This window comes from Cervus elaphus, chromosome X, assembly GCF_910594005.1.
Source record: "Cervus elaphus chromosome X, mCerEla1.1, whole genome shotgun sequence".
NCBI classification, from domain to species: Eukaryota; Metazoa; Chordata; class Mammalia; order Artiodactyla; family Cervidae; genus Cervus; species Cervus elaphus.
In genome coordinates this window covers 42,276,612-42,348,409 of record NC_057848.1, presented here as the reverse complement: position 1 = coordinate 42,348,409, position 71,798 = coordinate 42,276,612, and the positions used below count along the sequence as shown (strand labels likewise).

The window sequence follows — 71,798 nt, the reverse complement described above, 5'->3', positions numbered from 1 at the left end:
GAGAAACCCAGCAGATGGTTTTAAGAATTGAACCATTTGACATTTCATTGGGATGAGACCTAGAAACAGTACTAGAAAGAAAAAACCAATGAGCATTCTATGAGATGAGGAAAGGACAGGGTGAAGGAGAGAGACTAGAGTATAAATTGATGTAAGATTTTTGGAGGATAACTTGACAATATATATGTTAAAAATCAAACTGCACACATTGGAAAAGGTCAGTTTTCACTCCAACCCCAAAGAAGGGCAAACCTGTCATGCTGCAGTCCATGGGGTCACAAAGAGTCAGATAGGACTGAGCGACTAAACAACAACTGTCCTTTTGCCTAACCTTCCTGAAAAATCCAGTCCTAAAGCCATTAGGTGAGATGCAGCAAGGTAGACATCCATGGTGGGGAGTGTTGTGGGGTGCAGACTGGGGTCTTGGAGATCCAACAGGGTGAGGACGTGTCCCTGCAGACTGAGTCTAAACAAGTGGATGCAGGTATTGTCATGGAGGAGCAGCCTGATGTGAGGAGTCAGAACCTGAGAGGGATGAAGAGGAAATCTATGTAGGGGAGCAGCTGGTAATGGAGAATGAGAGGCCCCAAGCAAGGGAAGCAGACATAGTATCAGGAGAGTGACAATGGAAATGGGAGATTGGTTACTGTGCTAGTTACCTATTTCTGCATAACAATTTACTCCCAAACTCAGTGACTTAGAACAACAAACATTTATTTTTTAATTTTAATTTTTTAAGTTATTTAGTTTTGGCTGTGTGGGATATGGGGATCTTTGTTCCCCTGCTGCTGCTGCTGCTAAGTCGCTTCAGTCGTGTTCGACTCTGTGCGACCCCATAGACGGCAGCCCAACAGGCTCCGCCGTCCCTGGGATTCTCCAGGCAAGAATATTGGAGTGCGCTGCCATTTCCTTCTCCAATGCATGAAAGTGAAAAGTGAAAGTGAAGTCGCTCAGTCGTGTCCGACTCTTTGCAACCCCATGGACTGCAGCCTACCAGGCTCCTCTGCCCATAGGATTTTCCAGGCATGAGTACTGGAGTGGGTTGCCATTGCCTTCTCCATTGTTCCCCTACCAGGGTTCAAACCTGTGCCCCCTGCAGTGGAAGCATGAAGTCTTAACTACTGGGAACTCCCAACAAATATTTAGCATATCAGTTTTGTGTGTCAGGAATCTGGGCACAGCCTAGCTGGGTTCTTCTGACTCAGAGGCTCACAAAGCTCCCGTTTGAAGTTTCAACTGAGGGAGAATCTGATTCCAGGTACATTCATGTTACTGTTACCAGGATTTAGTTCCTCATGGGCTGTTGACTGAGGGCGTCAGTTCCTCCATGCTTGTTGCTTAGAAGCCTCCCTCAGCTCCTTGCCATATGGGCCTCTTTATAGGGCAGTTAGGTTCCCTGAAAGGAAGAGAAAGAGAGAGAAAGAAAGAGAGAGAAAATTAGAGAGAATTCAGAGTCTTCTTGTAACCTAATCTTAGAAGTGACATCTCATAATTTTTGCCATATTCTATCATTAGTAGTGATTAACTAGATTGAGCTCACATCCAAGGGGAAGTGATTACACAAGTGAATGAATACCACTGGGCAGGGATTCTTGAGGGCCATCTTAGAGAAAGATATCCATTCTATCCAAAGTGACCTATAGATTCAATACAATCCCTATTAACACCCCAATGGCATTTTTTAAAATAGAAATAGTAAAGCAATCCTAAAATTCATATGAAACCACAAGGGATCTTGAATACCCAAAGCAATCTTGAGAAAGAAGGAAAAAGCTGGAGGCATCCTACGTCTTGATTTCAAAACACATTACAAAGGGACAGTAATTAAAACAGTATGGTACTGGCATAAAAATAGACATATACACCAGGGGAACAAAATTGAGAGTCCAACAATATATCAACATACGTATAGTCAACAAGAGTACACAATGAGGAAAGGATGAGGAAAGGATGGTCTCTTTGACAAATGGTGTTAGGACACAGGGAATATAGCTAATATTTTGTAATAACTTAAGGGAAAAAAATAAAAAGAAAAAATCTTATAAACATCAAAAAAATAAAATAAAGCAGTAAAAAATAAAAATTAAAACATTGAAAACAAAAAAATAAAAACCCAAATGGTGTTGGGAAAATGAGACATGCAAAAGAATGAAATTGGGCCCTTGTTTTACAGCATACACAAAATCAACTAAAAATGGATTAAAGATTTAAGTGTAAGACCAGAAACAGCAATTCTTAAAAAAAAAAAAAAAAGACATAGGGGAAAAGTTTCATGACATGGGTCTTGGCAGTCATTTCATGGATATGACATCAAAAGCATAAGGAACAAAAGCAAAAATAGACAAATGAGACTACATCAAACTAAAAAGCTTCACCACAGCAAAGAGTCAAAAGACAACCTATGGAATGGGAGAAAATATTTGCAAACCATATATCTGGTAAGGGGTTAATATACAAAATATATGAGAAACTCCTACAACTCAACAGCAAAAAAAAAAAAAAAAATCAAATAATCAAATTATAAAGCAGACAAAAGACTTAAATAGACGTTTCTTCAAGGAATATATACAGGCTGTTAAGGCGTGAAACAACAGAGGGTGGCGCTGGCGGCGCTGGCAGCGGGGGCTCGGCTGGGGTGCCAGCTGAAAGGGCTGGGGCCGACGCGCGGACAATGGACAGTGGCCGGGCGCTCGTGGAGCCGATGAGAGGCGGTGGAGGCCGAGGCGGATGTGCCCTGTGTTCCAGTACGTGGGCGAGCATGTGACTCACACCGACCGAATCTTCCTGCGGGGTTTCAGCTTCTCCCGGGCGCTGGGTGTGCTCCCTTCGTGCTGGCCAGCCACGGACCCCAGCCCCGTGCCGCAGGATCCAGGCCGTGCCCTACCGCCTGGAGCTGGGCCAAACGATTTCATCTGCTGCCTGTGGTTATGGATTCACGTGGCTGTCCTCTAAAACCAAGGATATTATGAAAGTTTGGGGTATGAGGCTCAACAAGATTCTCAGCTCAGATTTCACAGGAGCTGGAAAGATAAAATGAGGGGATAAGAGTCTGTTTTGGAGCCCTCGCCTGTGCCACTGCTGCTGGACAGGCCTCAGGAGATGCGGGTGCTGCAGGTCTCCTGTGGTCGAGCCCGCTTGCTTGTCCTGACAGATGGTGAAGGAGTCTTCAGCATGGGGAGTAATTCTTATGGGCAGTGTGGAAGAAAGGTGGTCGAAAAAGAAATTTATAGCGAAAGTCACAAAGTCCATAGGATGCAGGACTTCGATGGACAGGTGGTCCAGGTCGCCTGTAGTCAGGACCATAGTCTGTTCCTGACAGATAAAGAAGTGTATTCTTGTGGCCGGGTCACAGGTGTGCAAACAGGTCTGGGTCACTATGATATCACCAGCACGCCCACAAGCTGGGCGGAGAACTTGCCAGAGTGAACGTCGTCCAGGTGGATACCTATGGGGACTGCTACCTGGCCGTGTTGGCCGGTGGGGGCCTCTTCAGGTGGGGGAACTCTGAGTACCTTCAGCTGGCCTCTGTCACTGACTCCAGACAGGTGAACATCCCCCTGGTGCTTGCCCTTCTCAGGAGTGATGTGGGTGAAGCAGGCTGTGTGTGGCGGGACAGGCTGCGCTGTATTAAACAGAGAAGGACACGTTTTCGTCTGGGGCTATGGAATTCTTGGGAAGGGACCAAACCTTCTGGAAACCGCTCTTTCAGAAGATTCCACCCACTCTCTTTGGCCTGTCGTAGTTCAACCCAGGAGTCCAGGTTTCCTGCATTCGCTGCAGACTCAGCCACTTTGCTGCCCTGACCAACAGAGGAGAGCTATTTGTGTGAGGCAAGAACATCCAAGGGTGCCTGGGTGGAAGACCAGCACTTTCCATGGCGGGTGACTATTCCTGGGGAGCCCGTGGATGTGGTGTGTGGTGTGGATCACATGGTGACTCTGGTCAAGTCCCTCATCTGAACCTCTTCCTCGATCCTTTGGAGCCTCAGGACCACTTGGCCTGCTCAGCAAGGGCGGCCGCGGGGCTCTGAATGGGGTCGAGAGTGTCAGGGTCCTCCATGCAGCCTGGAGATGGGCGACCAGAAGTGCCGGAGTTGGTCCCTGCCCTTCCAGCCCAGGGTGAGGCGTGCTGTGCAGATGCTGCCCTTATCCACCAAACCCAGAGCTGAGTGGCCCTGGCAGGTCGAGGATGATCAGCTTATCTTGGCTCCTTCCAGGGGATACACGGTGGCTTCTGGTGTCACATCTGGTCTTCAGAGATCTTATTCACTCAGCCATCTCTGCGTGCTGCTGGCATACAGTGGACAGCCCTGCATGGGGGTCCTTCCTGGAAATGCCAGTGGGCGCCAGCCTGGGACCCTGTGGACCCACAGCAGTCACACGCATTGTAGCCCTTCTTACTGCCTGGCTCAGAAGACTTGAGAGGCCCCCTCGGGAAGAAGAGTGAGGCCAGATATTTATGGGCCAAGGGTTTTGAACACAACTGGTGAAAGCTTGGCTGGAGTGCTTGCCTTGGAGAAGGAAAACTTAGAAATGGTGAAAAACATATGCCTTAGTAATGTAATGTGTCCTTTTCTTTAACAGCATCTTTTAAGTCTGTTTTGGAATAAAGTCTGTTTTCTGCCTTTTCTTTTTTTTTAAGGAATATATACAAATATATGAAAAACTGTTCAACATAACTAATCATGTGTTGTGCTGTGCTTGATTGCTCAGTCGTGTCCAACTCTTGGCGACCCCATGAACTATAGCCTGCCAGGCTCCTCTGTCCATGGGGATTCTCCAGGCAAGAATACTGGAGTGGGTTGCCATGCCCTCCTCCAGGGGATCTTCTCCACCCAGGAATCGAACTGGGGTCTTCTGCATTGCTGTAACTCTCCCGCTGAACTACCTGGGAAGCCCAACTAATCATGATGGAACTGCAAATCAAAATTACCTCACATCTGTTAGGATGGCTATTATCAAAAAGACAACAGATAAGAAGTGTTGGCCTGAATGTAGAGAAATTGGAATCCTTGTGCTCTTTTGATGGAATGTGCAGTCATTATGGAAAACAGTATGGAGTGTCCTCAAAAAAAAAATAATATTAAGTGCCATATGATCCTGCAGTACCCCCTTCTGGCTTTGTATCCAAAAGAATTGAAATTGAGATCTCAAAGAGGTGTCTATTTTCCCATGTTCACTGCAGCATCATTTAAAATAGCCAAGATATAGAACAAATGGTAAAGAACACTGCCTGCAATGCAGGAGACCTGGGTGCAATCCCTGGGTTGGGAAGATCCCTTGGAGAAGGAAATGGCAACCCACTCCAGTATTCTTGCCTGGGAAATCCCATGGACAGAGGAACCTGGCATGCTAGAGTCCATGGGGTCCCAAGGAGTTGGACATGACTGAATGACTAACTCTTTCACTTTCAAGTTGTAGAAATGGCATAAGTATTGATTGATAGAAGGGATAAAGAAAATGTTGCACACATATGCATATACACACATATACAATGGAATATTATTCAGCCTTAAAATATAATGAAATCTGCCATATGCAACAGCATGGGTAAATCCTGAGAACATTATGGTAAGTGAAATAAGCCAGTCACAGGACAAATACTGCATGTTTCTACTTAGATGAGTATCTAAAGTAGTCAGCAGGCAACCCACTCCAATATTCTTTCCTAGAGAATCCCCATGGGCAGAGGAGTCTGGTGGGCTACAATCTGTAGGGTCGCAAAAAGTCAGACACCACTGAAGTGACTTAATGTAGCATGGTACTTAGGAGGTCATCTAGATCTTTGTTTGAATCAGGCAGGCTTAATTTTAATTAGCTATTGCACCTTGAGCAAATTACCCTTTCTATGCCTCAGTTTCCTCTCTAAAATGGGGGTAATCATGCTTGTCTCACAAGGTATACCAAGAAGTAAATAAAATTTTGGCTGTCAAGCAATGTAACAGTGCTTGGCACATGATAAGCAGCCAATAAATGGTAGTTATTATTAAAAATGAAAAAGAAACCTCCCAGTTCAATTGCATAAGGGTAATTGATAAAGTGAGAAAATGTGTTCAGAATAATAGAAAGTTTCCTCATTATCATAAATTGTTACAAATATGGGAAGGGAGAAAGCTAGAATGAATTTTATGGTGTTGCTTGGAATATAGCAGAGTGAACTCATGGCCAGAGAGATAGAGATATAAAATCTGTGAGTATTGTGTGTGTTTGTAAGCATGTGAATAAAAGTATGTAAAAGAAGCTTCTAGAGAGTCAGGGAGCGGCAGCACAACAATAGCATTATCTATACCTAGTGCCCAGATTTGGCTTCCAAATACTATTTTCCACGAAAGAGAACCAAGGCGTCTCAGAACAATGGCTGGTTTCAGGACTGGATAAATGAAAGTATAAGATGAACCTGGACTATCTTGTACCAGAAAATAAGGAAGTGTACAAAGAATGATAAGGACACATCGAAGGGACACAAAAGCCATCTTGAAGGGGTCCCCAGTCGTCAGATCAAGGATCACTTGGGCATCAAAGTAAGCAATGATAGTAATGGATTATAACCCATTGAATAAAATAAGAAGACATAAGTCTATACTGATATAAATAAACAGATGAATAAATTGACAGTTTGATGAGAAGTGGAAAATTTGCACAGTCTCAAAGGACTTCTCCACAAAAAAATTAATTACAAAGAATAATTACAGCGAAGAAGCCTGGCACATATCACTTTAGTTAAGCGATCAGAGTGAATGTCACCAGTAACAGGATACACTGAAATCACACTCCACCTGACAGAATGAAGCGTACAGTGTCACTTCTGTCATAGGCCTGACAAAGATGTGTAACATGAATCTAATCATGAGCAAACATCAGGCAAACCCAAATTGGGGGACATTCTTCAAAACAACCAGCTTGGAGTTTTAAAAAATTCCCAGGTCTTATATGTAAAACAGATAGCTAGTGGGAAGTTGCTGTATAACACAGCTCAACCTGGTGCTCTGTGACGACCAAGAAGGGTGGGATCGGGGGAGTGGAAGTGAGGTTCAAGAGGGAGGGAGTATATGTATACTTATGGCTGATTGATGTTGTTGTATGGCAGAAACCAACACAATACTATAAAGCAGTTATCCTCCAATTAAAAACAAAATTTTAAAAAGTGCCGAGGTCTTAAAAGTCAATGAAGGACCAAGGAACTCTTTCACAATGAAGGAGATGGAGGAGATGTGACAACTAAAAGCACCATACGGGTCTGAACTGGATTCTTTTGCCATCACAGACCCATTGGGGACAACTGATGAAACTTGAATGGGACCTGAGGATTCGATGTTAGTATTCTATTAATGTGAATTTCCTGATGATGATGGTGGTATCATAGCTAGATAGGAAAATATCCTTGTTGGTTAAAAAAATATACACAATATGATTCAGGGATGATGGGGCATAGGCTGGTGACTTACTCTCAGATGGTTCAGGAGGAAAAATCCAGGACATTCTGTATTGTATTTCCAACTTTCCTGTAAGTTTGTGATTGCTTCCAAAAAATAATAATAAATAATGAAAAGACTGTCATGATCATGAAAGGCAAAAACAGTCTTAGGAACTTTTGGAGGCCAGGTGGAAATGATAAATGCAATGTCTGATCCTGAATTATATCCTGGAACCACCCCCCCCAACTCCTGCCAGTTCTTTTTGATACAGAAATACTATTTGTACAATAGGAGAACTATGAATATTTTCTGTAGGCTAGATAATACTATTTTATCAATATTAATTATCTGATTTTAATAGTTGCACTGTACTTATGTAAGAGAAATATTTTGTTTTGTTCTGAGAGATACATGCTCAAATATTTAGGGTTAAAGGAACATCATGGCTAAAATTTACTCCCAAGTGGTTTAGAAAAAAGAGAAATATGCATATATATTGAAAGGAAGTGATAAATTAATAGACTATTAACAATAGAGGAAGCTGGATGAAAGGAACATGGATGATCCTGCAACTTTTTTGGTAAGTTTGAAATTATTTTATAATGAAAAGTTACCCCAAAAGCACATACACCTTTTTTTTTTACTATTTTAAATCAAAAGCATTAATATATTCACTGAAAGATACCAGTTGAAACTTTTGAAATCTGCACCTCCCCCTCAAAAAATAGCACATACACTTTATCCTGGCAATTCCTTTGCTAAAAGTACCTCACATGTATATAAAGATATGTGGGTGTTTATTGCAGCATTATTTGAAATACCTGAAGACCAGGGTCAAACTGTCCGTTGATAGAGGTTTTTCCACATTACAAAGCACTATGTAACTGTTAGAAATAAGGAGGAAATCACCTTACATACATTAGAAGAACTACTGTTAAAAAAACAGGAAATAATAACTATTGGTGAACATGTAGAGAAACTGGAACACTTGTACAGTGTTGTTGAGAATGTACAGTCACTCAGCTGCTAGGGAAAATAATATAAAGATTCCTCAAGAAAATTAAAAATAGAATTATCATGTGATCCAGTAACCCCACTGCCAGATTTGTATCCAAAAGAAGTGAAAGCAAGTTCTCAAAGAGATGTTTGTACATCCACGTTAATAGCAGCACTATTCACAATAACCAGGAGGTGGAAGCCACCCAAATGGCCACTGACACATGAATGGATAAGCAAAATGTGACATATACTTACAGTGGAATATTATTGAGCCTTAAAAAAAGAAGGAAATCTTGTCACATACTGCACAATGGATGCAGCTTGAGGGCATTTTGCTAAGGGAAATAAGCCAGTGACAAAAAGTACTGTATGATCCCACTTCTATGAGGTATCTAAATTCATACAAACAGAAAGTAGAATGGCTGTTATCAGGGGCTGGGGGAAGGAGAAAGAGGAGTTGTTGAATGGATATAAAAGTTCAGATTTGCAAGATGAAAAAGCTGTTGAGATCTGTTTCACAAACAATGTTGATCTACTTAACACTATTGAACTATACACTTAAAAATGGTTGAGATGATACATTTTACATTGTGTCTTTTGTGTGTGCTGTGTACTCATTTGCTTCAGTCCTGTCTGACTCTTCGTGACCCCATGAACTGTAGCCCACCAGGCTCCCCTGTCCGTGGGATTTTCCAGGCAAGAATACTGGAGTGGGTTGCAATACCCTCCTTCAGGGGATATTGCTGACCCAGGGATCGAACCTGGGTCTCCTGCATCTCTGCATTGCAGGCAGATTCTTTACCTCTGAGCCACTGGGGAAGCCCTATGTGTCTTTTAACCACAATAAAAAAGGAGTAAGTCTAGATGTTCTGCTACGGAAACATCTCCAAAAAAGATCATTAAGTTAAAAAATAAGGTGAAAATAACATGAATACTCTGATTCTGTGTGTGCCTGCCCATATGTGTGTGTGTGTGACTGAAAAAGAGGATGTATGTTTGCATTTGCCCTTAAAAATTCTGGAAGGCTACGTAAGAAGCTGTCGACAGTGAGTGAGGCTGAGGGTTAAAGAGGGAAAACTATTTCTACTTTTTCATTTTACTTTTTAAAGTCTTCTGTACTGTTTTTTTTTCACCACTTTCACACTTATATTTACAGTAAATGTTTAGCATTTTTTACTGGAGCATAGTCACATTTAACATTTTAAATAATGGCAAGTAATGGGCCCAGGCATTGCTCTAAGCACTTACATGGAGTAGCTTATTTAATCTGGAAAATAACTCTATGAAGTAGGTCCTTTATTAGTATTATTGCCGTTTTATAGAGGGGGAAATGGAGTCTCAGAGGGGTTGAATCCCACCATTTTAACCACTACTCTATGCCTCTATGCTGTCTATAAAAAGGAGTCATTCTTCCTCCTTTTGTTAAAGACACACTATATATACACATACATATATTATATATTATCTTTAACAAACACAATACACACTCATTAAGGGTAAAAAAAAAAAAAGCTAATGTGAAGGGGAAAATCTAACCCTGGATTCTGCCAGCTAAAGACCAGCCTATTAACCTTTTGGTGTATGGCCATCCAGTCTTCAGCATATGGACCATTTCCTAGCCTAGTTGAGATTATATTGTACATAAAATTTTGTATTCTGCCTTTCTTCCACTCCATATAATGTTATTTTCCCTTTAAACATCTCAAGTCCTCTTATAAATAGTCATAGTGAGTGTTTTTAGAGCTGGTAATGAGGGCCCCAGATTTACGTTAGGGAAAAGAAAGAGCAATAAAATCTTTGGAAAAGAAAAGCATGGAAAATAGTTGGGAAGAAAAAAGTGTGAGTCTGCAGTTACTAAGAAATGGCTTCCGTTTACTTGTTCATGAGTGTGAAAGTCTAGATTCTATTTTTTTCTTCTTTCTGGATCTTTATTATATTTTTATCTATTCATACTTGGAAAGTTTGGTTGGGGTCAGTATGCCTAAGTGACTGTGTCTGGGAAACAGGCTGACATTTTGGAAATTTTTCCAGGAATCCAATTTTAGGAAAACTGGAAAACCAAAAGTAGATTATTGCGGTCTTAAGCTACTAAGAGAAAAGGCTATAATGATGGTGAATTCTAGAGTATTATTACAATATTAGACCCAAAGTACTGAGACTGTCTAGCCCAATTCCCCTTTATTTTACAGGTAGAGAAGCCAAGCCCCAGAGAAGTAAAATCAACCACCTAGTCCACACAGCTATTAAGGGCAGAGCCTGCACTAAATTTAGGTCTCCTATTTCCTAGGCCACTGTTTTATGAAACTTCCGAAACCCTTTAAAATCAATTAATTAATCCTTGTAAGAACTCAGGGAAGTAGGTTAGTGTTACTTATTCTGACTTTAGAGCTATTTACTGGAAAAGTGATTAGGTGTCTGGAAGCCCAAACTGATTCTACTGTAATTAAACAGGTTTTTAATCACTCCAAAAAGAGCAAACTATTAAGTAGGCTTATCATCTTAAGAATTAGCTTTCAGTTTCTTGCACAACCAGTTTAAAGATCATCACTTTCACCTGGCATCTTAAATTCCTTTTATATTAGGCGTAAAGCCTGTATTTTGGCGGTAAGATTAAGCAAATGCATAGCCCTTAGATTGGCTGCTTCTCAGTGCCCCTCTAGTCCTCAGTGAATGAAGGAGTGGGGGAGAGGGAGGGTGTCACTAGTGGACTTGCATAAATTATTAGAATGCATCTATTTGCCTGTTGGTTTTCCTTCCAAATGACTTCCTTCGGCTGCAATTTCTTATCGGCCCTTTTGCTGTGTGGAATAAGCAGCGGACACAATAGATTTCTTTATGTAATTTATTGCAGTAATTATTGTCTGAATATGATAAAATTGTTTGCCAAAGCCGACTTTAATTAAAGTTTGCAGAGAAGATTCTTTAATCATGAAAGGAAACAAGTTGGAATGTTGAGTTCACAATTGGAATCCCAGTGGTTGTATTATAGCTTAGCAAGTAAGTGAGTTTGGAGTTCAGGGCCCCTTGTCTTTCCTTTCTCAGATTGTCTTGCTTCTAGTATTCACTGCTCTCATGCTGCCTGCTTCGGCATTCCACCAGAGCTTGTCCTTTCCAAAACGTACCTCTAGTGCCAAAATTATTTCCTGCCACTGTGAAAATGCCCAGGCCCCCAGTTCCTTGATCTCACTAGCAGGAGATGGGGGATTAGAGACAGGGCTGAAAGAAACCTTGGAAAGCAAATTATTTGAATTTATTGATTGGGAAACCGAGGCTAGAGTGGCATGGTTACTTGCTGAAAGTTAATAGCAGAGCTGGAGTTCGAATTCATTAAGGAGTGATGTAACCAAGATGAACCTTCGCTTCCTCCCCTGTGAAAGGGAAATCAGGATATTTACTGAGGTTATACTATGAGGATCAAATATGGCAAAATAAATGAAAATGCTTTGAAAACTCCTGTTCATGTTGGTTGTTCTTGTTCAGTCGCTAAGTCCTGTCTGACTCTGTGACCCCGTGGACTGCAGCACGCCAGGCTTCCCTGTCCTTCACTATCTCCTGGAGTTTGCTTAATTTTTTAAATTAAGCTCTGCTGCTTACCTTATGCTAAGGGTTAATAACTAATAAATGTTAGCATTTGGATCTTCCAAAAGGGACCTGCATTTTGAAAGAGAGGATCCCAAGGATACATCTAAGCCTGGAGGGAAAAAATGGACAGAGAAGCATTTTGGGTGCCCCTCAAAGCACTTAGCCAGGCAAAGCCATATATTTAGGAGTAAGAACAAAACCTGTTTTCAGAGGCCAGGGAGCTAAGAACTTTGTAAAGAACCTGAAAAACTGCCCACACAGTCATTCTAGCATCTAGGGTGGGGTTTGATTACATTAGCTTAAAAGGCCCCTTTAATACTGAAGTTCTATAATTGTGTGATTCCAAGTGATTCATTTTTATAACGTATAGCTTTTCTTCAGACACCATAATTCAAAAAAATAACATGAATCCCAATGTTCATTGCAGTGCTGTTTACAATAGCCAAAACATGGAAGCAACCTAAATGTCCATCAACAGATGAATGGATTAAAAAGATGTGGTGTATATATATATACACACATACACACACATATATACAGATACACACACACACACACACACACACACACATAATGGAACATTATTACTTGGCCATAAAAAAGAATGAAATAACGCCAATTGCAGTAACATGGATGGACCTAGAGATTATTATATTAAGTGAAGTAAGTCAAAGACAAATATTATATGATATAACTTATATGTGAAATCTAGAGAAATAATACAAATGAAATTATTTACAAGACAGAAAAAGATAGACATAGAAAAGAAACTTATGGTTACAAAAGGGTAAAGGGTGGAGGGATAAATTAGCAGTTTGAGATGAATAGATACATACTCCTATATATAAAATAAACAAGGACTTACTGTGTAGCGCAGGGGACTATATTCAACATATTGTAATAACCTATAATGGAAAAGAAAGTAACACAATATTATAAATCAACTTCAATTAAAAAAAAAAAGACATCAGAGTGTTGCAGGTCAGGATTAGGAGTGTGGGAAGCAGGTTATTCTAGACTTTGTACCAAAGGCAAAGAAGTGTTGGAGACCATGGATCATTTGAAAAACAACAGGGAGTTTTTGACCTGAAGCGTACAGTATTCTGTGGTGGAGGTGGAACCACTGGAAATGAGGCTGAGGCCAGATCCCCAAGGATTTGATATATGCTTTGCCATGGGTTTTGGATCTTATCCTGAAAGCAAAGGAGAGCAGAAAAGAAGTAAAAAAGGATTTGAAGCTGGGATGGGCTTTGAAGTTAGAGTGTGGTGGTATGATTATATTTGTGTTTAAGGACAACTCTGACTTCTGGTGTAAAATGAATGAGGAGAGGAGCTTTGAGGGGCCAGCCAGGAGGGTGCAAGGCTAGAGGCAAGGGGCCCCTAGAGGTTAGGAAGCTCTTTGGCAGTTGTGCAAACAGGATGGGAACCAGAGCAAGGCAGTTAGGTAGCAAGCAGGAATGTAGAGATATTTAGGACAGAATGAGCAGGCAAAGAGGCCTCCATAGAAGCGAGTGAAATTTTTTTAAAAAAAAGGAGTGAAATTAGCACCCCCCCCCCAATCAAAACCCGATGACATTTACCAGCTAATGAAGTAGAAAACAGTCTTGTGATAGCAGCAGAAGTGAGATATAGCCCCCGGGGTGAGTTGACAATAAATCTAATATGCATCAACCATGTGAAATGGCAGTCAAGAAAGCAAATGCCATCCTTAAGAAGCTAGAGAAGAAGAATCTAGTGTCTGGACAAGGGACAAGACAGTGCAGAAGGGTCTGTGCCCTGGGGTTGCAGGGGGTGGGAGGGAGGTTAGACCCAGTTTCAACCTTCTACTTTTGAAAGATATAAAGGAATTGGCTTAAACTGAAAGCAGAGCCTTGAACCTGGGTCTCTGGAGCAGACTCTGCTGCTGCTGCTACTGCTAAGTCACTTCAGTCGTGTCCGACTCTGTGCGACCCCATAGACGGCAGCCCACCAGGCTCCCCCATCCCTGAGATTCTCCAGGCAAGAATACTGGAGTGGGTTGCCATTTCCTTCTCCAATGCATGAAAGTGAAAAATGAAAGTGAAGTCGCTCAGTTGTGTCCGACTCTTAGCGACCCCATGGACTGCAGCCCACCAGGCTCCTCCGTCCATGGGATTTTCCAGGCAAGAGTACTGGAGTAGGGTGCCATTGCCTTCTCCGGGAGCAGACTCCAGTCTGGTAGAATTGTGGGACCAGATTTGTCTTCAAATTGTTGGACCACCATTGGGAAGAGAGGCAAATTTGGTTTTGTGTGAAGTTACCAGGGGGCGGGTTTCACTTAGCCTCAAGCTATGAGGCAGAGACACAAGCAGCGGTCTGTCGGGCTAGTGGGTTCTTGTCACTGCAAGGTGTTCAGGCTAGACGGCAGGGACCCTGTATGTGGGAAAAGAAAACCAAAAACCCAAAGCGAAACCAACCAGTGCGAGGGTAGAGTCAGTCGATGACCTTCGAGGTCCCTGCTGACCCTGTGATGTGTAAGTTCTGGCCACGCGGATGCACATTTCTCAGCAGTCTTGCCTCAGGGATGAATGAGGTGCAAGGTACCTCTCCCGATCGCTTTCTTATATTACTTTATTCAAAGCAACTGGCTCGCGTGGCGGTCTGCAGACCAGGTGAGTCGCAGGTTCTAAATCGCTGTAACTCGTTCAGGGGTGGGGGGTTGGGGGAGCCCGGGCAGAGCCTTGCAATCCTCAGGAGCAACCGCACCGTGGGATAAACTTTGGCTCTGGCTCTGCCGCACGAGAGGGGCGGGGTTACTTGAATTGATTCTCAGGAGAAGGCGATTGGCCCCCGGGGAATCCAAGGGGCGGGACTAGTCTATTGTTGCCATTGGTCCTGAGCGCAAGTTGAGGGATGGCAGCGAGGGGGGCGGAGTCCACGAGGGAAGGCAATTGGCTAGGCTAAAGCCCACCAAGGGGAGCGGGCTGGCAGGCGGGCGAGCCTGAAGCCGGGAGTCCGCAGCCAGTAGCCGGGAGGCGGCTGCGCGAGCTAGCCGGGGCCTCGGCGGGGCGAGGGGCGCACGGGGCGTTGGCACCGGGACGCGCGCTTGCGTCGCCGACTTGGATGCGGCGGGGACGCTTCTGCGCCCCGTGCGCTCGACGCGAGCCATTCAACAGCTGGCCTCGGGGGCTACAATCGTAGGGAGCGACTGGGAGCTTTGCCGGTCGAGACTGCGGCGATTGGAAAGACGCGGCGGCAGTAGCGGCAGCCGGGGTACGCCAGCAGAGACTCGGGTGGAGACGCAGCAGCACCCCAGGATCCCGGTAAATGCCCTCTGCTCTGCTTGCAGAGCGGCAGCCACGTCCCGCTGCGTATCGGCGGGCCGGCCGGCCTGGCCTACGGGAGCTGGGTGCCTGTAGACAGGGCCACGCGGGACCCACGGCGGGGATTGGGGAGGGGATGCTCAGGAGGCCTGGGTCGCTCCGCCTGCCCCTGCAGAGTCAGGGTTTCCAGAGATGCGCCGGGGCTCTTCCCCTGGTCCTCTCCTTTCACCCTAGACCTTGCCGCACCTCCCCCGACCCTGGCGCCGCACTAGGGTCGGCTCTGGCACCCACGCCAGAGCTCTCTTCGGCCGCCGAGGTCACTCGAGGCATTCCCCTGGGGTATGCTGACAGTGGCGTCTCGCTAATGGGAACTAAGGGTGCCCTCTCCGGTACCGTCCACAGGCCAAAGGCCGGGTGCTCAGCTTCCCCCCCGCCGCGCCCGCCCCGGCTCCGGTGCACTCCTCCAATTAACCAGCAGCCGGGCCCCGCCGCCCCCGCCCCCCTGTGACCCGGTCCTGGGCTTCAGGGATTTGTCAAGAGTCTCGCTTGAGGTTTCCAGCGCGGGTGGAATAAAACTGTCCCCAATCTGACTGGTGCGACAGGGCCCACCCATGGCACGGGGTTCTGAATTTGGGTTGGGGGCCGCGGGGCCAGGGCAGAGCAGCTTGGAGAGGCCCAGGCCGTAGGAGAAACCGCTGTCCCCGAACGTGGAGAAGTCCGGTAGTCTTGGTGCGTGGGACTCGCCTCTTCTTTACACGTGGTCTCCTGCACTTGGAGATTTTCTTTAAAGCCAACCGTTACTGGAGAACTTTTGAATGTTGCTAACTCCGAGGAGTGAGTTTTATTGGAACACTGGATTCCAGCATGAGGACTGGTCACCCTTTTGACTTTTCCATTTTCTCCTGCATCTTGTCTAGATTGGGACTAAGGTCTCAAAGATCAGGCCCATTTTGCTGTGTTCTCTCCTACCTGCCTCGATCTAACTTTGGAGCGTCATTCTGTTGAGAGAGCAAACTTACGCTCAGACAGGGCTCTGTCTTCATGCTGAGAAAACTACTCTTTGGGATAGTATAGTTGGGGTCTCTCCAGTTCTGGTTTTTTCTGTTTGCTTTTGAAAGAATGTGGCATTCCAATAGTTACATTTTTCTGTGCCCCGTTTCTCTGTTTGGGTGGGAGGAGTCACTCAAAGCATTGAGTATCTTGAAGTGTGGAATAACATGCATGAAATTATTTTTACCTTGGCTTTTGCTAAGCCCAGAGAAAAGTAGCAAGTGGAATAGGCCTGCTGGCACGGGTGTCAGGGGATCCCAGCTATGGTGTAGATGAGAGCACGCCTGCAGGTGGAGAAACAGGGCCGAGGTCCGGAACCAGCGAAGACCATCTTGGCTCCTGTGATGGTGCCTGGGCTTTCCATGTGTGGGCGCCCACGCCAAGTCTCTTCAGCCTGTCCAGCTCTTTGCGACCCCATGGACTGTAGTGCGCCAGGCTCCTCTGTCCATGGGATTCTCCAGGCAAGAATACTGGAGTGGGTTGCCATGCCCTCCTCCAGGCCTTTCCGTGTAGTCCTAGCCAAAGAGCGCACCTGCAGTGTGGCCCTTTTTTCTGGGTTCCCTGCCATACACTCATGTGAAGAGCGTGGCTTCATGTGTCATCTTCAGCATCAGAAAGAAAAGTGAGGTGCAGAGATTTGGGAATGTGAAGCTAACTCATAGTGGTGGCAGTTGTGGTGGTGGTGGTGGTGTGTGTCTGTGTGTGCACACGTGTGTGAGGGAGAGAAACTTGTTTCAAATGCTAAAGCGGCTCTGCCACCGAGCCTAGCTATGGGTTTGTCTTCCTAGCCTGCATTCCTACTTTTGCTACAGAGAGGGATTTTGGCTGAGCTGTTTCAGAGCCAGGGTAGTGTTACTTGTGTAATTCTCTTAGTGGCTGTGTTGGGCCTGTATCAGTTCTATGTTATAGCCAGCATGCTCCTGAAGCTGTAAGATGCTATGTATTAATAGCAAGTCAGAGGCTGAGGTAGACCAATGCCTGAGGCACAGTCTGTGCAGATGTGGACCGCATGGAATCCAGTGGTGCTTTGCTCAGAAGAGACACCATAAGGCTGGACCACTTAACAGCAGAAGAAGGCCAGTCATAATAATAATATGCATTCACCTTAATTGAGAGTTTATGAGCATTAAATACTTGCATCATTTTTCATAAACTTGACAATTCTGTAAGGGAGGCATTATTATCTTTTGAAGCTCAGAGAGGTTAGGTAAATCATCCTGCTGGTCAGTGGCAGAGGTGGGATTTGAACCCGGGTCTGGTTGACACTAGCCCTTGAGCTTGGAAACATTTTACCATTTCATGTCACAGAGGAGGTTTCAGAAACCAGGTGGGATGTGAGCAAGGCTTGGAAGGGTGGGGTTTATGTAGGGAGAGAGGACATTTAGAGAGAGGGGTTTGAAGGAACTCGAGGGATACTGGCCTGGCTAGAATGTGGAATGGACACAGGGCATGATTAAATACAGAGCTGGTGGGGGTGGGGTTGTGTTCTGAAGAGTCTTGAAAGGAACTTGGGACTTGATGCAGTAAGAATGAGGGCAAGGTTGAGAATTTTTGAGCAAAGACAAGCAGGTCAAAGCCAGTCCTCATTCCTTGGTGTGCCCTGCCTGGGTCCCCAGACCTGTCCCTGCCTCACTCTTTCTTGAGAACCTTGCCCAGCTGTCAGTATATTTAACTTTTGTTTTAAAATTTCCTGAAACTTTGGAGAGCACCGGGTACATGCAACCAAGCAGAAGAAGCAAGCTGGGAGTCTGGGGTCAAGTTCAGCCCTAGATGGGTATGCTTCAGCCTGTACAATATTTTTTTTAAAGCAATTGAATTAGGGGCCAACATTGAAAAACCAAAGAGCCCAATAAAAATCCAGATTTCCAGCTTCTCTCTTCTTTTAAAATTTAAAAAAATTTTTAATTTAATTTTTTTAACACCATTTTGTATTGGGATATGGCCAATTAACAATGTTGTGATAGTTTCAGGTGAACAGAGAGCTTCTCTTAAAATGCCAGAAGACTTGGCCTGGGTTTTGCCCGCGGAAGACAGAACCATGCAGTGCTGACTCCTTGGCTGGGGTCACATCCCCCACGTCCTGGGACACACCTGACCTGGTGGGCCCCAGACCCCTACTCGAGGGCAGCAATCCCTCATGGAGGAAGATGCTAATTTAGGATTAGCTCCTTGTCTTATTGTGTAATTAGGGAATTGTCAGACCTGCAGAAGAACTGACTCTGAAATGTGAATATTCTTAACATGCAGAAGTGCTGTGGCCCTGTCTGGGGAAGGGTTACTGACCAGGAACTGAGCGGCATCCTGACGTGGCACCTTTCCTCTGGGCTGGGATTTCGAAGCCTGCTCTGATGCAATCCCAAAGAGACATTCTGGCAGGCCTTGCTTGGACTCAGGTTTTGTTCCTGAGAATCTGAGTCAAAATGATGAAAAGAGTTCAGAGGGAAGAACCAACTCAGAGATGGTGATCTAAAAAGCAACATGTTAAAAAGGTGAATCTGGAAGTCACTGAAGACCCTATATATGTTCTAAGGGGACAGGTACGAGCCATTTCTGTGCTGGTGTTTGGGGTGAGAGGTCTTCTTGGTGCAGGTCTGTACAGGCCCTGCAAGACACTTAGCAACTCTGGCCCTCTGCTCACCCAGTGACACCAGTATCTGTCCCTGAGCCAGTTGTGACAACTACAGTCAACAGTAACTATGCCTGTCCCACCACTCCTGAAGGGCAGTGCTAACACATTTGAAAACCACTGAGGTCTATTCCCAGGAATTCTAACATCCATTTCCCGAGGAAGAGTGTTAAACCCATTATCACTTCTCTGTGGCCCAGAGTATATCCTGTGCTTCCCACGGTGCTCACCATTTGCTTCTTCAGATTGCAGTGGTCTTAATTTCTTTCTCTTTCTAGACACAGTTCTTTGAGGGTAACTCATCACTGTAGCTTCCAAAGTGTCTTAAACACTTAACTGGAGTAGCTGCTTATAGGTGCACTTAACTGATCTCCTCATTCACTGATTAATATTAGTAGCTCTGGGGGCCTTGAAAGAACAAGCAAGTCTGTTTTAGCATTTCACTGTTCATCTCCAGGTGCTATTATTTGTATTTTCAATATGGGAGTAACACTTTTTCTTTTAAAAAATTGAAGTATAGTTGATTTATAATGTTGTGTTAGTTTCTGGTGTATAGCAAATTGATTCAGTTTTACAAATATATATGTACATATGTAATATTTTTCAGATTCTTTTCCATTATAGGTCATTAGAAGATGTTGAATGTAGTTCCCTGTGTTGTACAGTAAATCCGTGTTGTTTATTTATATAGTGGTGTGTATCTATTAATCCCGAGCTCCTAATTTGTCCCTCCCCCTGGTTTTCCCCTTTGTTAACCGTAAGTTTGTTTACAACATCCGTGAGTCTGTTTTAAATGTAGTTGATGAGCAAATTCTTTGCTTCAGGAAAGACTTAGTATTGTTAAATCCCTACCACGTGTCAGGCTCTGTTGAAGGCTCTGAAGAGAAAATGATGAACAAGACACATGAAGTCCCTCCCTACTCTCATGGAACTTCCAAACTGGGGATGGGGGTGGGGTGGGGCAGATAAAAAACAGTTTAACTAGTCCACGTGATCATTTCAGGATAAGATGGGTTGCTACAATACAACCTGACGGGGGTGGGAGCAGCCCTGTTTAAGGCAGTGTTCCCTGAGTTGAATCTGAAAAGTGGGAAGGAGCCAGCCATGAGAAGAGCTTGGAGGAGAGTGCTGCAGCCAGAAACCAGCATGGGGGCAAAGGCTCTGTGAGGGGTGAACAGTCAGCAAGGCCAGCGTGGCTGAAACAGAGAGGACAGGGCAGTAGGGGAGAAGGGTAATGGGGTGAAAGAGGTGGGTAGGGGTTGGATTTAAAGGGAAGCAGTTTAGATTTGGTACAAAGCATGCTGGGGAGCCACGGGAGGATTTTGAACAGAGGAGAAATGCCATCTGAGTTAGGATTTTAAAAAAATCATCTTGACTGTTGTGTAGCTTAAACTCTATGGGGGCAAGGACGGAAGGAGAGAGACCAGCAGGGGGCTTTTGGAGTCATCCAGGTTAGAGATGATGGTGGCATGAACCTGGGGGAGTAGTTGTGAAGATGGAGATGGATTTGGAATGCTTGATCAAGGAATGGAGTGGAAACGATCTTGCTGCAGTATTGAATCTGAAAGGAGAGGAGGAAGAATGCCTGGTTCTGAGCCTGAGCACCTGAGTGAAGGGCAGTTCTATTTAGGGAGATGAGTTACTGGGTTGTGGGGGTGGGGGGTAGTCTGAGGTAGGGAGCAGGTTTGAGGGGAGGAAAATTAAGGTTGAGGTGCAAATGGGACATTTAGCTTGGAGACATTGAATGGGTGGTTGAATATCAGTGTTAGGGTTGGCTGGAGCTCCAGCCTATAGAAAAATTAAATGCAAGTTAGAGCCACTTTAAGTTGCTATTATATAATGGCAACTAACTAACAAAGGTAGTGAAAATCAGGACTGTGAGGATTCAACCATCCCTCCCCTTCACCTTTCGCCCCTGGCAACCTCAAGTTTATTCTCGGTCTGTGAGTATGTTTCTGCTTTGTAAATAAGTTCATTTGTACATCCCTTCTAGCTTCAGCATATAAACGATATTATATGATATTTGTCTGACTTCACTCAGTATGACAATCTCTAGTCCATCCATGTTGCTGCTAATGAATAGTCGGGGAGTTTGAGATTGTCATGTACACAGTGCTATATTTAGAGTGGGTAACCAACAAGGACCTACTGTATAGCATGGGGAAGTCTACTCAATGTTACATAGCAATCTAAGTGGGAAAAGAACTTGAGAAAGGATAAATATTGGGTTGGCCAAAAAAGTTTATTTGGATTTTTCTAAAACCTGAACAAACTTTCTGGCCAACCCAATACATGTATATTTGTGACTGGGTCCCTTTGCTGTGCTCCTGAAGCTAGCACAACATTGCTAATCAACTAAACTCCAATATAAAATAAAAAATGAAAAAGAAACCCAATAAGGATCCAGTGTGAGCAGGGCTGCAAGAAGATCAGGCATGTTAACACTGCTGCTGGCACGATCAATTGATTTTATATTTCAGGAGAACAACTTGACAATATGTAATGAGCCATGCAAATGTTTTCCTAGCCTTTGACATGGGAACATATTTTGAGGAAACAGTTTTTTAAAAGATTTGTACAAAGATTTCCATTAGTGGTGCTTGTTTTCATACTAGTAGTACAGAGCGGTAGTGGTGCTCTTGTGGAAAAGAAAAAAGACAGCACAGATCCCAAGAGAGGGGGACTATCTAACCAAATATATAGTAACTTTCAAGAGTTTCTATAGACTTTCTCTTTATATAGAATTTCTCTCTATATAGAATTTGCTATAGGCACAAAAAGTGAGAAATGTGTTGACTATGTCAATTCTGGAATTGTGATTCAACAGGTGCAAACCCAGATTGTGAAGGCCCATAAGTACAACTGTGTAAACCTCACATGCTATTCATGCTGAAAATCATAAATATACAGTTGTCCTGTTTTTGCAAGCCACTGCATCTGCTTTTGACTTTGTCCTCCTTTCTCCCTGGCAGTGTTTGGTGATCAGGGTGCACCATGAAGAATTCACATGAATTGTGACTTCTCCAGTCTTTCCTCCCTTTATCACATTTTTGCCAGAAGGTATGGAAAGTATCTTCTGCAGGATGTGTATTCAAATAAGTTTCCCTTGGGATTTTAAAAAGGTTGTGAAATACTGTGGCTCTCACAGACTGCTTAGGAGTGCAAAGCATGGTCCCATGTAAAGGTCGCTTTTTCCCTGTAGGTGGCGACTCATGGGCAGAAATCTTGCTGGTAATTTTCAGGTTGTGAAGATAAAACCTGAGAAGCAAAACACTGGTGACTTGACGATATGCAAATATTGTTTCTCACAAATAATACTCTGACTCTTCAATGAGTGAGGCAGAAGTACAGAAGATACTCCAACCACATTCCATTAAATCTCTGATAGCTTTTTTTTTTTTTTAAATTTTTTTATTAGTTGGAGGCTAATTACTTCACAACATTTCAGTGGGTTTTGTCATACATTGATATGAATCAGCCATAGATTTACACTTATTCCCCATCCTGATCCCCCCTCCCACCTCCCTCTCCACCCGATTCCTCTGGGTCTTCCCAGTGCACCAGGCCGGAGCACTTGTCTCATGCATCCCACCTGGGCTGGTGATCTGTTTCACCATAGATAGTATACATGCTGTTCTTTTGAAACATCCCACCCTCACCTTCTCCCACAGAGTTCAAAAGTCTGTTCTTTACATCTGTGTCTCTTTTTCTGTTTTGCATATAGGGTTATCGTTACCATCTTTCTAAATTCCAAGCTTTTTTTTCCTAATGTGAAGAAAAGAAAGCAATGTGTCTACTTCAGTAGCATCATAGTAAGTTAATACAAGGTTTAAGGTGCTATTCCTAGCCGGAAGTGTCTAGAGAGAGATATTTTGTAACAAAAATGTTCTTGGTGTTGGAAAAGGGGGCAAAAGATCAAAAGATTTGTCAGAGGGGTCTTCCAACTGCCCTGTGCATATTTTAAATAATAGCTCCCTCCCTTGCAACCATGGAGTGACTCATACTAACAGAGTTGCATAAATGTATTTGCACTGAGAGGCCTAACACAAACCTTTCTTTAGGTTAATTTAGTGACTGAGCACACACATACATTTTTTTAATGGAAGTATTGTTGATTTACTATATTGTGTTAGTTTCAGGTGTATAACATAGTGATTCAGTATTTTTGCAGATTCTCTTCCATTATAGGTTATTCCAAGATATCAGGTATAATTCCCTGTGCTATATAGCAAATCCTTGTTACATATCTATTTTATGTAGTTTGTTGATCCCATGCCTCAAATTTGTCCCTCCTCACCTCCCTCCCCACTTTGGCAACCATAAATTTATTTTCTATGTCTGAGTCTGTTTTGTATATATACTTATTTGTATTATTCTTTAGATTCCACATATAAATGATATTATACAGTATTAGTATTTGTCTGACTTCTTTCCCTAAACATAGTATTCTCTAGGTCTGTCTACATTGCTGCAAATGTCAATATTTCATTCTTTTTATGGCTGAGTAGTTGGGTTAATTTATTTTTATTACTCTCAGAAACACTTTGCTTTCACCAACATTATCACATAAAGGAAACATTCATTATGATCTTTTAAAAGAGGGAAACACAAACAGGAAATTAAGTTGCCCAAACAGGTGAGTTAACACGAATCCAGTTTTCTTCATTTAAAGATCAAAATTTCCTGTACTAAGCCGTACTTTAGAGCAGATTTTCTTTGTGCTGGTAGAAGAGATTCTCTCTCAGTAAGACTGCAGTATATCATGGTCACAAATTGGTCATTGCTGTGGGTCTCCAAAAAGTCACTTCTTTTATGCCCTGAAAGCCCCCAGAGCCACAATAAGCCCTTTAGGACCATCTTAATTTAAGAATTTAGTCATTTGGTGGATCCTAGATTGGTTATCTTCCTCTTATTGCAACACTGTGTACTGCTCATTTTAATGACGTGATTTAAAGATTTTTAAGATCAGAGCATATGGTCAGTGTCCGTTTTTAAATTGTTGCTCAGGGAACTTCCCTGGTGGTCCAGTGACAGACTGCATTCCCAATATAGGAGGCCTGGGCTTGATCCCTGGTCAGGGAACTAGATCCCACCTGCCACGAGTGAGGTCGTATGTCGCAGCTAAGACCTGGCATAGCCCAATAGACAAATATTTTAAAAAATTATAGTTCGGGTTAATGATGTATCAAAACACCTGAACATTCATCCATGACCTCTTGACTGAAAAACCATGGAACTCCTCTATTTGGTCAAGACTTACTGGAATTCTGTACTAGTTGAGAAATTGGAAATTGACTAGGTTGATTTGACCCAAATACATTTTGACTGCCCTGCTGACAATGAATATGTCAATATAACTTTATACATCTTAAATGCTTTCAAAATGACTTAACTTTAAGGTTCAAAGGCCTAAAGAAAAAAGCCAGCAAAGGACTACTTTGAAAGAGGATATTGAGTTGTGCAGATGACCTTATTTTTTTTTCACTTTTTAAAAAATGTGCCTCATTCAAATAGCCTTGCGCACTCTGACAGCAAGTATTTATGAGAGTGAGAAAAAGGGAGAGAAAATGAATGAGGCATACTTTGCTCATGACTCAGGTTCTTTTAATGTCATGGTTCTGATCTAAAACACCTGAGGTGTAGCAGAGGCCTCCCTCTAGTATCTTCTGAAATGAGAGAAGGTATTGGAGGAACTTTGCTTGCAGACCCCATAGAATGTATTGATTTCCCACTGCAGGTTCAAACAACCATTTTAGGGAATATCTCAAAACTGATTACTTTTCTCTAGTGTCTTATTCTGCTGCTATTTAGTCAGCTTTGCTACTAGCTATAGAGGCAGGAAGATGGGGTGGACCCATGACTAGAGAAAGCAGCCACAGTTCTCTGAGAAGCTGCTAGAAATGTTCTGGTGTTGAGAACTGGTTGAGTGAAATGCTTTGGTAGAGCTATGTACACAAGATACTGCTGGAATGTGCACTGTGTAAACATATTGAATAACTCTAATTTTTGAAGGTTAGAGGAGTTCTCATTTGCCTGTGCAAAGGCGTTCAAGAATGAGTGATCTCAGTGGTGTTGCTTTTCATAACAAGGCTAGAAGAGAGATATGTGTATGTGTGAGGGAGCTAGAAGGCCATGGTAGAATGTATTAGAGCATGGTAATAGTTTAAAATCTTGATTAAAATTCAATTTTTGAATCATTGATGAAGGCCATACTTATGACGTTCCTTGCCATCAGGGCTCAGCTTCTATTAGGCATATGACAGGAATTAATAAAAATGATGGGGAAATTGTTAATGAATTCTACCATTACTATCAATTGAAGCACAGACATATTAAAAGGGAATTTAGCATAATACTCTCAAGGTCTTTTCATGCTGTCACAGATGACAAGATTTCATCTCTTGTATAGAGTATTATGCTATGTAAAATAAGTCAGAGAAAGACAGATACCAAAAGATCTCACTCACCTGTGGAATATAAAACACAAGCAAACAAACACCTAAAATTAATTAGCAAACCAAGCAAAACAAACACATAGATATAGAGAACAGAGTAGTGGTTACCAGAGGGAAAGGTGTAGGGGAGAGGGTGAAATTATAAAGGGGGTCAACTGTATGGTGTTGAATGGAAACTAAATTTCTGGTGTAAGCACACTGTAGAGTACTCAGTAGTGGACGTATAATTTATATGCATGCAGTTTATATAATGTTATAAATCTCTTCAATTATTTAAAAAGTGTATTTAGAGGGCATATTCAGTTCAGTTCAGTTCAGTCACTCAGTCATGTCCGACTCTTTGTGACCCCATGGACTGCAGCACACCAGGCCTCCCTGTCCATCACCAACTCCCGGAGTTTACACAAACTCATGTCCACTGACTTGGTGATGCCATCCAACCATCTCATCCTCTGTCATCCCCTTATCCTCCTGCCCTCAATCTTTCCCAGCATCAGGGTCTTTTCTAATGAGTCAGCTCTCCGCATCAGGTGCCAAAGTACTGGAGTTTCAGCTTCAGCATCAGTCCTTCCAATGAACACCCAGGACTGAGCTCCTTTAGGATGGACTGGTTGGGTCTCCTTGCAGTCCAAGGGACTCTCAAGAGTCTTCTCCAACACCACAGTTCAAAAGCATCAATTCTTCGGTGCTCAGCTTTCTTCACAGTCCAACTCTCACATCCTTACATAACCACTGGGAAAACCATAGCTTTGACTAGATGGACCTTTGTTGGCAAAGTAATGTCTCTGCTTTTTAATATGCTGTCTAGGTTGGTCGTAACTTTCATTCCAAGGAGTAAGCGTCTTTTAATTTCATGGGTGCAGTCACCACCTGCAGTGATTTTGGAGGGCAAATTAGGTTGTTCTAAAGAATCAGTTTTAAATCATATCCTGGTAACTTAATCTCAGTGATTTTGCCTCTTTGAGTAGATACATTTTTATTAATGGACTTCCCAGGTGGCTCAGTGGTAAAGAATCCACCTGCCAGTGCAAGACACAGGGTCAATCTCTGAGTCAGAAAGATCCCCTGGAGGAGGAAATGGCAACACACTCTTAGTATTCTTGCCTGGAAAATCCCATGGACAGAGGAGCCTGGTGGGCTATAGTCCATGCGGTCACAAAAAAGTCAGACACAACTGAGCAACTAAGCATGCATGCATTTTTATTAATAAATATAAATATGCATAAAATGTGTAACTATACTAAATAATATATGTAATTTAAAGTAGATTTCCTTTCTAACTTGAAGGATATTTGATTTACAATATTGTATTAGTTTCAGGTATGCAGCAAAGTGATTCAGTTATATATGTATGTAACTGATTCTTTTCCATTATAGGTTATTATATGATATTGAATATAGTTCCCCATGCTGTACAGTAGGTCCTAGTTGTTTATCTTTTATATAGAACACTATGTATCTGTTTATCCCCAAATCCTAATTTATCCATCCCCCACCCTTCCCCTTTGGTAACCATAAGTTTGTTTTCTATGTCTGAGTCTGTTTCTGTTTTATAAATAAGTTCATGTGTATCATCTTTTTTAGATTCCGCATAGAAATAATATCATATGATATTTGTCTTTGATTTACTTCACTTTGTATGATAAACTCTAGTTCCATCCATGTTGCTGCAAAAGGCATTATTTCATATATATGTGTTCCTAAGCCATAAAAAACATATATGAAATAATGCCATTTGCAGCAACATGGATGGAACTAGAGATTATCATTCATATATATGTGTGTGTGTGTGTGTGTGTGTGTATGTATATGTAATCTTCTTTATCTATTCAGCTGCCAATGGACACTAAGGTTGTTTCCATGTCTTTGCTATTGTAAATAATTCTGCTATGAACATTGGGGTGCGTGTATCCTTTTGAATTAGAGTTTTTGTTTTTTCCGGAAATACGCCCACAAGTGGGATTGCAGGATCATGTAGTAACTCTATTTTAGTTTTTTAAGAAACCTCAATACTGTTCTCCATAGTGGCTGCAGCAGTTTACATTTCCATGTACAGTGTAGGAGGGTTCCCTTTTCTCCACACCCTCTCCAGCATTTATTTGTAGACTTTTTGATGATGGCCATTCTGGCTGGTGTGAGATGATACCTCATTGTAGTTTTGATCTGCATTTCTCTAATAATTAGCGATGTTGAGCAGCAGATTGCTTTTTTATTTTAAAAAATTAGTTTATTTGGAGGACAGTTTTTTTACAATATTGTGGTGGTTTTTGCCATATATCAACATAAATTGGCCATAGGTATACATGGACTCAGTGGCAGATTACTTTTGAACATGTTAAAACAGGGATTGTATGGGGGAAAAGGGCACAAACCTTTTAAAACCTATTTTCAGGCACAAGGTAGGGCCTTGTACAGTTTTAACTAGATTCAAGGATTGGCACATTTAAGCTTAGAGTTGAGAGAGTGGCCTGTGTAGAAGTTTCTGGCCTCTCTGGATAACTAAGAGGATGCAGCCACCCCAGGCCCTCCTGTTCTCACTGCAGCCTTCAGATGGGGCACCAGCCTCGGTCTCTGCTCGGTGTTCTTTAGTTGCTGAGGCCATCTTGCTCTCCACTGTGGTCATCTGACTTGTGACCTCTGCTGTAGAATTTACTGCTTATTTTAGAGTCAGTGTGAGAATGAAGCGATAGTCAGGTTTTTTTTAATGTCAAAAAATACGGGTATCAAGCACTATAAAATACCATCTGATCCATTTCCCTTCAAATTTTAGGAGAGCATTTATTATACCTCAGGAAAGCAGAAAGATCTGGCTAAAATATAGAAACAATGGAAATCGCCCTTGTGAAGGATATGAGGCATACGTTTAATGTCAAGAAGTTGATTTTTAGTAGTCTTTGTGAGTTTAATCTTAAGTAGAAGGAAAAATAGAAAATTTACATACAATCCATTTATATCAATCGTGATTTTAAATGAGTAACTAAAAAATGCCTCTGTTAACAGTGTAAATCACCAAAACATTTTATTAAAACCACTTTGCAAAAAACTCATCACTCAATTTCTAAACTTCATTCCTGTGTATACATAGTTTTGACAAAATTGTAGCTAAAATGACACCGCAATAAGCAGCTTTGAACGTGTTCTCTTCTTATTTTTAATTCTTTCTTAGGTTGAGTTCCTAGAGCAGGTTGCTGGTTCAAAGGGGATGAGCATTTTTATGGTTCTTGGTCCGTTTTGCCAAGTTATTCTAAAAAAAGATGTAATTAATTTTTCATTCTGGTAGCTCAGCTGATGAAGAATCTGCCTTCAATGCAGGAGACCCCGGTTTGATTCCTGGGTCCAGAAGATCCCCTGGAAAAGGGATAGGCTACTCATTCCAGTATTCTTGGGCTTTCCTGGTGACTCAGATGGTAAAGAATCAACCTGCAATGTGGGAGACCTGGGTTTGATCCCTGGGTCAGGAAGATCCCCTGGAGGAGGGCATAGCAACCCACTCCAGTATTCTTGCCTGGAGAATCCCCATGGACAGAGGAGCCTGGCGGGCTACAGTCCATGGGGTTGCAGAGGGTTGGACATGACTAAATGACTGAGCACAGCACAGCAGCAAGATATGAAGGTGCCTAGTTTTTCTTTCTTCCCCAAAGTCTCCCATGAGTGGGCTTTTGTAATTTTTTAGTTATTTGCATAAAAAGTACTCAGTGCGATTGTGTATCTCGAAATTAACTAAAATTTAGATGTTTGTATCATTAGCTATTTTTGTATAATAAGCCATCCGAAAACTTAGTGGTTTAAACAAAAACCATTTCTTATTTCTCACGAGTCTGTAGTTTCTCAGGACTGTTCTGCTCATCTGTGATGGCTGCAGCTGATCTCGATGGGGATTGCTCTGATGTGAGCCGTCAGTTGGTGGATTGGCTGGGAGCTGGCTGGTCTAGGATGGCTGATGAGCCATCACAAGTAGGCTCTTTCCCATGTGGCCTTTTTCAAGCAGGCTAGCCCAGGATTCTCCACATGCTATGGAAGTGTTCCAGGAGAGTGAGGGCCACTTGACACCTTGTCTGAGAGCTGGCACTTGAACACTTCTGTCACATTCTATTAGGGGGAAGAAAAGGCAAACTCACGTTCAAGATCTGGGGAAAAATAAACTCTATCTATTGATAGCAACAACTCTCAGTTCAGTTAAGTTGCTCAGTTGTGTCTGACTCTTTGAGACCCCATGGACTGCAGCACACCAGGCCTCCCTGTCCATCACCAACTCCCGGAGTATACTCAAACTCATGTCCATTGAGTCAGTGATGCCATCCAACCATCTCATCCTCTGTCGTCCCCTTCTCCTCCTGCCTTCAGTCTTTCCCAGCATCAGGGTCTTTTCCAGTGAGTCAGCTGTTCGCATTAGGTGGCCAAAGTATTGGAGCTTCAGCTTCGGCATCAGTCCTTCCAATGAACACTCAGGACTGATCTCCTTTAGGATGGACTGGTTGGATCTCCTTGCTGTCCAAGTGACTCTCAAGAGTCTTCTCCAACACCACAGTACAAAAGCATCAATTCTTTGGCACTCAGCTTTCTTTATAGTCCCAACTCTCACATCCATACATGACTACTGGAAAAACCATAGCTTTGACTAGACAGACCTTTGTTGGCAAAGTAATGTCTCTGCTTTTTAATAAGCTGTCTAGGTTGGTCATAACTTTTCTTCCAAGGAACAATCATCTTTTAATTTCATGGGTGCAGTCATCATCTGCAGTGATTTTGGAGCCCAAAAAAGTAGTTTCTCACTGTTACCATTCTTTCTCCATCTATTTGCCGTGAACTGATGGGACCAGATGCCTTGATCTTAGTTTTGTGAATGTTGAGTTTTAAGCCAACTTTTTCACTCTCCTTCTTCACTTTCATCAAGAGGCTCTTTAGTTCTTCTTCACTTTCTGCCATAAGGGTGTTATCATCTTCATATCTGAGATTATTGATATTTCTCCCGGCAATCTTGATTCTGGCTTGTGCTTTATGCAGCCCAGCATTTCTCATAATGTACTCTGCATATAAGTTAAATAAGCAGGGTGACAATATACAGCCTTGATGTACTCCTTTCCCAATTTGGAACCAGTCTGTTGTTCCATGTCCAGTTCTAACTGTTGCTTCCTGACCTGCATACAGGTTTCTCAAGAGGCAGGTCAAGTGGTCTGGTATTCCCATTTCTTTAAGAATTTTCCACAGTTTGTTGTGATCCACACAGTCAAAGGCTTTGGCATAGTCAATAAAGGAGAAGTAGATGTTTTTCTGGAACTCTCTTATTTTTCTAGATCTAACGGATGTTGGCAATTTGATCTCTGATTCTTCTGCCTTTTCTAAATCCAGCCTGAACATCTGGAAGTTCACGTACTGTTGAAGGCTGGCTTGGAAAATTTTGAGCATTACTTTGCTAGTGTGTGAGATGAGTGCAGTTGTGTGGTAGTTTGCGCACTCTTTGGCATTGCCTTTCTTTGGGATTGGAATGAAAACTGACCTTTTCCAGTCCTGTGGCCACTGCTGAGTTTTCCAAATTTGCTGAGCATCATCTTTTAGGATTTGAAATAGTTCAACTAGAATTCCATCACCTTCACTAGCTTTGTTCGTAGTGATGCTTCCTAAGGCCCACTTGACTTCACATTCCAGGATGTCTGGCTCTAGGTGAGTGATCACACCGTCATGATTACCTGGGTCATGAAGATCTTTTTTGTATAGTTCTTCTGTGTATTGTTGCCACCTCTGCCTAATATCTTCTGCTTCTGTTAGGTCCATACCATTTTTGTTCTTTATTGTTCCCATCTTTGCATGAAAAGTTCCCTTGGTATCTCTCATTTTCTTGAAGAGATCTCTAGCCTTTTCCATTCTATTTTCCTCTGTTTCTTTGCACTGATCACTGAGGAAGTCTTTCTTATCTCTCCTTGCTATTCTTTGGAACTCTGCATTCAAATGTGTATTTCATTTCTTTTCTTCTTTGCCTTTCACTTCTCTTCTCTTCATAGCTGTTTGTAAGGCCTCCTCAGACAACCGTTATTCCTTTTTGCATTCTTTTTCTTGGAGATGGTCTTGATCACTGCCTCCTGTACAATGTCACCAACCTCCATCTCTAAGTCATGTTACGAAGCGTGTGGATACAGGGAGGGGTGGAAAATCAGCATCATTTTTGCAGCTGTTAGACTGCAGTAGTCAATATCGTCCTTCAAACTCCCATCTTTCAAAGCTCTATACCTGTTCCAGTGATGTACCCAGTTATTAAAAAAAAAGAGCCTTTCTCAGAATTTAAGCCAATTAAGAAAATCACTTTGTTCTTTCTAGCCATCCATTTTATACATCATTCTTGAGTCTAGTTTACTTTTGATGATTTTGAAATATCAAATCCACAATAAAACAATTTCAAAATTGACCTCCATCAAGACTATTTAAAAGAATGTAGCCCAGACTTTGAAATCAAGCAAAGCATTCTAAAATGTTTAAAACAACGGCAGTATCCTTGGAGTACTGGAGACCCTGACAAACTGGTTACCTTGAAGTGATTAACTATTTTGTGTATATTTTTTCTGGAACATTTGTTAAAGCCTTGCTTTAAAAATATACCTATTGACTACAGATAAATTTGGGGGTTTAGTGTATCTTAATTGAATATCAACTTACTTTTTCTCCTGAAGGAGTTTAGTGTTGACTTATTTGGGTTGCAAATTGCAGCAAACTGACTGGATTTTGTCTTCATTTCACTCTCTAGATAATGTTTTTGCAGAAGGAGCACATGTTTATTCTCATATCATCCCAGTTCAGTATTGCTGTCATAAGGATTTGTAGAACCTAATGTTTTAGATATTACTTTTAGTAAGTGTAAAGTGTTAGTCGCTCAGTTGTGTCCGACTCTTTGCAACCCCATGGACTGTAGTCTGCCAGGCTCCTCTGTCCATGGGATTCTCCAGGCAAGAATACTGGCGTGGGTGGCCATGCCATCCTCCTCCAGGGGATCTTCCTGACCCAAGGATCGAACCTGCGTCTCTTATGTCTCCTGCATTGGCAGGTGGGTTCTTTACCGCTAGTGCCACCTGGGAAGCTCAGACACTGCGTTTAGTGGCTTTTAAAAAACCAGTGTATACAAACTTTGTCCCCTAAAGGGAGTTGACTTGAGTGGTCTTTCAGGAACAGTGATAAAAGAATTCTGTGCCTATAAAGTTAACCAAAATTTAGCAGTAAATCTTGCCTGACAGTTTCCATCATCTGGCCATACATGTTTGGATTTAAATCTCCTTGAAGTTAACATTAATGAGAAACTCAGGTGATACAGACTGAATACATGCATTACATTAGAAAAGAAAATTCCTTTATTGAGAAGTGCTATTTGGAGTCAGCAAAGAGGAGCAGAAATCCCTAATTGCCAGTATCAGTGATCTTATGTTGGGACAGCCTAAGAGAGCTTGTTCACATGAAATGCCAGCAAGCACTCGTGTTTGGACATTTTTCTATTCCCAAAGTAGAGGGTAGATTCTCCTTGTCATTCACTAGAAGAGGCTGTTTTCTCTTCCCTTGATCTAAAAGTTCAATTTAGTGAAGGTCAACAGCCTGGAGAAATGAGAATAGATTATGTCTGCGTAAGACTTCGAAACCAACCTGGACGAAGGATGTTACATCAGTTGCCTGGGTTAGAACTGTCAGCTGGTGCATGTCCATGCATGTGCTACATGTATTTTCTCATGGCCCTGTTTCTGTGTCATCCCCAGCAGGTTTTTCTGCGACTTTATATTTCAGCTCAATTATACAACAGACTAGAGATTTGAAATCTTGGAGTGTTAATGTATTGTTGTTCAGTCGCTAAGTCACATCCAACTCTCTGTGACCCCATGAACTGCAGCACTCCAGGCTTTCCTGTCCTTCACTATCTCCCAGAATTTGTTCAAACTCATTTCCATTGAGTCAGTGATGCCACCCAATCATCTCATCCTCTGTTGCCTCCTTCTCCTGCCCTCAATCTTTCCCAGCATCAGGGTCTTTTCTAGTGAGTTGGCTCTTTGCATCAGGTGGCCAAAGTATTGGAGCTTCAGCATCAGTCCTTCCAATGAATATTCAGGGTTGATTTCCTAGGATTTCAGTAGGATTGACTGGTTTGATCTCCTTGCAGTCCGAGGGACTCTCAAAGAGTTTTCTCCAGCACCACAGTTCGAAAGCATCAATTTTTTGGCACTCAGCCTTCTTTATGGTCCAACTCTCACATCCATATGTGAGTACTGGAAAAACCATAGCTTTGACAAGATGGACCTTTGTTGGCAAAGTGGTGTCTCTGCTTTTTAATATTCTGTCTAGGTTGGTCATAGCTTTTCTTCCAAGGAGCAAGAGTCATTTAATTTCATGGTTGCAGTCACTGACCACAGTGATTTTGGAGCCCAAGAAAATGAAATTTGCCACTGTTTCCACTTTTTCCCCATCTATTTGCCATGAAGTGATGGAACCAGATGCCATGATCTTAGTTTTTTGAATGTTGAGTTTTAAGCCACTTTCTCACTCTCCTCTTTCACCCTCACCAAGAGGCTTTTTAGTTATTTTTTGCTTTCTGCCATTAGAATGATATCATCTGCATATCTGAGATTGTTGATATTTCTCCTAGCAATCTTGATTCCAGCTTGTGAGTCATCCAGCATGGCATTTCCCATGATGTGCTCTGCATATAAGTTAAATAAACAGGGTGACACTTTTCCAATTTTGAACCACTCCGTTGATCCATGTCCAGTTGTAAATGTTGCTTCTGTCCTGCATACAGTCTTCTCAGGAGACAGGTATGGTTGTCTGGTATTCCCATCTCTTTAACAATTTTCTGTGGTTTGTTGTGATCCACATAGTCAAAGGCTTTAGTGCAGTCAATGAAGCAGGAGTAGTTTTTTTTTTTTTTTTGGAATTACCTTGCTTTTTCTGTGATCCAACAGATGTTGGCAATTTGATCTCTGGTTCCTCCTCTGCCTTTTCTAAATCCAGCTTGTATATCTGGAAGTTCTTAGTTCACATACTGTTAAAGCCTAGCTTGAAGGATTTGGGGCATAATCTTGCTAGCATGTGAAATGAGCACAATTGTAAACTAGTTTGAACATTCTTTGGCATTGCCTTTCTTTGTGATTGGAATGAAAACTGACCTTTTCCAATCCTGTGGTCACTGCTGAGTTTTCCAAATTTGATGGCATATTGAGTGCAGCACTTTAATAGTGTTATCTTTTAGGATATTAAATAACTCAGTTGGAATTCCATCACCTCCCCTATCTTTGTTCATAGTAATGCTTCCTAAGACCCTCTTGACTTCACACTCCAGACTGTCTGGCTCTAGATGAGTGACCACACCATTGTGGTTAACTGGGTCATTAGGAACTTTTTTGTACAGTTCTTCTGTGTATTCTTGCCACCTCTTCTTAATCTCTTCTGCTTCTGTTATATCCTTGCTCTTTCTGTCCTTTATCTTGCCTCTCTTGTATGAAATATTCCCTTAGTATCTCTAATTTTCTTGAAGAGATCTCTAGTCTTTCCCATTCTATTGTTTTCCTATATTTCTTTGCATTCACTTAAGAAGCCTTTCTTATCTCTGCTTACTATTTTCTGGAACTCTGGATTTAGTTGGAACTCTGCACATCTTTCCCATTCTCCTTTGCCTTTTCCTTCTCTTCTTTTCTCAGCTATTTGTAAGACCTCCTGTATGGGCAAGACATTTAATTTTCCTAAATCCACTGAATGTCTCTATCTACAAAACAGGCTTGAAAATACTTACTAACAGGTTGCTTCAGGAACCAAATGAGATAAAGTAGGATAAACGATAGCCACAGCTTATAGTGATTGAGAACTTGTTGTGTGCGGGGCACTCTTCTAAGGACTCCGCCCATTTACTCCTTCCTAAAATCCTATTGTTTCTATTTTACAGTTAAGGAAACTGAGACACAGTTTATAGAAACTCTCTAAAACCTCTAAAACACATTAAACAAATGTTAGCTCTCACCTTAATTCTCCTGGTAGTGTATATTTCCCTATCAGTTTGACCTAAATCCAACAAATGCTAGCACCATTCAAAAGCTGAACCTGTGTTTCCCTCCCTTGGTACCCTAACAGTTCCTTTTCACCATCTCAAGTTTCCTGTGGATACCATGACGGTCACGGTGGTGTATGATAACTCAGAGGCCACAGAACTGTGCGCAGCTCAGCACCTCTACCTCAAGCCCATAGCAAAGCTGATGATCAATGTGTTGCTCCCTGAGAGCCCGGAACCCTCGAGACCCGTCTCTAACTGGGAAGTTCTGGACCAACTGAAGAGCCTGATTTGTCCTGACCAGTTCACCACTGTGCGGCTCGCCAAAAGCACCAGGGACTTCATCCGATTTGAGGGGGAGGCGGAAACGCGAAGCTTGGTTCAAATCCTGAAGGCCAAGTTGCACGGGAAGATCATCAAGCTAAACGGCTTGGAAACAGACTTAAAAGTCATGGTGACAGACGCCCAGGGAGAGTGGGAGCACTTCCCCAAGGAAAATGGGGCCACCTCGATGGGTGATGGGTCTGAAGAGCAGGACCACGATAAGAGCCCCAATTCCATATACTTCGAAGGCCTGCCCTGCAAGTGGTTTGCTCCCAAAGGTTCCAGTGGAGAGAAGCCGTGTGAAGAGATCCTTCGGGTGGTCTTTGAAAGCTTTGGGAAGATCAAGAATGTAGATATCCCGATGCTCGACCCCTACCGAGAGGTCATAACCAGTGGGAGCTTTGGGGGGTTCAACTTTGGCTTGCAGACGTTCGAGGCATTTATACAGTACCAAGAGTCAACTGACTTCTTAAAGGCCATGGAGTCCCTCCGTGGGATGAAGCTGATGCTTAAAGGAGATGATGGGAAAGCTCTGGCATGTAACATCAAGGTAAGGAGCAGCCAGGGTATTATAAAAAAAATTTTTTCCCCATGGTTCAAGTGGTCTTGAGTAAAAGCTAGAAGGAAGCCTCTGGAACAGATTTCCTTAGACCACCCTGGAGGCTCTGATCAAGAGCTTATGTAAAGATTTATGTTGTCATTAATAAATGGGTGTTTTCTGGGGACCAAGTATCATCATGATTGGGGCATTCTCCTACTGTCAGCCATGCTGCCAGCTGTGGCTTGAAGTGATGGTTGTTATAGTTCGGGGCTCTGCCCAGCTCCTTGGGGAACATTTAAGGATTCTTCATGGTCCTTATGGAACTATCTCATATGCTTCTTCTGTTTGACAAGTTGCTGGGAAAGGGCAACATGCAGCTTGAAACAAGAAAGGCAGTTTATTCCCTCTTTGCTATTGGGGTCACAATTTACTATACTTTAATGACGACTGTCAGGTAAATTCTAAAACATAAGCCCAACAAACCTGGCTCCTTTCCTTTCAAAGTCATTCTGTCTATCTAGCATGAAGACAGCTTCATGACTGTCTGAATGCCTGGTCATCTTGTTCTTGAAACCTTAATGCAGCTAAACCCTTTTTCTCTAAATCAGTCTTTAGTGTGAATTTGAACTTTCAGCTTCAGTAGCTTCAGGGGTGTGTGTGTGTCTATGTGTGTGTGTGTGTGTATGTTGTGTGTGAGGCTACTTGGGTTAAGATATATGTTTGAAAATTATGAGCTATTCAGTCTGACAAAAGATCTAGCAAATGCTATAACGACCACCCACATACCACTGCAGCTTAAAAAATAAAGCATTACCAGTGGAATGAGAACATGTTCCCCTTTGTGTACCATCCTCAGTCAAGGCTGCTCACTCCCCTCAAAGGTAACTGTGATGGTGAATTTGGTGGTTGTCTCTCATTCATATTTAAATAGCTACTTCTGCATCCTTATATTTTTTAGGCAAATTTATTTGTAGTGCCTCAATCTGACTTTTACTTTCTTTTGAGATTTGCAAAGTTGTTTAATAATCACTATAGTCAGATCTTGTATCTCTTTTGGTCAATTTTCCTACATCTTTGCTCCCCCCACCCCATTTCTGGACTGGTTTTGTCTCTGCTGACTTAAAAAATATTATTAATATCTCAGTTAATCAGTATAACAAACCAGAAGCAATATACTCACATACCTTAGAACTTGTGTCCATAAGGGCATGATGATGCCGCATATGGCTGTCAGGTGAGTTCCTCAAAGGTTCTGCCAAAGAAAGTTCTAGAAACCCCACAAGAACAGTTTGAGAGATGACTGAGAGTCAGTGTAACTGTCTGGGTACTGGGATGCATCGAAGGCATTTTTAATTCACTTGGTTTGGCATTGCCAGCTACAGATTAGTTTTAGCTCTCTGGTCTGGGACATATCCAGCCAGCGGGCAAACTTTTCTAATGATACTTTGAATTGTTTGAGAGCAGGTTATGTTTGATACAACAAAACACTTCAGCGAAGGAGCTATAAAGAAGAGAAATCAAGAAAGACTGAAATTACAAGAGTTGGAGGAAGAGAGGAAAAAAGCAAAGAGAAGAGAAGAGGAAGAGGCTGAAAGGTGAGGAGACCAAGTTCAACAAAGAGCGTTGTTGTTGTTTTTTGTCTACTTTTTAAACTTTTGATTATGGATTTATCTCTTCAGGTGAATGGGTTCACTTAATAGATAGCATGATGGGGGGAGCAGGAATTGGTGCCCATTAGAAAATTGCTGTCTTTCCGTTACACTGTTACAAAACCAAAAGGAGAAAGCAGTGAAAAACAAGATACTTTAAAAGTATGCTTTTCAGGAGGAACAAGTAATGAGGAATAGTAGGACCAACCAGATTAGGTTGTCTAGGAGTTAATAATCATTTAAAAAAAAAGGCCAGGTACTTTTAGCATGAAAATTCTAGCCTGCCAACTTACAAGTTTCACCAGTTTACCTAAATTTACCAAATATTACTTTGCCTATCCATTGAAATTTTGGGGAAAATTCTTTTCTGTTTTGGAAAAGATTTTCTTTCATAAGATGATCCATAATCAAACTAACCCAGAAAGATCTGTTGAGACCATTTTTCTTGTTGGCTCAAGTTCTTTCTGTGAATTTAAGGAGCCTCTGTATTTACTTCTTTGAGCTTACCATTGTTTCCCAGTTTAGGAGCTTGAGACTAGAAAGGGCCATTGGATTGTCAAGGGTTTGCCAAGAAGGGACAACTGGACGGGAACTACAGGGCTCCCCAAACCAGTTTTACCTTCTTCCTGGCTCCTCCCCTTGCAGGTTTATTCTTCCAGCCTTTTATGCAAATTTAGGAGTTTAAGAGTAGTTTTCCATGTGCCTCTCAACGTTTTTTGGTTGGCAGAGTGCTAGGAGTTACTTAAGGTCATGGCTGTGAAACTTGGCCAGAAGCTGATCCCAGTAAAGGTAATGATTCCTCCCATATTTCCAGATCGATCATGCAGTTGAGCTCATCCTCCAGTTTGGGGCTTGGTCATCTCTCAGGCAATTGTCCTCCCCTGCCCTTCCCCCACCCCCCAGGTTTCCATGCTTCTATGAGAGCCTAACCAAAACATCTTAAATATTCAGAAAACAGCAGAAAAATAAGCCCAGATTCTTCTAAACCAGCCTGTTTTTATGATAATGTACTGGGTGGCTCAGATGGTAAAGAATCTGCCTGCAATGTGGGAGACCCAGGTGCAATCCCTGGGTTGGGAAGATCCCCTGGAGAAAGGAATTACCTGCTTCAGTATTCTTGCCTAGAGAATTCCATGGACAGAGGAGCCTAGCAGACTATAGTCCATGGGGTCACAGAGTGTCAGACATGACTGAGTGACTAACACTTCACTGTGTTAAGGAGTGTGCACCAAAGACCAGTTCTCACCTTTAAGATTTTCTGAATGCCTTGACTTACTTTCATTTGTGTCTGTGTGACCAGCTCAGGGAAGGTTTCGATCTCAAGAGAAATGGAATCACCCCTGCGAAAGCTAGATCCCATAGTCCCTGCTTTTGGTTTGAGAAAGTTGGAGGGTGGGGGGAGGGGTTGAGGCCCCTCCTTTGAATTCAGTGGTCTTCTTCGTTTATTTTTTAAATACACTCTCTCTGCATGAGGTCTCCTGTACATGTTTCTAACTGACCAACTTAGTTACGCATCTCTCCCCTTGACTGATAGTCACAGTGTCTTTTGTCTAATGTTGAGCCCTGGGGTGTTGTAGCTGGAGATTTTGGGGAACTCCTGCCAGGGAGGAGGTAGTAGGGAGGAGAGCAACCTGTTTGCCCAATAAACACCTTCTGAAGGGTTCACTCTCTTAATCATTCTCCAGAAAAAGAAAAGAGGAGAGGAAGGTCCAGGAAAAGAGGAGAAAGGCCAGAGTCAAGAGACGCACCCAGAAGGAAAGGGACAGGCACCGGCAAAGGAGACAGAAGGACAGTGCCAAAGTGGAGGCCCAACCAGGGTCCAACTCTTCCGAGGACCTGGAGAAGAGGAAGATCCCACTGACCCAGAGGCAGCTGGAGGCCCTCTACCTGATGCGGGCACTCCTGAGGAAAATTGTAGTAAGGCTCTTGCCCCATTGTTTTTTGGTTTGGGTAGCTAGTGACCTCTCTGAGTCATCATGGCCTTTACTTTGAAACAGCAGCCTATTGTTTAACCAGTGGCTGTGGAAGACTTACTGTATTTGTTGAGGTTTGTTTTCAATAGGCTGGTCTCTAACAACCACAATTTTGCATTGACCAAAGGGATACTCAGATTCTCTGAAGGGGTTGGGTCTCACCTCCACCATCTGGCGTGCACGCGCACACACACACTTTGTTTCTCAACTTTGAGATGATCTAATTTAGAGCAGTGTAGCTTGTGCACCTACTGTTCTAAGCTCCTAATGGAGGTAACAGAAAACACCAGGAGGAGGGATGTGGACTTTGTAATCCTTCATTACCTTTCGCTGGCCATTCATCAGTGACAGGACTGGATGGGAAAGGAGGCCCTTGAACAGACATGTTAGTCTAGTCTTCAACTGTTTGCTAAGGAATATCTCACATCACAGGCCAGTTGTTTGGAGAGTTTCAGTTGGGGAAGTTTTTGTTCTCCCACTTACTGACCTCCTAAAGATAACCAGACTCAGCAGATGCCCCAGAGTAAAGACCAAAGTGTTCATTTGAAAAGCCACATTCAGCGTTCTTAAACACCAAGAGTGAATGGCATTCATTTTCGGTAGATTTGATTTTAGATATATTTGCCATCTCACCTGGTTTTTTTTTTTTTTTTCTAATTGGTATGGCCCATCAAACTGCATGAAATCAGAATCAGAAAAACCTCACATTTATTTTGACAATAAGGCAAGCTGGATCTTTTTTAGTTTGCCTTAATGACTGCCAAAAGTGACTTCTTTTGAAGAATTCCTCTCTTTCAATGTGTGTGGTACCAAATTTGAATCCCAAGTCCTGGGTTAGCTCTGAGCCCTGATTTGTGCTGAGTGTCAGTGGGAGCTCAGTACAAGCTCTCCCAGCAGGGTAGGGGCCATAGGCCACACCTTTCACCTGCCCTGCAGTCATGGACAGCAGAGAGCACCATTGTCACAGCCATATTTTCTACTTGCTATCTTGTTTCCAACCGAGGTGGGCAGGTCGGAGGCATGCTCACTTGTAATCCATAGGAAGAGGCCGGAATAAAACCCAAAAAGGCAGTTCGGCTTTTACAAAGCCAACTGACCCTTTAAGACACATATTTCACCCACCAGTCTTTTCTTGTTCTAGGACTGTAGCCCCAGGGAGCACTATAGAACATTTCTTATTCCTCTTCATGTTCCCACCCTCGAGCACAATACCTGGAACAGTAAGTAGACCCATCAATTTGTGAACAAAGGAAAAAAGGATTATGTGCTTTTAAAGGTATGTAAACCGGGGTGCCTTTTAACATAAGGACAGGCACAGACCTAGTCAAAGCAGCTCCTATTAGATGGAAACATTTAATTTTGTACCTCCTGTTTCTTCAGTGTGCTATTATTCCTAATTTGGATCTACCCTAGGTGTAGTTAGAAACCTCTTCAGAACAGTACTATATCGCCCAGTTTTCTTTGAGATTTTTAACCTGTTGAGCTTTTCATGTGAGATTTTTAACCTTTATCTTTGAAGGAGTCTGAAGAATTTTACCCACGGAAGGCGAATGTTGCAGGCTCCAAAGCTCATCATGCTCCGGAGACTGTGTCAGGAACTCTGAAGAAAGAAGAACCAAACACTCAGTATCTTCAAAATCAGGAGGAAATGCTAAGATACCACGTTTCCAAGTCAGATTACAAACGTAAACGAAAAATGAAGAAAAGGGCTAGAGCTCACTTACGTAAATCTTCCCACCACCTTGGGGGAAAAAAAATAAGATATTCAGCAAGAAAAGAGAGAGCTGGAAAATCATTAACTGACGAATATAATAACAGTTTGAGCTGTGACCAGAATTCCTTGCAAATTATAGTGACTCAAAGTCAATATCTTGAGAAAGAAGACCAGCATGGTTCTAATACCTCCTATTCTTCCAGATTCGTTGAGAGAGACCATAGCAGGAAACAGAAGATCTATGAAACAGATGAATTTATTGACTATCTTTTAAACCATTATCAAACTCCAGAATATGCCCGCATCTGCCTAGAACCAAGTCACATAACAAGCACATGTCAGTGGAAGAGAACTGTCCTTGTGAAAGGAAATAGCTTTCAAATCAATTTGAGAAAACATAAGCATCACTCAAGCAGTTTGAGCCAAATGCAACATCTAGATAGGAGAGAACAAGTACAAGAAGATGATTTCTGGACAAATCTTTCTTGGGATCCTGAGCATATATCACAAAAGAAAAGAAAAATGGATTATGCTGAAGAATGTACAAAGAAGTTTAAGCATCATTTTAAGGACACAGCCAGTAAAGCTGGTGATTGCCTGTCCCCAGCTGATGAAAAGAGCCATCTTTTGGAAAAGACTCAAGCTTACCAAGTCCAGGATCCCATATCCACAAGTCAAAGCCAAGTTTCCTCATCTAAGAGGTCAGCAGACTTTGATTTGAAGTTGAGAGATTTCTTAGAGGAAATTAGCAGTGATTCTGAATGTCTCAGTGATAATCTTAGTGTAAACAAAGAGAAGAAAAAGAAGTCTGTGGCCACGTATGATAGCTGCCCAGAAAAGGGATGTATTGATGCTGATGAAATCATCACTTGTGATACAGAAATTATGTCAAGTCAGCAGGCCTTGTATGCAGAGGGGAAACATGATGGGGAGGAAAAATACTCTGAATACAAGCTTAGGAAACCAGGCCGGAGGTCCACTTATGAACTGAGATGTTCGTGGCTTGAGGGTAAAAACAATTCCATTAGAAATGAGAACAGCAACAGCAAAGAGAAGGAAATACTGGCCCCCCAGTACTTATTTGATGAAAGCCAACACCACAAGTCCAGTGCCAGTGATCAGTTAGACACTGTCATAGGAAAGAGGAGGCAGTTTAGTGACAGTGCATTTGACCACAGAGTCAACTATAGGCTCTTTCAAGTGCCAGTAACATCATCAAAAAGTGCAAATGCTTCATATTTGTGGGGTTTTCCCAAAAGAAGAGAGATACCTTGGAGGTCAGAATATAACTGGGATGCAGGAAAGATGAAAAGACGTGAGTATTCTGGAGATTTCATGCTGAATTCTGGTAGTTACTACATTAGACATAATAGTCTGGAGCGCATTGACTACAGAAGCTATTTAAGAAACAACTTCACCAGTTCTTTTTATTTTCAAATGTTTTGAAGGTTTCTTAGATCAGGAAACCCTTATTCACAGTAAAAATCCGCAAAAAGAAAATTTAAAACCAAATGTAGCTATGTAGCTAGCAACTACAGAGCAAGAGAGCAAACACTTAGGAGCTTGAGCAAGGTCAAATGCAAAACCTTGCTTCTCTTGCCAAAGTATAAAGCATAGATCAAAGTGTGTGTGTGTGTGTGTGTGTGTGTGTGTGGCAGATGTGTTGGCAAACTGGAAACACCAAAATCCCAATTCGAAAACTTGGTGAAACAATGTGCTTGCAAAACTTTCTTATCTAAGGACAGACATTTCTACAGCTCAATTGCAGCTTTAATTTGGTGCCACCAAAGGAGCAAATTAACATCGAGAGGAGTTAAGATAGCCCTCTATGGCTCTTCAGCTGTCGTAACATTATCATTTAACATCATTTATCTTCAAAGGGATGGCAGCGAATGCATAAGGATCTTTCTACTTGTTCTTTGATTTGGTTGGAACACCATGTGCAGCAACAAACTTTCCTGACTTTTATCTAGAAATACCTATAGATAGAAGAAGAGAGATGACACCTAGAAGATACACTGGACTTATTCATGACGTTAGAGGGTTCCCTGAGCATCCACCAGAAGGAAATTAATCTTACTAATATGTTCATAGGACTCAAAGAGTTGTCCTTTTAGAAACAAAGCCTTGGAAGAAGAATCTAAAAGGTGCTCAGATTGTCTTTTGAGGCTGACACAGAGAGTGGACCATTAGCAGAGTTGTTTTTTTTGGAAGAACCCCATGTCATTCCATCATAGAAAAGCAACAGGATTGAAGTGATACAACTTGGGATTTGCCAAAGGAAATATTGAATGATCCTGGGGCACCAAAAATGGCACTTGGGAAGAGAGGATGTGAGGGTATTCCATTTCAGGTTATGTAATCCTTTCACTCAGGGTTGGGTGACATCAGTTTGTAAAAAGTCACTGAATATCCCCAAACTGACTTTTATAAAACAGTAACAAGTGCCTCCTCAATCCTCAATAATGCCATGGAGTTAGGAAGAGTCAAGGGTAAAGCCCATACTTTTCTAGCAGGGGGAAAATTGTATGTGTGCAGAATTTGTAAACTCTTAACATAGGCAATTTATCTTTTTACCTACTGGTTTTGGACTCCTTGAATATGTTTTTAAATTGAGATATTTTATAGATTCGTAAAGACATACATCTTAATGCAGTGCATGTTCTATCGAAAGCTCGGCTGACTCATTCTGCCTTATATTGGATTTAGGAACTCAGGGGGGGGGCAGTAGATGACTTTTTTTCTTCCAACAAAACTATAGCTGACATGGCAATTGAAGACCTCAATGAGATTAGGCTGCCTGCAGCGGGGAAATGTGTTTTAATCCACAAAGTAGTGGAAGGCAACATTTTCATATTACATGATTCATTTCAAACAGTCCTAACTTGATAGTCCATAGAAAAGGACCAGCTGGTCAAGCCAAAGTAGGACACCAGTCAGTGTGGCTGCCCAGAATAATAAGGCACGATGTGTGCTTGTAATTAGACTCTAGAGCAACCTGATATCTGAAATGCTTAGAAAATCTTCAAATCATTCATTTATTTGTTGGCTTTCTTGTATTCAATTCTACTTGCAAGCCAGTGACTCTGCCATCAGAGTCACACAAGCCATCAACTAGGCTTGGCTTGTCCAATCTGAAAAATCACTCCTAGGACGAGTGCCTTTTCTCCTCTAGGACTAGCAATGACTATTAATGTTCAGAGTACTATTGTCTGGAGTAGCCTTTAAATTATAACAGCTTGTATTTTGTCAGACAACCTGCAGCAAGCAGGTATTATTCTTTTCCAATGAGACCCAACCTCCCTATTTTTTTCATGTTTCATGCCCTTGAAACAAAGAACATTATGCGTTTGTAATGGAAAGCAGCTATGCTTGTTTTGGAAAAAAGAAAGAAAAAACAACTCAATCTCTTCTGTCATTTGATAATTTTTCTTTGCAGAGATTTTAGGCATGAAAACAATTTGCTGCTCAGTAACCAGACATAAAAAAATATATTGCAGAATACAGCATGTGCAATTAAAAATTTTTTTTGTATAATTGAATTGGTGCTAAGTCACTTCTATGTAATATTTTGGTCTAAATACCATCCTGGGACCCAGGAGAAAGTAAAAATACTGGTTTTGTGTTTACTTTCTATACAACCTTGGGTTTTTATGTCTTGTGGTAATGCATTCTAGATTTGAGTAAATCTCTTTTTTTGGTGTGTGTAGGCCTTAAACAAGGATGAGAACAATTTCTCCTGAACATTTCAAATGGATGGAATGATTTAGAACTGAAAATGTGATACTCACTTTCTGTTAATTAACACTGTTATTCTTTGTTGTGCTGTTATTTAAGTGGTGCAAAAGTTTTCTCATATCTTTTTCCTATGTCCAATGAAGGGCCGGAACTTTAATCTGTGTCTTTTTAAATAGGTGTTTTCATGTTTTTCCTTGTATGCGTTACTAATAGTGCTTTAAGATTTAGCTCAAAGTCTGTTAATGTGTTTTTGTTACATTTGTTTGAATTCCTCAGGTAGAAAGCCATTGTAACCTGATAATTTTGAACTTAAGAACCAAATACATGTATTTTCATTTGTTGCAAGACTGTTCAAAATGTTCACTTTTAAATGTTGATAATTCCACTTTGTGGGGGGGTGAGATTTCTACCTGTAGTATGCTGCTTTGCACTAACATTGCTGCTCCTTTTTGTCATTTGCATTGGTAGAGAAATAATACATGTTTGATTTTCAGATATATTAAAAATAAAGTTGTCATAGTATAGAGTCTTTGTTCATTGACCACATGTGCTGGATAGAATATCACACACCTGCAGTAATATTTTCTTTGAAAATATGTCTGGTTTCACTACTGTTTTGAGGCAACTTCTCCCTTTATAGTGCCAGTTAATGGCAATTGACTGTCAGAGCTCATGAAAATGCAGTTGTAAATGAAAATCATGATATTTTGACTTAAGACTAGTCTCCCTTCAGCAAAGGTTTTATCAGTTCTTTATAGGTAGCAAAACAGATTCCACAGAATTTCACCTCAGCCCTTAGGGCTTTGCAGGTGGTGCAGTGCTAAAGAATCCATTTGCCAATGCAGGAGACATGGGTTCGATCCCTGGGTTGGGAAGATCCCCTGGAGGAAGAAGTGGCAACCCACTCCAGGATTCTTGCCAGGAAAATTCCATGGACAGAGGAGCCTGGCAGGCTACAGTCCATGGGGTTGCAGGGTTGGATACAACTGAGCACGTGCGCGCGCACACACACACACACACACACACACACACACACACACTTCAGACCTTGGGGAAAGTGTAGAAGTTACCCCATTTCCACACACACACACACACACACACACACACACACTCTTCAGACCTTGGGGAAAGTGTAGAAGTTACCCCATTTCCACACACACACACACACACACACACACACACACACACACACACTCTTCAGACCTTGGGGAAAGTGTAGAAGTTACCCCATTTCCAAAAACGTGTGGGTGTGGGATGGGGAGTCCAGTCATAGATGTGAGGGGCTTCAGTGATCAGTCTTTGATCCTGAAAGAGTTAACTGTATTTTCACATGAAATGTTCAGCAAATTTCTTCTAAATATCTGTAACAAAGGCGGACTGGTACCTTAGAGGGCAACTGGGCACTTTAGAGCTTCTTTTTTTGTTCAAAGAGCTCTTTCTGAGACAGCAAAGGCTGTTTTTGCTCATTCTGGATTGAGGGTTTGCATGAAGTGTGGCCCTCTGAGGTAAGGTGAACATGATATTGTGTAGAGAAGCCACAGAGATGCTGCAAGCACGTAGCAAATGCTGCTTCTGACCCTCAGATGTTGGGACTGAGAACACAGTGTCTAGGCAGGGGCTGGAAGAAAGCAGGGGAGGAGGAAAGAGCTGTTCACCTGGGCCCCTCCCTGGTTGGCATGGCTGGTGCCGTGGCTGTAACCACCACTCCCCCATCTTCTCAAATGGTGCCTTTTACATAATACGGCTTACAACTGTGTGAGCTGGATTTAAGTTTCTAGAGGAAAGTCCTGCCTGATAGTAATATCCCTTTACCTGTAATCAATACAATGTTTAGTTCTGAATGGGGGGAATCCGGCTATCTGGGGTTGAAGCTTTTAACCAGGCTCTGGATGTTTTCCTCTTGGCATCAGACAAACCTGTTTGAGTAAAAGGAGTAGCTTAATCTCAGGCTGCAAAGGTGGCCCAGTTTCTCTCTCCCTCCCCTTCCCCCAAAGCATACGGCCTAACAGGTTGCTTGGCACAAAACAGGCAGCTCAAATATTTGTTGGATGAAAACTAATGCAGGAAAAGGACACATTTTAAAACAACAAAAACAGGCAATATGGTTTGAGAACATAAAAGCTGGAAAGCTCTGAGCACTCTCTGGTTCAGGGAGTACCTCCCTGGTAAGAAGAGTCTGTGAATTTTCACATGACAATGGCAAAACACTAATCTTCAGAGTAATAGGTTGTATGTTTATACAACTGACTGCATATGTAAGTCTCATATCCTTCTTTTGGCATGAAGTGAATCAACTTTGCTACCATAAGGTTCCTGAACACTTTCCTAATCCAATGATAAAGTAAAAACAAAACCTGCCTTGGCACTCAGTAAGTCTTCACTAGAGTTAGTTAGTTCAGTCCCTCAGTCGTGTCCGACTCTTTGCGACCCCATGAATCGCAGCACGCCAGGCCTCCCTGTCCATCACCAACTCCCAGAGTTTACTCAAACTCATGTCCATCGAATCGGTGATGCCATCCAACCATCTCGTCCTCTGTCGTCCCCTTCTCCTCCTGCCCCCAATCCCTCCCAGCATCAGGGTCTTTCCCAATGAGTCAACTCTTTGCATGAGGTGGCCAAAGTATTGGAGTTTCAGCTTCAGCATCAGTCCCTCCAATGAATACCCGAGTGGCTCCTTAGTAAACTTGCTATAGAATTCAAGGCAGAAGTCTGCCTCTGAGTTTATTAAATTCTGACTTAAAAAAGTAAATTCGATTCATTATTTTAACAGGATAAGCTGGTACTTGGTTTTTGGTGTGCAGCCTCTATGAAGTTGTACCCCTTTCCTTGTCTCTTTTGGAAGACAAAAAATGTCACTCAGAACTGAAACTCTTGAATCTGCTTCCTCAGATTAAGGTTTAAAAGTAATAAGGCAATCCACCACACTATACTGGGTAAAACCATTTTATTAACTGACCAAAGCACTTCATTTTGTTTTCTGATTTGAGGTAAAACCATTAAACACAGTTCACAAGAAAATACAATGACTATTCAACTACAATTACAAGAGTTTGAAACCTCACTAGTTATTCATATAATACTTTTACAAATTCATACAACTGTACAGTCTACTTAAGCTAAGTTTATTGTTAACCAAGACCAATATCAAAGACCAAGACACTTGACTACAACTCTTGCAGTGGCTATAGTTTTGTAACAACAGAGGAATAACTGTTAGGTTATGAATACACTTGAAAAACCACTTGGCCAGTAATGTGTACGATTTCCTCATTCTTCAGGGGTGTGTGTGAAGGCTCTTAGAGAGCAATCTGCTCCTGTCCTACACGGCCCCCTCGCATGTCCAATCATGTGAAATAACCAAGAACACAGGGATGGGGAAAATAGTCCTACAATCTTATTCATGTGTTTTCATTTTTTAGGCAAGCCAGCTGATTTTCGTCAAAGCTTGCTTTGGAATGTTGAGATCCTATTTTCAGCCTCATTGGAGATTACTGTTAAGTGAGAGCGTCTGAGTGTTCCAAAGAGCACAGGACAATGATGCTGTCCCCAAACAGAGAAAGTAGGTTACCTGTGACTGAGTCCAGCTTTGAGATTTCATTTTGTACTGGACTGCTCTCTTTAATCAATACCAAAGCCTTTGGAACACTGCATATTTGCTTAAGAGGTAGAGAAAACAGAAATCATGCAGTTAGGTCAATTGAGAAATAAAGGATTTTCTATCTTTAGAGAATATCATGACTCAAAGTCCATTCTGTGTTCCTTGACGCCTGAAGGACTTCACACATTTGACGTTTAAACCTGTTTGGGGGGAATACCCATGTCTTACCTGTCTCTCAGGAAACACAAGTTCCAATTCAGCCTGCACTGACTACAGATAGAAGAGAAACAGTAATAACATTTGTCTTACAGCACTGCGGTTCACTTTCTGGATTTGTGACACACAAACATATCATGCATTCTAAGACAGAGTTAGCTTTATCAGTGTCACTAGTGATGTTAATTAAAAAAATGTACAGCAAGTTCAAAACTTTTCTAAATATTGAAATCACCATGTTTTAAAGACAGACTGGAATGTTACAAATGATTCTGCAAAATACAAAAATAGATATGCTTCCGCTGAAGGCCTTAATCATTCTTCCGAGTGCTCTCATCTTTTGGCTCCTCCTCGTCTGAGTACACAGTGGGCTCCTCCCCGTCCTTCAGCAGTTTGCCCACGTGATGGTACTTGACTGGAAGGAAAGAAGATGCCAAAACTGGTCATTCTCATGCTTTGGAGAAAACCACTACCATATTTCCTTTGAAAGCACTTACGAGAAGCCTATAAGCAACACACACACTTGATCTTAGCCAAAAGGCCGACACAAAAACATGTTAGGCTTCTTGAAGGCAGTTTATACCATAGTCCCAGCCAAGTCCCAGGGAGTTAGTTATGTTCAGCAGACAGAAGTATAGAATGGGGAGTGATGCCCGACAGTGTGTGGGCAAGGTAATGTCAAAGTGGGTTGTTTGTGTGGGGGAATGTTCAGCAGAGCAAGGGCTTGGTATGAGTTAGTTGGAAGGGTTGCAGGACACTTCATGGGAGAAAGATATGCTTTGGAAGATGTGTAGAAGGACTTGGGGAAGGAGGGGTTTCCACAAAGTGCCAATGCCACACACAAAGGCATGCAGGTGAGACCAAACGTATCTGGGGAGCAATAAAGGGACCAAGTTGGCAGGAGGAGACTGGGAGCAGTGCCAGCCAAACAGGGTGGGGAAACCTTACGAAAGATGTGGAAAGGCAGCCTGAAGAGTCTGAACTTATCCCATAGATCGCAAAGGGCACTGAAAGTGTACAACAAAGGAATGACAAGGTAAAATAGTGCTGTGTTAACAACGGTTTCACTGTGTATAGAGGGCAGGGCAGATTAGTCAGGAGAGTCCAGGGATAGGAGGCCAGTGGACAGATCCCTATGGGGAGAAACGAGAGCCAGGAGGAAGGCAGTGTCAATGGGGGTGAAAACGGAAGGATATGAGACCCATTAAAGGCAACTGTAAACAGGAGTTAAGGAAGTGAACACTGGAGACTCCATGGACCGAAATGGGGACTTTGTGACCGGAGCACGTGACTGGAGACTGACAACAGGGACTGGAGAACTGCAATTAGTGTTGGCAACATGCTGGTCTCTGCAAACGTTTGAGACAGAAGGTTCAGTGGAATGGTGGGGGCAGAAACCATATTGTAGAGAGCAAGGAGGGATGGAACAGTGGTTAGGGGCAGCCATGATTATTAGATGCTTGTCTGACAGTGAGAGGAAGGAATGATAATAGTCTCAGAGGATAAAGGGGAGAGCAGGAGACAGAAATTTCCCTCAACTCGGGGGAAGAAAGATAGACGTGGTTAAAGGCAGTGGTAAAGGAAATAGGAGAACATTGGAGATTTTGGATAACGCAGGTTTAAGAGGGCAACCAGAATGTAAGAGACTCGAGGAGGGATTGAGTCAGCAGATGACCACCATATTGGCTGTATTACTGGGCCAAGTTAGTGTAGGGTTAATTATCTCAGTGTCAGAGGTCAAGAGAACTCCTCTTTCTGAATATGGGTAGGAATTAAAGGAGTAACCAACCTGTTTAACCAGGTAACTGGAGCTACTTTGCTGTGAAATAATCGTCAGGAACAATTAGAACTTGCCTATTTGAACATATTATAAAGGTCCCTAGGGTGCTGGTGACTCTGCAAGACAAATAAAAGCTGGGTGGCACCTGAGAAACCTGCCTTAAGGGGAAACCATGCCAGTTTTGAGTGTAGCTCAAGTGTCACAACAGTATTTGGGACTAGCCTTAGTTTAAGGGGTTGGGGGAACCATGGTTTTTTACCCCCATTGATGAAGTTAAGCCCTATAAAATAGAGCTTTGTAAATTATGAATTACAACTCATTGGTTTCATATAGAACAATCTATTGTTACAAAGGCATCCTGAAGATGCAAAAAATGAGAGACTGTTAGATAGCTGAATTATGTTTTCAGAGTACAAAGACTTGCCTCTGGACTTGAAAGTTATACTTAGTCGGCTTGGGATCCAAACTCTAAAGGTAGAGTTATACCTGGCTAATTATTAATCCAGAACTCTCTCTGAGGTGAGCATTACTCTCAAAGAAAATGGTTGAATTTAGCAAAAAAAAAAAAAACAGAACAGTAAATAGAACACAACATTTACAATGAAAAATGACCCTCAAGGAAATGGTCACTGTCTTTACATACTGTTTCAAAGCTTGGAAAGATTATTCTTCAAATTCTTAGCAGTGAAATATTGCTAAAGTGATCATTAAACACTTAGGTTGGACAAAAGCCAATTTCCCAATTCTTAGATTTGAACTTGACCTCCAGCCTTACTTCCCCCCAAAGCCCTTGGTCCATAGCATAAGCCAGGAAACAAGTGTCTCCTTTTTGCTTTCTTTTTAAAAAACGTAGACACCATTGTTGCTGGGCAGATGATAAGCATCATTTGTAGATGAGGCCTATAGTTAGGCTCAGTTAGATTCAAAGAGAAGCTGTTTTGTACAATACAAGTCTCTCATTCTTTAACAGCAATGTGGGCTGCTTTAAACAGCAAGTTCTACAAGTAAGGGCTTATGAAAATCCTTCTGTAGCCAAGATGGCCACTCTCCTTTCCCCTGCACACCAACTCTTAGTGGGAAAATCTATGCAAACCTCAGGAATTTCAAAAACAGAAACCCAGGTTTCCACAGAGAACTAGCTAGATATTGGGATGCAGTCATGGCAAGTGACTCAGCACTGCTACAATTACTTCAAGCCATGAACTTGATCTGTCCAAGATTCAGGAGCCTATCAAAATGCTCCACAGTCGCAGGCTGCTTAGTAATAACTATTGTACTGCTGTGAAACCCATTATTGGTAGAAATCTGACCCTGGCAAAATAAAAAAAAAAAAAAAAAACCACTTACAAGTGAACTGAGAGTCCCAGTCACTCAGGGTCTCCTGCTGGGCAGGAGTGAGGTCAGAAAGGTCATCGTACTCATCCTTCAGTGCTTCCTTATCCAGGCAAAAGGTGGCAAGGCCTCTGGATGCATCTCTTCCAGCAAAGACTCCATACGGCCCCTCTTTAAAAACAAAACCAAACCAAAGACCAATTGTCTATTAGTCAATTTCTCTGTGGCTCAAACACAGAAAATGGCTTCCTTACCAATGAGCATGAAGAGCCCATTTTTGAACATCGAATTCCATTTGGAAACCATAAGTGATTGACGTGGATCCTTTGATCATTACCAGTGAATACTGAAAGACCTGTTGTCATTAAACTTTTAAATACCTAAAACTAAATCAAAATGCTATACCGTAGCATTCATTTCTTGTGATTGCAAATAGCTAATAAAAAAGCCATAAATGATTATCTCCCGGGGGGAGGGTGTTAGTAGGGAAGGATCCAAGATATAGTTCATGGGTCAGAATTCAACTTCTGGACATTGAACCTGGAACCTGGCTTTGTTCTAGGGACTAGGGCTGCACCAGTGAAAGTTATGGTTTCTGAAGATAAGAAATGTGTGTGCGTGCTAAGTCACTCAGTCGTGTCCAACTCTGTGTGACCCTATGGACTGCAGCTTGCCAGGCTCCTTTGTCCATGGAATTCTCCAGGCAAGAATACTGGAGTGGGTTGCCACGCCCTCCTCCAGGGAATCTTCCTGACCCAGGGATTGAACCGCATCTCTTATGCCTCCTTCATTGGCAGGTGGGTTCTTTACCACTAGCGCCACCTGGGAAGATAAGAAACACTAGAGTGTAAATAGAAATATTTTACACATGTATGCTGATACAATTTAATGAGCCAAGAGTGTCTCACAGAGATCTTTAGTTGTGAGGCACCTATGCTGACACAATTTAATGAACCAAAAGTGTCTCACAGAGATCTTTGGTTGTGAGACTAGACTGTGTTGAACGTTAATGTATGGCCTCTGCAGGAGAAATCATTTTATGAGTATCAGTGGTTTAGAAATCTATCCACAGGTTACATAATCTTCACTGTCAGTAAGGAAATGATGGCATGGAATCAGGTCTGTCAGCTGTTTTGGGTGGGTTTGAAGACTCTGAAAATTCTATAAAATATCTGACTGCTATTATACATAATGATACTAAATTTTTATCTAAGAGAACAGTGAATCATTCTGTATGTACTTCAAGTGAATTTTTCGACTTAAATATTGCACCAGTAAATGAAAAGAATCCAGTGTACTTTAAACAATGTGTTGTTTCCCCAAAGGCAGACCAAGTAGCAAGTCAGATATGAAGAAGTTTGCAGGTAACTACCACACCAAGTATGAGGACAGATCACATTTCAATATGGCCTGGCCACCCGAAACCTCAATCCACTAGGACAATTTTATTTTTACAAATTAGACGAAATTTATGATCAACTTTTAAAGGCACATAAGATTCCGAAGAAAAATGGTTGTTTTTCATCACCATTACATACTACCATTTCCACTAGAGAAGGTAAACAGGCCAAGTAGACGGGTTTGGATCTCACCATTTTAGAACTTATGGTTATGGAATACTGAAAACACTCTGAGGGGAGCATTAAAAATCTTTGGAGAATATATACATTACCCACCAGAATGTATAGTCACTAGAATGAAAGCTCCATGAGCAGAGATGTAGGCCTGTTTTGTTCACTACTATATTCCCAGCACCCACAAAGGTGCCGTGCATACAACATCATTAAAAATAATGAATCATTTTCAGGAATCCTTTATAACACAAAGTATAATTTCCACGTGATGTTACACATTCATGGACTCATGCAGGTAGAGACTGAGATCTCACAACGGGCCATCCTTATCACTTTAAAGAGGAACAACTAAGGCCTAGAGAGAACAGTGCTTTGCCCCAGGTCACACAGGTGGTCAGTGATCCAACAAGGCAGAGAACCCAGGCTGCCTGACTCGCAGTTTTGAGCTCTGTACACAGGCCTACATTCCTCTCAATGACTTTGCAAACTACAATCATATGACGAAGCTCCAGGCATGTTTCAACTGCTTTATGGGGCGGCTTGGTCATAACAGATATTTACATGATTATGTTTACTGATAAAGCCTTTAGGGGCGCCACTGTAAGTGACATATACTATAGGTATGGTTTTCAAATTATTTTGATAGTTACATGTTTATAGGAAGTAGGTCTTCTAAATCCTCCCCAAAGAAAAACTGTGGCGTGGGAGAGTGCTTTAATACATCTGATGTTGATGAGTTTGAGGGGCAGAGTAAAACCAACCAGGAGTGGGGATGAAGGCAGATTGCTGCCTTCTACACTCTTCCTCCTCTCCCTGAACCCCCCGATTTTAGACGCATCCATACTGGCGGAGCTAAAACCCCTTCCTCCTCGGATCCAAACATGCTGCAAAGCAGAACTTTCCGAACCGGGAGACGTCCCGAATTTGCCTGGGGGTGGGCGTGTTAAAATGCAGATTTCTGGATCGCCCCTTTCCCCCACTCTTGGGGGAGATTAGGCCGGGAATCTGTATTGTACCTCAAGTGCATCAGGTGATTCTGATCTGTAACCAAGCCTGGAAAAGCCTCATTTCTAAGGCCCTACCAAGCCTGTCCCTCTCCAACAGCTCCTCAGTCAAGCAGCCCTCATTTCCCCTCTGGTTGGCTTTTCCACGAAATCCCCACACCCAGCAGCCTTCCTAGCCCTACCCCTTTTGTTTCTCAGGATCCTCCCACTTCTCCCTCCCTCCATTTTTTTTTTTTTTTTTGGCTTCTAGTTCCTTCTCTCCTGCTATGGAGTGTAATACTGTATTACCTTCTGGTCTTGCCACATTCCTATCGACCGCTACATTCAGCCTTCTACATCCAGTCCCCTTCCCCCTATGGAGCTTCCCCTGTTCACCTCCCTGCTTTCCCCGTCTGCCACACACATACCAAACACATGCCACTCACATACCTGACACATGCCACATTGCTAGCGCACGCGTGTGCACGCACACACACAAGCCTGACATGCCACATACGCATCACACAGAGAGCACACACATCACTCACTGCCACGCACAGTGCTCCAACCTGCTGCTAATCCCGTTTCCCATTTCCTTCTCCCACACCTCCCCATTCTTCATGGCTACTCCTGGCGTCATCGGCCTTCCCGGCCCCTCCAAGGCAGGACCTCCCGACCTTCTTTCGCCCTCCCTCCCATCATGTTTCCCTCGAGACACTCTCATTTCCTTTCCCCAGCCCGACATCATCCCCTCCTTCCAGGAACCCTCGAACCCCATACCTTCGAAACTCCCCCAACACTGCGCTCTGCGGTGCCACCCCCCGCCCTCCGCCTTCCAGACTGGCGATCTCACCCCACCATCCACCCCCGGCTTAAGCATTTCAGTCTTCTTCCTCCACCCCATGCCGGGGCTGGCGGTGCGGACCGGGAATCTGCGATCCCGCCGGCTCGCAGCCTTTCTAGGGCGCCTCTGGCCCCCTGCCAGCCCGGGGAGCCTCCCTGCCCCGCCCTCCCAAGCTGGACACCATTCCAGCCCCTCCCCGGGCGCCCCGCTCCCTCCTCGCCTCTCCGGGACCCAGCCCCGTGCCGGGGCCCCTTCTTTTGTCTTTGCGGCCCCCCGGCCAGCCGCCGTACCAGGCCCGTAGAACTTGCGGCCTTTGGTGACGTCGAACACCTTGCCATTGATGGCCATGAGTATACGCGGGTCCTGTACGCCATCGAAGCGCCGCAGCTCGGCAGGGGTGAAGTCGCGCCGCTTAAGGCGGGGCAGCGGGGGCGGCTCGTCGTCGTCGCTGTCGCTGGCCGCCGGCTGGTCCCCGCGCACGATCTTGTAGAGCAGAAAGATGCAGAGGCCGAGGAGCAGCAGGTTGAGCGGCGACGTGAAAATCTCATGCAGCAGCCCGCCGCTCTCGAGCTCGTTCGGGTCTGCGCCGGTCGCCGCCACATCCTCGGCAGCCATGATCGCTGGAGCAAAGGTTGGGCCGGGACAGGCAGGGATCCGGAACTCGCTTTCTCCTCCCTCTCCGCGAGCTACTGGAGCGCGGGGCCCGGCTGACCAAGACTAGCCAGCGGAGGAGGCGGAGCCAGGCGGGGCGGAGACGGAGGCGGACAGGCGGGGCCTCTCAGCCCCGCCTCCCCGCGGCCGCGGAGGCTCCTGGCTCGGCTCAGTCAGGCCCCGCCCAGCTCAGGCCCCCCACCTTGCCTCCGTTTGGTGGTGGCTCCCCTCCCCCAGCCGAATCCTACCTCCTCCGCCGCCGAGATTGTGGAACACACCCCTCAGCAATACCTGCAAGGCCTGGCCGCAGCCTCACGCCATCCCCACGCCAGCCTCTAGCTAACTGCGACGCATCACGCAGCCCCCCTCCTTACCCCCAGTTGTTCATCGCACACCTACCCGCTTGGCCTTGCCGGGCTCTGTATAAGGTCCCCTCAGCGACCTGATGCGCACCAAACACTAACTCCATTTCTCCTGCTTTAAGCTTCTCCCAGCCTTCCATTCAGAAGACTCATCTTTCCCCGGCCAACCCTCGGGATCACGAGGCTCTCTTAGGAGACAGGAAACTCACTCCTTAAACTCCTTTCCCACCCTAGAGACCCAGACTCACCATTTTCACCTCGCTCCCCTTGGCGGCCTTTCTCCAATCCTCCTCCCACCAGATGCTGTGGGGCAGACACACCTCGGGATAAGGTCAAATCAGTGCCCGGGCCTCATCTGATAACTCGCAATGTCTGGTGAAACGGCTCGGATCATTTGATTTGTTTTTGGAACACTAAATCCTTTTTGCAATCACTGATTTGCTCAATCCCAGGGCATCAGCGGGCAATACTCTGTTGCACTTTTTTTGGTTGTTGTTATTGTTTGTTTGGTTTGGTTTTTTGGCTCAGAATAATGACCAAAGTTTCTTTGTTTGGCAGCATTCTTCTATTTGAAGTTGGTCGAGCTATTCTTGGCAGTCACAATAACCCTGTGCGAGCCCAGACGAAGGTGGGAGTTTGGAAGGATCCTAGATTTGGGCCCTTGTTTCCGCGGTATTTCATCCGGCCTTTGATGTGCTAACCGGCTGCACAGGAGCAGCCTCATGGAGGAAGCACTGTCTGTACCCTTCAGAGTCCTAATATGGCTGCCCTCTTTATGGTGGCAGGGGGAGGGGAGCGGAAGAAAGGGTAGAGAGAAGGGGAAAAAATAATTAAAGCCAAGCCATGTACACATCTGCAACCCAGAGCAGTACTTTTCCATCAAGAGTTCTGTTCTCTGGCACAAAATTTACTCCCCCTCCCAACACGCAGGAGACTGGAGAGAATTGGCTTCTTACCTCAGAATTCTAAAAATTTAAGGCACAAATTGCTTCCATCCCTTCCCCCCCCCCACCCCATCTTCTTAAATCATTTGTGTGTGTGCTCAGCCACTCAGTCTTGTCCCACTCTTTGTGACCGTATGGACTATAGCCCACCAGGCTCTTCTGTCCATGGAATTTTCCAGGCAAGAATCCTGGAGTGGGTTGTCATTTCCTTCTCCATAAATCATGCAAAAGTGCATATGAACCGAACAATCTTTAAGTCGGGCCCACACACTTTTATTCACAGATCTAAATTTAGGATTAGCTGAAATGGCCTTTCCAGATCTTTTGTCAAACCTCTTCAGTTTAATCTGGGAAAACAGGCTCAAACTGGGGGCACTGGGCTGTAGTTAGAATCAGATTGTCTTTTTAAAAAAAAACAAAAAAAAAATCTGTGTATGGCCAAGACAGTAAAAAAAAAAAAGTTGTGAAAAATATTTACATTTGCAACTAATATGACAGACAAAGATTCATATCTTTTAAGAGCTCATTTTGATTGACAAGAAAACTGTAAGAGACTAGTTAGTGAATGGGCAAAAATCAAAGTAAAGAGTTCACAGAAGAAGGAATACCAGTGGTGAATAAGCATATGAAAAATGTTCAGTCTCAACAGCAATGACAAATGAAGATAATTCTCTCACCTACTACTTTCCTACAGAAAGGATAAAAGAAAAAAAGGTGGGGGGGTGGGGGTTATATACAATATTGGTCAGAGGCTTTTGTACACTGCTGGGGAGAGTAGAAATTGGTATAACCTTTGGTTATCTGTAAAAATATTTGCTATCCATTGATATCCTACTTCTGGAAATCTACTCTTTGGTTCATTAAATCCACCGGTAGGGATCTAGCCCTAGGAAACATTTAGAAATGCAAATGAAGACTTCGTTACTAAGATGCTCATCAAAGAATCATTTGTAATGTGGAAAAACTGGAAACAACCTTAATGTTCAGCTTTAAGAAATAGCTGATTACTCCACTCGGATTGTGACAAAAACCATAAAATTGTGTGTGATGCAGCCATACAGATATTATCATGACACAGGAAAATGCTTGTGTTTTATTCTTAAGAGAGAAAAACAGGATACAAAACTATATACAATGTGAACTCAACTAGGTAAAAAAATGTATAAAAGGAAGCCTGAAAGGAAGCATGCTAAAATGTTAACTGTTGTGATTGTTTCTTCTTTATACTATTCTATATTTTCCAGAATGAACACATGTCCCTTTTAGCCTCAGGGGGAAAAATGGTTTATTATTTCTTCTCTAAAAAAAAAAATGTAGAATGTAATACATGTTCACTACAACACACTTTAACAATATATAAGTAACAAATGAAACTCATTTCTCCCTCTCTCAGCTTCCCAAACAATCTTGAAATTCAGCCCACACATTAGCAGTTTGGTCTGTATTCCTGCAGAGATATGAGACACACACAAACACACACACATACACAGATTTTGTTTTACAAAACTAGGGATATTTTAATAATAAATAATTCTTCAGGCTTTTTTTCTGAGAGGTACAAAGTAAAAAATACCAACAAGCCACTAGCTCCCACCCAGATAAACCGTGTTTGAAATTTTTAAAGGGCATATTTGTTTAAGGTTACAAAATTCAAACTATAGCAAGATACAAAAGGTAACTTCAATCCCCTCTCCTCACCTCCCGTTCTCTCTCCTCAAAAGTAGCCATTATTAAAAGTGGGGAAAATATCAGACAGAGAAAGACAAATACTGTGTGATATTGCTGATATGTGGAATCTATAAAAGAAAACAAAACTGAACTTGAAAAACAGATTATGGAAAGATGGTTACCAGGGGCTGGGAGTAGGGCAGTAGGAGAGATGTTCAAGGATACACATTTGCAAATAAGTCCTAGAGATCTAATGCAGTACAGTGATTGTAGACAACAAAATCATATTATAAGCATTAAATTTGCTAAAAGCCTGGATCTTAATTTTTCTCACCACTAGAAGAAATGAAAATTATGTGAGGTGCCAGAGGTGTTAGCTAACATGACAATGGTAATCTGTAACAATATGAATGTATGAGGTCAATATGTTGTACACCAGAACTTACATGATGTTATATATCAATTATATCTCAGTAAAAAGTTGGGGAAATGTTTTTATGGAGGGCTAGAGGGGTTTATGGGCTTCCCTGGTGGCTCAGCTGGTAAAGAATCTGCTTGCCAATGCAGGAGATGCGGGGTTTGATCTCTGGGTTGGGAAGATCCCTTGGAGAAGAGAATGGCAACCCACTCCAGTATTCTGGCTGGGGAAATCCCATGGACAGAGGAGCTTGGTGGGCTACAGTCCATGGGGCCTCAAAGAGTCAGACATGACTGAGTGACTCTCTCTCTCTCTCTCTCTCTCTCTCTCACACACACACACACACACACACACATACACACACAGATGGGGTTATAATTTTCACTTGTCACAGTCCAGTGCCCTTCCTGCTATATACCTCTATAGCAGGGTATACCCTTGGAGGGATAATGGATTAAAGGTAGTCTTGCTTCATAAAGAGTTTAGAAAATGCCATTGAAAACCTCAAGAAGTGATCCAGATTGAAAATGTAAATGCTTTCAAAGCAGAGTTGATGTTCAATAAAATGGGCTGTTGGGCAAACACTGGGATGTTGAGATTGAAAGCAAGCCTCCTACCATTCTAGTTCATGTCGCAACTCTCAGTGGAAAGGTCTCGTTCAGAGTGGCAATTCTCAAAGTTCTCTGGAAAGAAGCCAGGTGCTCTTGACTAAACAGCCCTCTCCAGCCCGTGAGAGTTGCAGTATATATAATGTTTGGCTTCAAATCAATGTCTAAAGCCTATGTATTTGACCTGAGGACTACTTATTTCCCAAGATATATGTTAAGTCTTTTAATGTTTCCAAGCTTCTTGTCTCCTTTAAATTATTTTCAAAGATTTTAAAGAACGTTTAAAGAAGAATAGGACAATTGGCTGATTAGCTAGAAAATGTGTGGGAAGGAATTCAACCTCACTAGTAATCAAATACATACACAGGAATGCAGTGACAACATATCGTTTTTCATCACTCAAATTATCAGAGCGTTCTTTATGCCTTTGGCTACTTGAAGCTTTTTGAGAATGGTAATACTTGGTGTTGGCAAGCGTGTAGCAAGATACTCACTCAGACACAATGCTGGCCAGAGTGAAACGGCTAGGATGAAAGATTCATCTTGTTCAACAGCATATTTCATGTCTGTCATGTAGTAGGTGATCAATATTCAGTGAGTTAAGGTATATTATAAGTGGACATAGACTTTCTAGTGGTCTACAGTGACTGCAGCCATGAAATTGAAAGATGCTTACTCTTTGGAAGAAAAGCTATGACAAATCTAGACACCGTATTAAAAAGCAGAGATATTACTTTGCCTACAAAGGTCCGTATAGCCAAAGCTATGGTTTTTCCAGTAGTCATATACGGATGTGGTGAAGGTGAAAGTTGCTCAGTCGCGTCCGACTCTTTGCTACCCTATAAACTGTAGCCTACCAGGCTCCGCAGTCCATGAAATTCTCTAGGCAAGAATACTGGAGTGGGTAGCCCTTACCTTCTCCAGGGAATTTTCCCGACCCAGGGATCAAATCCGGGTCTCCTGCATTGCAAGCAAATTCTTTACCATCTGAATCACCAGGGAAGGCCCATGGATGTGAGAGCTGGACAATAAAAAAGGTTGAGTGCTGAAGAACTGATGCTTTTGAACTGTGGTGCTGGAGAAGACTCTTGAGAGCCCCTTGGACAGCAGTCAAACCAGTCAATCATAAAGGAAATCAGTCCTGAATATTGATTGGGAGGACTGATACTGAAGCTGAAGCTCCAACACTTTGGCCACCTGATGCAAAGAGCTGACTCATTGGAAAAGACCCTGATGCTGGGAAAGATTGAGAGTGGAGGAGAAGGGGATGATAGAGGATGAGATGGTTGGATGGCATCACCAACTCAATGGACATGAATTTGAGCAAGCTCCGGGAGATGGTGATGGACAGGGAAGCCTGGCGTGCTGCAGTCCATTGGGTCACAAAGAGTTGGACACGACTGAACGACAGAACAGCAGCAACAACAAGACTTTCTAGAGAGCAGTCCTGGCAATATGCAATAAGCACTTCAAGTTATTTGTACCCTGTGACCAAAGACTTTAACTTCTAGAAATTTTTCCTAGGAAAGTACTCAGAGATATGAGTAGAGATTTGTACGGAAAAATCACAAAGCCTGATACATGGTAGAAAAGATGCTGGAAACCATGTAAGTATCCAAAATGCTCTCCATCTCACTCACAATAAAAGCCCAAAGTCCTTACAGCCACCTACAAGGCCTTCCAAGGTTTGTTCCACCTCACCCTGCCTTTATTCCAGGACTTTAGGACCTCATGCCACTTCCTTCCCAGGTCACTCTGCTCCAACCACAGTGGCCAGCTTGCTGGCCCTCGAACAGTCAGGTGTATTCCAATTCCTCCATACTTATGACTCTTTTTGCTGGAGTGTTCTTCCCCACATAGAAATCATTTCCTCACTGCTTTCAAATCTCAAAACAGCCTCCCTCAACTCACTTTCCCTCTTCTCAGATTTATTTTTCTCCATCAAAGTATTGTTTACTCACTTTTTTGTTTATCTCCTCCAAAGTGACTCTGAGTTACATGAGAACAGAGCTTTTCTTTATTTCCTTCACTGCTGTATCCCCCTGTGCTTAGACTAGTGGTTGGAATATGGTAGGAGCTCAATACATATTTGTGACCTTGATTTATTTTTTAAAATTTTTCAATTGAAGTATAGTTGATTTACAGTGTTGTGCTAATTTCTGCTACTGTACAGCAAAGTGACTCAGTTATACACATATATATGTTATTTTTAAATATTCTTTCCCATTATGGTTTATCCCAGGAGATTGGATATAGTTCCTTGTGCTTTCCAGTAGGATCTTGTTGTTTATCCATTCTAAATATATTAGTTTGCATCAAATAACCCCAAATTTTCAGTCCATCCCTCTCCCTTCCCCCTCCCCCTTGGCAACCACAAGACAGATCTATATGTCCATGAGTCTGTTTCTGTTTTGCAGATAGGTCCCTTTGTGCCATATTGTATCATATGGTATTTGTCTTACTTTCTTCACCTAGTATGATAATCACTAGTTGTATCCATGTTGCTGCAAATAGCATTATTTCGTTCTTTTTAATGGCTGAGTAGTATTGTTGCGGGGAGGAAGCCAATTTTGACTCCATGTTGGAAACTGTTTCTTTGACTTGCTTTCGTTGCTTTTGTTATTCATAATCATACTTAATGAACTGCCTCAGAGGACCCTGCCTCTCTGCCTGATTGTAAACGTGTCCTTGTTCAACTCATGAGATCATTTTGCTTTTTAGAAGTATCCTACTGGTTGGATATTTGAGGATTCATTGGAGGGGCAAATGCTGGAGCAGGGACACCAGTAAGGAGACTAGTGGCTGAAGGACACGGGGGTGGAAGTCAAGCTTGTGATAGTGTGGACACACACGCGAGGATGAAGAGGATCAATGTAAAGGGGTTGCATGGCACCAAGCTTAGGATTCCTCCTCTACTTCTCCGGTTCTCTCTACATCACATTCCAAACCTTTGCTTGGGTGTGTGGACAGATCCTCTGTCATCTACAATGAGGAGGTATGCAGAGGGGAGAGAAAATCTGAAGAAAGGGCCTTATCCTCAGATGGGGGCTGTGTCTTAATATGTGGTTTATGGACCAGCGGTGTTGGCATCAGCTGGAAGCTCGTCAGAAACACATGATTTTGGGCAGTATGCCAGACCTACTGAACCAGAATCTCCATTTTAACAAGAGCCCCACGTGAGTCACCTGCACATTAATGTCTGAAAAGCACAGGCAGATATGTTTATAATAGATAGCCAACAAGGGCCTATTGTATAGCATAGGGAACACTGCTCAATATTCCATAATAACCTAAATGGGAAAAGATTTGGAAAAAGAATTGTTGTTCACTCACTCAGTCATGTCTGACTCTTTGCAACCCCATGGACTGCAGCATACCAGGCTTCCCTGTCCTTCACCATCTCCTGGAGCTTGCTCAAACTCATGTCCATGGAGTTGGGGATGCCATCCAACCATCTCATCCTCTGTCATCCCCTTCTCCTGCCTTCAATCTTTCCCAGCATCAGGGTCTTTTCTAATGAGTCAGCTCTTCATATCAGGTGGCCAGAGTATTGGAGCTTCAGCTTCAACATCAGTCCTTCCAACGAATGTTCAGGATTGATTTCCTTTAGGATGGACTGGTTGGATCTCCTTGCAGTCCAAGGGACTCTCAAGAGTCTTCTCCAACACCACGGTACAAAAGCATCAATTTTTCGGCACTCAGACTTCTTTATGGTCTCTCACATCCATACATGACTACTGGAAAAACCATAGCTTTGAAAAAGAGTAGATACCTGTGTAGGTATAACTGAATCACTGTTCCGTACATCTGAAACTAACACAACATTGTTAATCAACTATGCTTCAATATAAAATTTAAAAAAATTTTAAGTACAGAAGAAAACCACAGATAGAAGGAACAAACATTCAGGTGGAGAGATCCAATAATGTGTCCATTGCAGTACTGGGGCGTGGGGCTAGAGGTCTTGACTGGAGAGATAAAGGTAGGAGGAATCAGGTTGTGAGTGGCGGTTGCAATAAATCACTGGTATTGAATCAGATCACCAGGGAGAACAGGGCAGAGGTGCTGCCAGGGCTCCATGCACAATGTGCTAAGCCAAGGCCGAAAATGATCAGCCCTGGTGACTAGAACTGGCTCCAGTGCATGCATATTTGACCCTCACATTTATGTTACCTTAAAAAATATTAGATGTAAACACTTAACCAAGAGATTTTTTACATAAAACCTGGATTTCTGAATTCTCTTAAAAAGTTGGACAACCTGGCATTAGATCCATGTGTGACAACAATTGGCAGTTGATGGCAGCTACCTCCCTCAGAGGGCACCCCTACAGGAGGCTCACTCCTCTGGACTGTGTCCCCATCGCTGAGACCAGATATCAGCTGTCTTTTAGCATATTTGCTCTGATTTTCTTAATAGTGAAGAGGATAGTCAAAAAAATTTTTTTTTTTGCTCCCATGACTCCATTGAAAGTGGAAGCTGAAAGATAAAGAAGAGGGGAAGAGGGTCACTGTTTCTAAAAAAAAAAAGAGAGAGTGAGAACATGCTTGTTTGTGAATTCCAGCACGTACTACATTTTCACATATCCATCATCCTCGAGTGACTCATTCAAATTACTTGCCTGGCATCCATAGGTTCTTAACCAGTTGTAGGAAGAAGATGAAGGCCAAGGGACTTCCCTGGTGGTCCAGTGGCTAAGACTCCATGCTCCCAATGCTGGGAGCCTGATCAGGGACCTCGATCCCACGTGCAGCAACTAAGACCCGGTGCAGCTAAAAGAAAGAAAATGAAGGCCAAGATAGAATCTAGGGGGACGACTGCCATTGTAGGGAGAGGTTGGGGAAGAAGGACCCACCAAGAAGATTGAGATTAAAAACTCCCAGTGATGGACAGACGATTGGGACAGTGTGGTGTGACAGAAGCTAGGGGAGGGGAGAGGGTTCCCCAAGAGGGGAGAGGTTCACAGTGCTGCAGAGGCATGGAGAGACAGCAAGACTAAAGGGTGAACTGGACTACGTCACTTGGAAGTCCCAGGTTACCTTTGCCAGAGTACTGTGAGTGTGGGTGTTGTGGGAAGGGCTGGAGCCTCATTCCAGTGACCTAGGGTGTGAGTGGGATGTGGGGATTGAGGAGATCCACCTCTCCAACCATAAGCTTGAGGAGCTTGACTAAAGGGAAGGGGGTGGAGGACAGAGGGCAGTCAGATTTCTTGGTTGGATTTGTTTTTTTTTTTCTGAGAGCTGTGACGGACTCAGGCTGTAGTCACGGAGGTAGTAGGTGTTTAGAGGTCGAAAAATACAGGAGAGGGGATGTTAATCAATGCTGTGGCAGGAAGTGAGACAGAAGAGGAAGAAATCCAAGGGGACAGGGGCAGGGATGGGAGGAAGGGACTGTGCGTCATCCTTTAGAGAGAGATGAGGGGACCTCAGGGCCAAGGGACTTCACACCTGACAGCCTCAGTGTTTTCCATGAAGCAGGAGGCAAGGTCAGCTGCATGGGGAGTTAAGTGGGGAGGGGGGAGGTGAAGAGCAGGGATGTGAATGTGAGCCAAGGTTAATATTTTCACCGTTCCCTCCATAGGGGCTTTTAGGAACAGGAAGAAACAGGAGACATAGAGGCATTATGTTGCCTAGGAAACTCAGTGGTTTGCTAAAGCAACAGCAGGTTGTTTTTAATCTCGTTAACCCCTTCGCATCCATTATCACCTAAAAGAGAACTGGTGAGTAGGATTAGAAACAGAGAGAATTCTGCTTCACAGAGAACACAGTGGGCATCCTCTATAGCTAAGGGAATGCAGAGGGACAGGATGAGCCCTGGGACCCGAGACTCCACTAAGCTGGGAGGAATCATCAAGTGGCAGACACTAAGGTGTCAAAGCCAAATTTCCTTTATTTTCTTGTGCTTGTGTGTGTCCACTCACACACACACACACACACACACACACACACACACACACACACACACACACACACACACACACACACACACACACACACTCCATACCTCTGCATGCGTGATCCCGCTATCCCACCCACCAGAAATGTATAGAGTTAAATGTGGAAATTATCCCTTCTTTGATTTTTTTTTTTCTGTGCGGCAGCATAATCTGTCACCTGTTTTCTCTGCTGGAGCTTCATCACTGGGTAAAATTTATTTTTCTCTCCCTTACCCCACAAAGGGTGGCCAAGGCTTGTGATATGGAGGTCTGGGCTTTACTTGCCCCAGGAGGAGAGTGAAGAGGCATTTGCTTTCAAAAGTCTAGGTAATTGAGAGCTTGGAGCTGGATTGTCTGAGAGTGGATTGTCTGAGGGCTCTGAGGTGGTGGGGGGCGGGGGGGGGGGGGGGACGTGAGTGTGGACCAGCCCTGGAGAGTGCTAGGTTCCCGGAGCCTGGCCACACACAGGGCCCTGATGCAGTCTTAGAGTATCTAGGATCTAGGCCCTGGACCCTTCACCCCTTCAGAAGCCTTTTCCTGCAGGTTCAGCTGTCCTCCCCAAGGTGATGCAGCTTCATCTTTCTTGGTGGCTTGGGCTTCCCTGGCGGCTCAGTTGGTAAAGAATCCGCCTGCCATGCAGGAGACCTGGGTTTGATTCCTGGGTTGGGAAGATCCCCTGGAGAGGAGAATGGCTACCCACTCCAGTATTCTGGCCTGGAGAATTCCGTGGACTGTATAGTCCATGGGGCCGCAAAGAGTCAGACACGACTGAGCGACTTTCACTTTCAGCATCCACATGGTGCAGAGCCATCCTGCACCTCTCCTTCTCCTTCCTTGATGTTCTTCAGATCCAACTGCCTTTTCCTCTACCCCACATCAGCCACCCTCTCTCTTGGTCACACACTAGACCCTTTCGAAAGCACAACCTTGATTAAACTCAATCATCCCCTTTCTCCCTTTGTTGTTGTTTAGTCGCTAGGTTGTGTCTGACTCTTTGCCATCCTATGGACTGTAGCCCACCACACTCTTCTGTCCATGTAAGGATACAAGGATACAAGATTGGCATATAAATCTCAATTTTATTTTTATATAATAGCAATAAACAATCAAGAATTGAAATGAATAAGCTATCATTTACAATAGCATCAAAACATGAAGTATTTAGGAACAAAAAAGCATGCATATGATTCCATCAATATAAGTCTCCAGAAATTGCAATCTGATCTCTAATAGCAGGAAGCAGATCAACAGCTGCCTGGGGCTGGGGGATAGGGAGGGGCTCACTTGAAAATTTCTGACTGTAATTCACAAATGGACAACGCAGTCCAACAATTATGCTCCACAGCCACAGCCCATCCTTTCTCCCACTCTCATTCTCTGGGAGCTCTCTCTCACACTGTCTCCACTCCTCAAGCCTCCCATATCCCTCTGTATTCTGATTCTCTACTGATAATCTTGCATCATATTTCATTAAAAAAATAGAACCCCCTTCCCACATCTCTATCTACATTCTCTTCCCTCTTGGTGCAGCCAAGAGTGTCCTTCCTCCTATCAAGGACCTTCCCCTTGAACTCTACTTGCCTCACATGTGTTCTCAAGACCTTGGCTCCTACAGTTATCTACCCCCTCTGTCTTGCATATTCATACCATCTTCTCAACTGGATCATATCTGTGTGCAAATAAACATACTCTGATGGTTCTTCTCTTATATTGGGTTGGCCAAAAAGTTCGTAAGATGTTATGGAAAAATCCAAACGACCTTTTGGCCAACCCAATAAAACCCCTTCCCTTGGCCCCAGCTGTTCCTTCTAGCTACTGGCCCGTTTATCTCCTCCCTGGATCTCCAAATGTATAAGTGTTTTCTGTATGCATACACTACACCCTTGCTTCCGGTTCCCTCCTCCACCCACTCTGTTGGGCTTTGGCCCCCAATGCTCCTTCAAAACCATTCTTGTCTACGCTCCCAATCCCAGGGACATGTTTATAATCTTGATTTACTCTCTCAACAGCATTTGATAGAATTGATCCCTGCTCCTCAGGATGCTTTCTTGATTTACTTGGTTTCTGGGATACACACACACTGATGGTTTTTCTCCTTTCTCATTGGCTACTCTAGTATAGATTTTTTTATTTAGGAGAAAAGAGCAGCATCGTGGATCAAACAGACTTAGTAATCAAAAACTTTGGTTGCCTATACAGGCATAAATTAAGACTGCTGTGTTTTAGCATATGGTTATCTCCAAATGACTTGGCATTTTATTTTTCCAGTATTGCTGTCATAAAATACTGATGTACCAAGATGCCTTTGCAAACTGGTTTAGGGCTCTGTCATAATTGTTTAATTCAAAGGGAAAAGGGAAACAATAAAATATAAATTTATGGGGACACGGTGTCAATTAAGTTATCACGTGAATGGGTGACATTTTTTTTAAGTACAAAATTTTGAAACATACATCCAAATCTTGGAAAATGTGCTGCCTAAAGGAGTGATTTTTCTCACCTATAAAATGGTAATTGTGAAGCTGATCACATAGGGGTTCAGTCTTTTTTTTTTCTTTACCATTTCTACCTCTTTTATCGGATTTTTTTAGTGAAAAAGAGCTTTAAATCTTTATTTCCATCAACTTCTATTTGAAATGTTGCATTTCCTTTCACCGTTAATGTCTCTTACCCAATTTTTAAATGTAAGCATGCCCCAGGTATGTCCAGGGCCAGCGTCTGTTCTCACTCTCTCCCTAGATGATTTCATCCATCATCCAGTCCTACGACTTAAAATGTGGTTCATAGACTTATGACTCACATATTTAAACTATTTACTTTGCTCTTATCCCAGCCTCCAGACTCTTCTATACACTTAGGCATACCTGACGTCAGTAGGCATCAAAATCTTTCCATGTCCCAAACCTTTCTCTTTCATCCTTGTATCAGTCAGAGTTCAGCGGTAAAAAGCAGAAACTGTTCAGTTATTTTGAAGAAGAGACTTAACACAGGGCATTAAGCACTTGCAAAATCACAAGAAGAGGTGGAGGAACAGGGCTGCAGAAATGGCTTGTAGGACTCAATAACTACATACGCCCACCAGGGGTGCTGAGACCTCTGCACGAGTCAGGGAAGGGGACATCAGGAAGCCTCTACCAGGACTATTGTCCTCAAGAATACGACCCCGTAGCTGCAATCCAGGGAAGCTGAGCCATTGCCACCACCACCATAGACTGCTTCCTAACATCCAAGAACTTTGCTGAGACATGGGAACTTGTAGGTTCCCTGAACTTGAAGGTTGCCATTGTTGCAACTGTCTGTTGACCATCATTACTCTTTCTGTCTCCTCAAATTCACATGCAAGCACACACACAAGCTAATATTTTGTGTGTGCAAGGTACCACTCTATGCTTTATCATTATATTATTGTCATTTCACAGAGGAGTAAACAAGGATTAAATAAGTTGCCAAAGATTAGATAGCTAGTGAGTTGTCTCTGCAATTATCTGTGCTGCTTTTATCTCTGAATATTCCTTTGTCAGAGTTTCCCATGTAAACAAAATGTTTCATAAGCATAATTTTAATGACTGCATAAGATACCATCTTATGTATCAATCATAATTTATTTTACCATTCCCCTATTTGAATGTTTAGGCTTATTTCCAATTTTTCTTTATGAACCATAACTTCTCAATAACTATCATAACTAGTGATAACTATGTATATAAATTATTTTGCCTGTTTCTGATCATTTCCTTAAGATAAACTCCTTGATGTTCAACTCCTGGGTCAAAGGCTATGATGAGTTCTAAGAATAGAATTATTGAGTCAGAGGTTGTGAATATTTTTTAATGCACTTGATGTGATGGTTGATTTTGTGTGTCAGCTTGACTGGGCCAAGGGGTGCCCAGATTAAACATGTGGGCATGTGTGCGCAAAGATGTGTCTGGATGAGACTGAATTTGAATCAGTGGACTCCTCACAGCAAATTGCCTTCCCCAATCAGGGTGGGCATTATCCAGTTCATTGAGGAATAGAATAAAAAGCAGAGGAAGGAAGGATTCACCCCATCCTCACCCCTTCCTGCCTACCTGAGCTGAAACATTGGTTCTTAGGACTTTGGACTCAGACTGAAATTACACTACTGGCTCTCCAGGGTCTCCAGCTTGTGGAAGGTAGATTGTGGGACTCCTCAGTCTCCATAATCACATGAACCAATTCCTATCATAAATTGCTTATATACACATTGATCAGTTTCTCTGGAGACCCATGACTGATACACTGGAGTATATTAATGCATATGCCTACTGGCAGTATATAAGAGTATTTGTCTCCCCCCCCACCCAAACTAGGCATGATTGTCTTATCTAGTTTTTGCTCTAAGTATGCAATATTTGCAAACTTATATTAAAAATGCATTCTTTTTTTTTTTTTTTTTTGCTGAAACTAAAATTTAGCTGGTTGTCCTGTATTTTATCTTGCATCCCTCCCTGAGGTGGCTATCCAAACCCTATTCTTTTTTGAGGTAATCTTTCATTGTGAATCTGGAGGGCAAGGCCTTACCTCCCTTCATGGAAACCAAGGAAAGCATATGATGCCTCTTTACATACCCAGGGCAGCTAGGGCACCGACAAGGGACTCAGGCTCTCAACAAAGACTTTGAATCCTCAGACATTTATGCAAGAAGTGGAAGTTTTGAATTCATTCATAAAAACTGCATCTAGCAGAGGCCCCGAAAGCCACTGTGGGAACAGCAGAGTGCAGAGGTGTGGTGATGGTATCTAGAAGCAGTGGAGGTAGTTGTCGCCAGTAGTAGTGTGCTAGCCAAGCTGGTCCCGTGGCCTGAACTTATCTGCAGTCCCCATCGCCCAGCCTCCCTGGTTTCCCATCCGTTTCCCCAGCCTGGTTCATCTGCCTTCCTGTTGATTCTGTGAAACGCCCAATCATTGGCTTAATTCACTCAGTCAGTTGCTGTTGTTTGCAGTCAACAATTCTGTTATGAGTACAGCCCAAATAGACTAGGGAAAGACTGAAATCAAAATATTTTTTAAAAAAATTTGTATTCCTAAAAATAATTCTACTTTTCACCCCCTTTTAGATAATTTTCTCAACCAAATGACTGCTGCTTGAAGGATAGATGTGGAATTTCCCCAAATAAACACTAGATGGTGCTATGAAGTGATATAGTCTTGATTGTGGTGAGTGCCCAAATAACTAGGTTTAAGACAGGAACTGGAGAAGGAAATGGCAACACACTCCAGTATTCTTTCCTGGAGAATCCCCGTGGACAGATGAGCCTGACAGGCTACAGTCCATGGGGTTGCAAAGAGCTGGACATGGCTGAGCAATTACACACACAAGCACAGCACAAGACAGTAACACCATGCCCAAGGGCACTGCCAACAGGAATAGCTAACACTAATTGAGTGCCTAACATGTGCTAGAAACTGTTCTGTTTTCTAAAATGAACTCATTCTTTGCGGCCAACTAAGCAGGTATGTTCATTACCCATTCTTCGCAGAAGAAGAAACCAAAGCATGTTCAGGTTAAGTAA

At 42.9% G+C, this 71,798-nt stretch overlaps 2 protein-coding genes and 1 pseudogene across 2 annotated transcripts; 2 read left to right on the top strand and 1 right to left on the bottom strand.

Annotated features, from left to right (window-relative positions):
* Positions 1-492: 492 nt before the first annotated feature.
* On the top strand, positions 493-3,959 carry LOC122689494 (annotated as a pseudogene).
* An 11,218-nt stretch (positions 3,960-15,177) lies between these two features.
* LOC122690790 (A-kinase anchor protein 17B-like) lies at positions 15,178-45,862 on the top strand. The gene is made up of 5 exons (XM_043897732.1): positions 15,178-15,276; positions 35,497-36,287; positions 37,743-37,873; positions 39,613-39,844; positions 41,420-45,862. The coding sequence occupies exons 2-5, from the start codon at positions 35,532-35,534 to the stop codon at positions 43,058-43,060; spliced, it is 2,760 nt and encodes a 919-aa protein (XP_043753667.1). The 5' UTR covers positions 15,178-15,276; positions 35,497-35,531; the 3' UTR covers positions 43,061-45,862.
* Positions 45,863-48,279: 2,417 nt separating this feature from the next.
* PGRMC1 (progesterone receptor membrane component 1) lies at positions 48,280-56,598 on the bottom strand. Its single transcript, XM_043896563.1, has 3 exons — positions 55,970-56,598; positions 52,294-52,449; positions 48,280-49,581 (listed from the first exon to the last, which is right to left on the bottom strand). The coding sequence occupies exons 1-3, from the start codon at positions 56,292-56,294 to the stop codon at positions 49,478-49,480; spliced, it is 585 nt and encodes a 194-aa protein (XP_043752498.1). The 5' UTR covers positions 56,295-56,598; the 3' UTR covers positions 48,280-49,477.
* Positions 56,599-71,798: the final 15,200 nt, after the last annotated feature.

What these genes read in the sequence shown, in the direction of transcription:
- PGRMC1 (XM_043896563.1), bottom strand. Translation starts at nt 56,294, where the DNA reads ATGGCTGCCGAGGATGTGGCGGCGACCGGCGCAGACCCGAACGAGCTC. An exon ending in CCGCAAGTTCTACGGGCCTG is followed by an intron (nt 52,450 to 55,969) that starts GTACGGCGGCTG and finishes TTGTTTTTAAAG; the next exon opens with AGGGGCCGTATGGAGTCTTT. An exon ending in CTGGGACTCTCAGTTCACTT is followed by an intron (nt 49,582 to 52,293) that starts GTAAGTGGTTTT and finishes CTTTCCTTCCAG; the next exon opens with TCAAGTACCATCACGTGGGC.
- LOC122690790 (XM_043897732.1), top strand. Translation starts at nt 35,532, where the DNA reads ATGACGGTCACGGTGGTGTATGATAACTCAGAGGCCACAGAACTGTGC. An exon ending in GAAGAGGAAGAGGCTGAAAG is followed by an intron (nt 37,874 to 39,612) that starts GTGAGGAGACCA and finishes ATCATTCTCCAG; the next exon opens with AAAAAGAAAAGAGGAGAGGA. An exon ending in CACTCCTGAGGAAAATTGTA is followed by an intron (nt 39,845 to 41,419) that starts GTAAGGCTCTTG and finishes TTATCTTTGAAG; the next exon opens with GAGTCTGAAGAATTTTACCC.